Source organism: Manis javanica, chromosome 14 (assembly GCF_040802235.1).
Source record: "Manis javanica isolate MJ-LG chromosome 14, MJ_LKY, whole genome shotgun sequence".
In the NCBI taxonomy this organism is placed as follows: Eukaryota; Metazoa; Chordata; class Mammalia; order Pholidota; family Manidae; genus Manis; species Manis javanica.
The window spans coordinates 31,415,280-31,487,368 of record NC_133169.1 but is presented as its reverse complement, the minus strand read 5'-3'; the positions used below and the strand labels follow the sequence as shown (position 1 = coordinate 31,487,368).

The following is a 72,089-nucleotide window of genomic DNA, read 5'->3' as shown; positions in this document are numbered from 1 at the left end:
TTGTTGGGTGGAGGAAAGCGCCACATATTTGGTGTCAAGAGTGTGAGTAAAAGCAGTTCAGGGGGTGAACTAGAGTGATGTTAGCAAAGTGTTTTGCATAGTCCTGGCACACAGTTTTCCCTGATAATTACCTTAAAAATACTGAGAAAAAGAAATAGAATCCTTTTTACCTAGTATATATAATCCAACAGACATTGTAAATACTATTTGCAAAGCTTGGTGCTGACTCCCCGTAGAGACAGGAGAGGAAGCAGCTGTGTTTCTCCTTGGTTTGTTCCCATGCCTCCTCAGTTCCTCTGGGTTACTCCAGAAGTGGGCATCCAAGGGTCAGCCTACCTGAGTCATACCACCAAGAGTGCATTTGTGATAGAGATGAGCGGTGGAGGGGGTCGAGGGGTTGATTATATGACCACAGCTCTCCCACGGCGCCCTGGAGACCAGCCTGTGCAGGCAGACTTTGTGTCCATGAGCTTGGGTTGCTGTAACAAAGCACAGACTGGGCAGCTTCAACAATGAAAATTATCTCTCGTAACTCTGGAGGCTGCAATCTTGAGATCAGAGACCAGCAAAGTAGGTTTCATCCTGAGGACTGTTCTCCGGATTTGTAGGTGGCCACCATCTTGCACTGTGCTCACATGACCTCTTCTCTGTGCTCTTGGTAGAGAGCGAGATCTCTGTCTCTTTTCCTCTTCTTTGAGGGTACTAATGCCAGATGAGTGTCCCACCCTGATGACCCCATCTTATACTAGTTCTGTGCCCAAAGGCCCTTCCTTCTAACACCATCACACTGAAAGTTGGGCTTCAACATATTAATCTGGGGGGACACAAACATTCAATCTGTATTGTGCTTGAACCACAGAATGCCTTGTGATCCCCCAGAATATGAGAGCACAGGAAGCCTACGAGGGACTTCTATAAGGCCGACTCCCGTGTACCTCCCTGTCTCCCTGGGGATGCCATCACTGGCAGCTTCTCAGGACTGTCTGGCTTCTGATGAGGGTGGGGCTTTCTGCTTTGCCCTGCTCAGAATAGAGCTTCAGAATATAAAACTGCTTAGATGCAGGTTAGGCTGGGCTGCTCTGTTATGGGGCACCACAGACCGTATCCCATTTTGCTTGGCTGTTTTCTCTTCAGTGTGTGGGATGAAGGAATGGGGAAATGGCAGTTTTGGCTCCTCTCCTTTTGCTCTGTAAGCAATCAAATGTCTGAATCTGAAAGTGGGTTCCCTGTATTTTTACTGACTGTATCAGTCAAACCTTACATTGTCTTGTATCGTATCTGCTTCTCACACATCACAATGGGAACCCTTAGAGCATGTTGGGTGGCAGGGTGAGTATTTCCGTTTGTCACAAGGACTGCAAAGCTTGACTAACACTTAGTGGGTGGGGCCGGGTTTTGGCTCAGAGTAGGTCATCGCTTACCATCTATCCTGAGTGTGTTTCACCGGAACTCAATGCCTAAGCGCCCTCTGTTGGGGACTCATGCTGTCAATGAGGCCATTATAAGGCAGTAAGGGAGCTGACAGGGACAGCAACTTCTCGGTAAGACAGTGATTGGAGAACCTCACTGATTACAACTCTGCTTTCAAAGTTTGCAGGGGTAACAGAGATGACCCCGAAACTTTTACAGTAAGGGAGCTCTTCCTGCAAGTGCATGTCAACATCGGATGCTGCCAGCTGGGCCTTGCTGCTCTGCCCAGCCTCCACTGCACATGTGGGCCTGCACAAGGCAGGAGTGTGGGTGGAGGAGTCACTCTTTGGGTAATTCACTTCCTTTGTGGGTCAAGTGCTCCTGGCACTGGCTGTGCAGAGATGTTTAGCCCTGGAACGTGCACATGCAGTTGGAGGACACATAAACAGGTGCAGTGTGACACCCCTCCCAGTGAAAGGGCACAACACACACTGTCTGTGGGTGCGGGACCCCTTCCTGTCTCAGCTAAGAGACAACTCTGGCTTCTAAAATCTTTTGGTATCGGCAGGGGTCAAGCTTCCCTCTTTGTTCTTTCATTTTAGAGCTATCTAGCTCTTCTTATAATTTCCATATTGCTTATTGGGGGAAGAGCAGCAGGTTTATGACACTGAGTCCTGCCAGCCAAGAGTGAGATTCACATGTTCTGTGGTGCTCCTCCATACCACCAAAAATGTCTCTTTACAGAGTTCTTGCAGAGTTATTATTAAATAAAATTTACCTATTTGTTATTTGTTACTTTTGTTTTCTGTTATATTTTCCTTCTTTTTTACATTTACTTTGTTTTTATACATGAAATACATTGATTTCTGTAGTTTGATGTCAGCTGCAATTTTTAATTCTTCTAGACTTTATCTGAATTAATTCTCTGGTGAGGAGATTAGATTTTCTAAGTAAACAGTCACATGATCTGGAAAGAATGACAAAATAACATTTTCAAGAAGGAGTTGATGCCCTGGTTTTCATGTTTATACCTCCTACTCTCTCCCACCTGCTTGGGTGTGGTTAGGTAGCAACCACAGTGGACATGCCCAGCCCTGTCTTTAATCAGGACAGTGCTGGTGTTTTCTCAGTCAGCATGATAGCTTTGGATGCTCTGACAGCTTGCTAAGGTGGCACCAGAAGGTGCCACAAACCAGGTGGCTGAAAAGCAACAGAAACTCATTGTCTCACTGATCCTGGCGTTCTTGTTTACAGAGTCGAAGAATGAACTTAGCAAACAGTCAAGGTAGAAGAACCAGGGAGACTTTTATTGAGAGATACAGTGAAAGGACAGACAGAGCTCCTGGCGTGAGCCAGGAGGGGACAGGAGAGTCCATAGTGGTGCGTTGTCTAGGGGTTTATAGGCAGTTGAGAGACAAAGAGCTAGGGATGTAGATGCACCAAATGGTCTCTAAATGTTTACCTTTGAAGAGACACTAAGTTTCTTATCAGTTTTCTGGACTATTTTTCAGAGTTAACAAAAGAAATTTACTGCTTTGATTCTTTCTCAGAGTAGCAGTTTTGTGGTTTGGGAGCACATCAGTCAAGGCTGCTGCTTGTCTTGCTTTCAAGGTGGGCTGAGTTATTGTCTGTTTGTTAAATAGTAAGTTAAGAATCTTACTTCTTAACTTCTTGGGTGTTAAAATGCAATCTTTTCTTTAAGATGGAATCCTTACTGCCCTTCACTGTGTTGTTTATGGCTGGGCCTGCTTGCTGTATTGATTGCCCAGGTTATATATGACTTGATTAGGGGCTGGAGGAGGAAAAGCAGCATCTGGGTAAAATTAAAGATAAGATGGGCCTCTTGGCAGGCTAAAGTAAATTTTACAATAGCCTCATTTAATTGACACAAACAAGACATGGGCTATGCTGAGGTATTTTCTTATCTGGGAGATGTTCAAACATTCTAGGCTAAGTTACTCCTGGCTTTTTAGTTTCAACTAATCTTCACTGAAGAATGCTTATATTCCTAGTTTGATATTTTACTTTGGAGAATTAGTGTGACTCTGTCTTTGCTTAATTGTTTAATATGGACTTTTGGTAAGGGTCTTTTTCCAGAGGCCCTCACCCTGCTCTGACTACACCCATAGTCTCTGTCTCATCACCATTCTGGAGCCATGCTCTCTGAAACCTGTAAGAGAATGTCCTTTCTTGTCTCTTGTAGATTCTGGAGTTTGCCAGCAATCTGAGTGTTCCCTGGACTAGACCTGCATCAGTCCTGTCTGTGCCTCTGTTGTCACATGGTCTCTGTGGGCATCTGTGTCCTCCCTTTTTATAAGGACACTGGTCATGTTGCATTGAGGGTCCATGAAAGCATGACCTCCTTTCAACGAGTCGCATCTCCATGTGGGTAAAATTGTAATATTTCCAGAATATCTCACCTGGCTTTAATACATCTGCATATTAATAGGTGTTCAGAGGTGGAAAGAAGTATGGCTTTAGCGCATTTGCATCATCCTCCGGGAGTTGAGAGAGGTTCACCTCCATATCAATGGGTAATTACCTGGGCAACGGAGGGGTATCTGTACCCGAGAGGTGAGGAGAGGGCCAGTTTTGCTTTTGCTGGAGCAGGAAAGAGAAAAACCGCCCCAGACTTCAGTTTGTAAGCAATAAACAGATTTTAAACTTCATTTCTCCCTTTGACTGATTTTGGTTTTTAGAGGTGTTTTGCCCCAGGATTTCCTCTCCCCAGACTAACACTCCAGGTGCCATATTTCTGAATCAGGTCACATGCTGGTGTGTGGGAGCTGGACTCCCATCATCCCTTCAGTTCATAACAGGGTGATGATATTTTCATCATCATGCCGCACCAGGGACCATGTGACTGCTATTTTGAAGAGTATTTAAAAAACGGTAATTGACAATGTTTGAAAAATCAATAAGGATGTTGAATTTTATTAATTACATCAATAGCCTTTATGGAGATGAACATGTTATTGTTTTCCCACTCTTTGTCCTGATATAGTGAAGGATGTTTGCCAATTTCTTTCTCTCCAGTGTTATTGACATACAGTAAGGTGTCCAGCGTAATGACTTGACTTAGATATACTGTGAAATGATTGCCACATTAGTGTTAGTTAACATCCATCATCTCAAATAGATACAAAAAAAGAAAAAAAAGTTTTTCTTGTGATGAGAAATTTTAGGATTTACTCTCTTAATAATTTTCAAATACATCACACAGCAGTATTAAACTGTGGTTGCCAGGTTGCACATCACATCCCCAGTACATATTTGTCCTGTCACTGGAAGTGTGTCCCTGTGACCACCCAATTCCCTCATCCACCTCCTGCTTCTGGTAACCACAAATCTCATCTCTTTTTCTGTGAGGTTTTTTAAAAATTCCACATATAAATGAGATCATTCAGTATTCATCTTTCTCTGACTTACTCCATTTAGCATAAGGGCCTCAAGGCCCATCCATACTATTGCAAATGTCAGGATTTCCATTTCTTGGGGTGAATAGTATTCGTGTGCATGTGCATCTTTATTTACTCACCCATGGACGGACACATAGGTGTCTGCATGTCTTGGCTACTGTAAACAATGCTGTAGTGAGCTTAGGGATGGAGATTTCACTTTGACATAGAGATTTCATTTTCTTTGGATATATTCCCAGAAGTGGGAATTGCTGGATCATATGGTGGTTTTTAGTTTTTGAGTACCATCCAGAGTGCTTTCCATAAAGCTGTACCAGTCACATCCCTACCAACAGCGACAGACTTAACTTATCCCTTAATTCTGGAACATGGTCCAGCCCTAGAGTTAGCTGAGCACCTTGGTTTTCAGGGTGCTCCTGTGTCTGGGTGTAAGTGTGTGCTCAGCAGCTTTGCATCTATTTGCAGAGCCTCTGGATTAAACCTGGAGAAAAGGGAAGTTTTTTTGGGCATAGAACAGAGGATGTAGCTGGGGGAACGCGGAGCCATGGCACGCTGGGCAGAGCTGAGAGACAGGGACAGGTGAGGGGGCAGGCAGGCCCCTGGCTGCGCAGAGGCCTCTTCACCTGCAGGGCCCAGGCCTGGGGCTCCGCTGGCCCGGGAACCTCGTCTACCTCCTAGTGATGGGACGAGGTAAGCCCAGCCCCGGCCGTCCCCACACCACCAACTTCCTTGTCGTAAAGGAAGCTGCAGGACAGTTTCCAGGGCAGCGCGACCCGCGGTCGTCCAGAGTTCAGGGCACTGCCAGCCGTGCTCCTCCAAGGGCCAAGCCGCCGCTCTCTCGCTCGCACCACCCGCGGCACCGCCTGTGCTCCCTGCAGGTCCGATCGGCTCTGAGGAGGACAAGCGTCGCCCTTTTCCAAAGTGACCCCTGCAGCTTCACCCTGCAGCCGCGACAGCTGGAGAAGACGGGCGCGGCGCAGTGCCCGCGGTGCCCTGCAGGGGGCGCCCGCTCAGCCGTCCGCGTGCCCGGCGCGGGGAGCGCAGGCGCTTCTTAGCCTGGTGCGGAACCACCTCGGGCCCCTGAGCGAAGGGAGGAAGGGGTCTCCCGCCGGTCACTTCCAGCTGATGAGAAACCCCAGAACCTCAAACTGCTGCTCTTCTCCAGGGAACTTTTGTTCAAAACAACCCTCAATTTCCTCTTAAATCCTAATGAAAGCCGACCTTCCCTTTCTCCCTTCAAACTTGCCTGTGGTTTACCATAGGCGGCTTGTCCAGGATTGCAGTCCCTCTGCTAGACCCAAATAAAACACATTTTGCTAGTAAAACATTTCACTTTTACGGTTAGCAATATTATCCAGATTTTTCTGGAAAGCTCTAGCTGAAACTTTGGTTCTTTTTATGGGTAAGAGATAATATAATGCAGAATAATGCCATAGGTTGTGAGGGCAGCCAGTTGGAGATGCAGGCGGTGTGCACTCTAGCTGAGTACCCACAGCCCTCCAAGCGTGGTCAGGAAGCCCTCGAGAATCCAGCAGGCTTGCAGGGGATCTGCAAGGTCAAAACTTATTTTCCCAATAATACTGAGACATTTTTTTTCACCCTTGCCAGGGTTCAGGGGAATTTTCAACAGACTATGGGCTATTATGATATTGCAAATGACTAAATGCAGAGGCAGATGTAGGAACCCAGCTTTTTTTTCTGCTAAATCAGACATGAATCGATCATGCAAAGTGTGAAACAGAGTTCCTTCTCTCACCAGACATTTGCTTTGGGAAATGACATTTTTATGAAAAAGGGGCTACTTAGGTCCCCATTTTAAAATGGATAAGTAATTATTTGATATTTCTTCCTCAGTTTTAATTTCTGCACAATAAATACTGATAGATAATGGTCCTCACACAAAAGCCTTTGCAGTTCTCATTTCTGAGGGTAAATCTTTGAGAACTGCTGCTCTAGATTTGCGAGTATTTTAAACCCTGAGCAAGTTGACCTTTCTGGGTCACAGTGTATTTATATTGGATTGGGTGATTTTGATATATTGATATATTAGATTGAATGATTTCTGATATCTCCTTATTTTCAGGTACAACTTGTATTACATGGAACTTCTGTGAGAAAGAAGTTATTTGGTTGCAAAGCACTCAATATGCAGTCAAAAGCAGCCAAATAATGGAAGATGGCTTAACTTGGCAGACAGTTTGCAAGAGCCTTTCTTGCAAATGGGTTTTTGACGAGGGGTGAAGAGAAGGGCATTTGGTTACCCTGAGTGAGGGTGGATGTAGGGACAACCCACCAAGGTAAATGCCATGTGGGGCTCCAGGCTTCAAAGAGATGAGAGTCCATCTTCCCCAGTTTGTCCAGGATTTGGCAGCTTTTCTGTTAATGGCCAGGTTATTATTTTTTTATTATTGAGGTTCATATACTAAAATGCACAAATTTTAGTGTACAGCTCAATGAGTTTTGACATGTGTACACACAAATGTTACCATCACCCTGATCAAGATAACAAGCATTCTCATTAATTTCCCCTGCCTTGACCTGTTTTGCCTATTACACCACGGCTTCCCCTGGTAACCATCAGTTTCTTCTCTGTTTATGAGTATATTTCTGTTTTGTTGGTTCCATTGTTTTGTTTTTTTAGATTTATAAGCAAGATCATATGGCATTTGTCTTTCTCTTATTTCAGCACACAGCCAGATCAAAGCATTGCTTGATGCGTAGGCATCTGCTGGGGGTGGGTACTTTATCTGAATGAAGGGTATAGTGTTATAGGGCCCCTGAGCTCAGGGAAAAGAAAAACCCAAGAAAGCATCTGGAGAAGCCACATCCCAGAGCTGAAAGGGGTCTACGGAGCCATCGGCCTGCCCAGAAGAAATGCTAGGAATACTTGCTTCTGAGAAGTGCCTGCTTTAACACTTGGGTTATCTAACACAAACCCAATTTGTGGACTGTGGGACCGACATTGTGCATCTGTTTTACCTCTGAATACTTTCAAAAAATTACCTGTGCTTCAACTATGATCAAGGAAATTCCCTGTAATGCCAGTTTTTGTATGTATTAATCTGTGCCTTAAGAATGTAGCTCCTGACACCATGACTTACATCCTTTGTTAGAAAGCATAATTAACTTTGTAAGAAAGCCCTCCTCTCTGGGCACTCTACTTCTTTGGAAGGACTGTGTTTCCAGGCAGCTATCTTAAACCTGGGCTCAAATAAAACTCTAACAACTCTTCTCTGGAGTTTTACTTTAGGTTTTTCTTTTTGTCAACAGGCCCAACTACCCAATGAAAGAGGGACCGCCCTGGGGCCTCCAGGAGCAAAGTGTCTGGGAGCCTAGGAGTGTGGAGAGGCGCCACATCCCTTCCCCGCACACAGAGCAAAGATCTCCAGGAAAGGGAACTGAGCCTGCAGACTTGTAGGATTCAGATTTCAGGACTGACTGCTTTGCCACCAAATCACTTCTTTCTTGAGAAAGTTCAAAATAATAATTGTATACAAGACTCAGTCCCACCTATGTCCTTGTTCACCCATTTCTCCTCACTGCCTTACAATCAGCCTTATTAATGTTCACCCAGAAAAGCAACATCTGCCCCAGTATCTCGTTCTTTACTCTCTCCCGGCAGTTTCAACACCCCTTACACCCTCCTGCCGGCAACTTTTTCCTTTCCCTGGCCCCACGTTTGTGCTCTTTTCTGGTCCTTGCTCTTTCCCTCTCCATCTGGGGATGAGGGTGGGGGGTTGACAGCCACTAACACCATGACCATCAGGGGGCACAGGAGCAAGGCTGGGCCTCCACCCACGGGTGAGCAACTAGGTCTGTCACAGGGCTGCAGACCTGGAGGCCAGGGGGCCGGGGCTGCTGCGTCCTGGGGGACAGAGCTGAGACACCCCGTCCCATCCCCCCACCCAGACCATGCTGCATCTGGAGCCAGCTTCTGGAAAGGGGAAGTGCCCAGAATGTGGGCAGAAAAAGTATTGTGACAGCATTTCCAGGCCACTTCCATTTTTTTTCTTTCCGTTTATTTTTTTGGTTTAGAATACCAGTGCACTGAGAAAAGGGAAGAAGAAATGACAAAGCAGAGTTATGAAACTGTGGTGTGTTTTAAATGTTTACTTTGAATAAATGTCCATTTACAGAAAACTCAAGGTTTATTTCCATGTGCACAAAAAAAGACAGTGCTGGGAATACCCGAGCTGATGCAAAACTTTGAAGTTTGTTTGTTTGACTGCTTTTCAGCACAGGGATCTCATTCTGGGACTCCAGATAAGCCAGGGTATATGATAGTATTAGGAGTTGAGCAACAGTTGTTAAAGAAAAAATCTGTTGATATTTGTTCACCAGGAAAGGCGACTTTATACAGGACAATTTTAATAGAGGGAGCGCAGTAGGAGAGAGAGATCTGTTCAACCCCAAATACAGTAGGGCGGCCAGCTGGGGATTAACAGCCAGGGAGGAGTGAGGGGTCAGGGCATGGGAAATTCCTAAGAAGAGACATCAAGGGGTGGAAATTCTTGCTAAACTGACCTAACAGGCTTCTGGCCTGCCAAGGGCTTAGACATCAAGGATGGGGTCTGATCAGATATCAAGGGTGGGGGGTGACTTATCAGGATTCTTGTTAAAATTTTGCAAGCTGTAGCATGGGGGCCAAAGTAAAGGGCCAGCAGAGAAGACAGCTCATTGGGGCCTGAGTAAATTTGCATCAAAGATGGTCTTTGTCATGGTTCACCATGACCTAAAGGCTTGATTCTCTTTTTAAACATCCTATCAGCCTTGGAAATATCTTGCAGTAATACTGTACTTCCAACAAAATTGTTATAGAAATATGAAAAATAATATTAGTCGTGCTGCACTGCAGAGTGGCCTGGAAGTGAACCCACACTCAGTGTTTGTGATCAAAGGAAGGAAGTTTTGAGAATGAGAGGGAGCTGGAGACACAAGCTCCCCGTTAGCCCTGTCACAGGGGCCCCCAGGGGGAGTGCTCTGGACAGCAAGCTTTTTGTACATATAAAATGTTATATATAGCACGCTCTATATTTCCACATTGAACATTTAAAATTTTTCTCTATTTTTCCAGGGGGAGTGCTCTGGACAGCGAGCTTTTTGTACATATAAAATGTTATATATAGCACGCTCTATATTTCCACGTTGAACATTTAAAATTTTTCTCTATTTTTCCAGCTTTACTGAGATATAATTGACATAAAACACTGGGTAAGTTTAAGGTGTAGAGCTTGGTGATTTGGTGCATGTATACATTGAAAATGATTAGTGCCACAGCGATCTGTAACAGCTCCACATGACATAATCACCATTTCTATTTTGTGGTGGGAATATGTAAGATCTACTTTCTTAGCAACATTCAAGTGTGTAATACGGTATTGTTAGGTATGATCTCTGTGCGTGGTTACTGGACATGTAAATTGCTTCAGCTACTATGGAAAATCATATGAAGTTTTCTCAAAATATGAGAAACAGAAATACTGTATCATCTAGCTATCTCACTTCTGGGAATATATCCAAAGGAGATGGAAGCAGGAGACGGAAGAGATGTCTGCACCCCCATGCACACTGCCGCGGCATTCACACTAGCCCAGCTGTGGAGAAAACCTAAGTGTCTTCACACAGAGCGAGCGAACTCTGGTCTGGCCGGAGGCTTCCTACCTTCTGCATCGCAGAGGGAAGGTGCTTGCGCTCTACTCTGGGAATACCCAGGCAGCTTCCTTTCCCCTGTCTCTTCGATGATTATTCCCTGTGCATCCTTCGCCAGTCCTGAGACCTCTCTTTACCTCTCTCCAGGGCTGATCCCTGGCAGTGTGATGATGGGGGTCTGGGCGGTGCTCCTCCTGCCACTCCCTCCTTCCTGAGCTACTCTGTCCGTCCACCTGATTTTTCTCCCAAACACAAACTCTGCCCTCTCTTCATGCGATGAGAGGATTTGTCTCCTGGAAGGACAATTCTGGCCATGTGCGAGGAGCTGGGGGAACTGTATGTTAAGGCAGGGGTCCTCCCTAATGCCCTGACTGTGGCTCAGAAGTCAGTTCACCTAACACAGTGTGCCAATGCTCAGTCACATTTGCTCCAAAATTGTACAACTTAGCTAATTTCACATATTTTAGGACAGAATTGCTAAAGGAATCAGTGGGAGGATGGACATTCTGATCAAGAGATGATAGTGGAAGACTTCCTGAAGAGTCAGCAGTCAAGTCAACGTATCACCCAGAGTAGATCAGCCTGTTAAAACGCCCATAGGAAACCTCTCTTCTTTTCAACTCACATAGTTGCCCTTTTCCTAATAAAACCCCTTGCTTCCACCCTACAAGCAGGAACACTGTTTGGATATTTACCTGAATCTGTGCTCCCCAAATTGCAATTTCTTGATCCAAAATAAATGCTTGTTTGCCTCTCATTGTGGCTTTTTGACACTAGTAAGATAAGCACTTTTCACTGCTTAATGCACGAGAACTGCTTATGGGTCAGCATATCTCCCAATCGGCTGTTTAAATGAATATTTGCCAGTATTCCCATTTTGCCTACTCACATGCACCATGTTACTAAAAATTATGCTTTTGTTTGTACACACACATGGTCAAATAATTAAAGTTCTCTAATGACTGTAACTTTCTATGATGTCAGATGGTGACTTGTTTTCACACAAGTTAAAATTCCTAGAAACGTTAATCATACACACATGCTCACAAGTTTTTTTCATAAATGTAAAAGTAACCCAATAATTCTTTCTCATTCTGTTTCAAAACTATTTTTTGTTACCAAAATTGACTTAATATAGGCCCCTAAACCAGTGTGGCTGAAAGTGCCACTCCATGAGATAAAGGGTCTTATCAACATGTAAATCAACATACTACCTTCTTCTTTGAGGCAGTCTTACAATGTACTGAGTTAGGTACTTGGCAGTGATGCTGACACATTTCTTATGTTGTCACAGAGTGAGGACAGAACAGTTCCTGGGCTGACACCTGTGGGAGTACCACCCAGGCATCAGACTGTTCCCAGTCTTGAAATATCGCAAACAATATTTCAACAAATGTCTTTGTATATGTACATATTTTTATGTATATACATCACAAATATATCTGCAGGATAAATTCTTAGAAATGGAAATACTGGTTCCACGGATATGTCCACTAAAAATATTCATGGCTATTGGCTAAATTGTGGAAAATATCACACTACTTTTTGCTCTCAGTGTGTAATGGTGGCTATTTCCCTGTATTCTTGCCAACACTGTGTTTTCCCAAATAATTTAATCTTTATTTTCCTGAAATAGACAAAAGATAACTTCATGTTTTAATTTCTAATTGTTTAATTATCAGTACAATTAAGTATATTTAAAACATTTTATATAAGCCATTTGTATAGTTGTCTAATTTTGTCATTTCTATTGCCATGAAAAAAATGTCTGTTTTTACATGGTTACCAATATAGTGTGGATTTTGGGTTTTGTGCCAGAATTTAAGTGCATTTACCAATCCAAGATCATGGAAATAATCCTCCTTTATTTACTTCCACTATTTGTATATACTTGTATATATACGTAAATCTGCCAGCATCTTACTAAGTACCCAAGGAGGACAAACACCAAGACATAAAATAATTGAAATGACAAAGATCAACTAATGCTATGGGGTAGAAGAAACTACCACCCACAGTGTATGCAGAGGGAGATGGGATTAAGAACACATTAGGACAAAGAGATCAGAAGTAAACCTGCTTTACCTACAGAATATCAGTAGCTAAAGGTCAGCTGATAATGCAGAAAATCAGTGGATTCCTCTGGAGAAATGGTGCATCCAGAGAAAATACCTCCTCATCCTTAAATTTGTAATATCCCTGGTAAAATGGATAGTTCCACACCCAGTGGTGCATCCAGAGAAAATACCTCCTCATCCTTAAATTTGTAATATCCCTGGTAAAATGGATAGTTCCACACCCAGCTGCACAAAGAAACTCCCTGCCCCCAGTTTATAAGCCTTACTCATGCTGATAGACTTAATCTATTATTTTAGTGCCTCACTGTTGAATAGAGCAGACAATGAAGATCTAGAGATAGGGAGGAGATTCTCAAGATGGCGGCATGAGTAGGGTGGTGGAAATCTCTCAAAACCATATATATTTTGAAAATACAGCAAATACAACTATTCCTAAAAGAGTGACTGCAAGATACAGTACATGAGCCAGGCTACATCTGTGAGAGCCTAACATCTCATGGAAAAGGGTAGGATACAAAGCCGTGACCCTGTGGGACCAGAGCAATCCCCCCACCCCAGCTCACATGTGGGAGGAAGGGAATCAGAGTGGGGAGGGGGTGGAAGCTCAGTACTGCTAAATGACCAGCCCTGGTGGTCTGCCCAGGGAGCACAGACACACATTGAATGGTGCACTGGATATTGGAGGAGCAGAAAAGCAAGGTCAGAGATTGAGACTATGAACAGGTTCCCACAGCTGGCTGCCCTGGGACAAAAGAAAAGTGGGTGCTTTAAAAGTCTTAAAGGGACAAAGTTTTAACAGGTGGACAAAATCGTCCTGGCACACTCAGCCCAGCAGGCTGGGAACTTTAAGGAACTTCAGGTGCCCTAACCCCCTGGGTGGCAACACAGCTCCAAAGTCCCTTGGGGCAATAAGCAGCCTACCATTCCTTCCCTCTGCTGGCACTGCAAGCAAATAGGCTGACCCGCCATTGCTGCAGAACAGAAGGGGAGCAGCCCTGCCTACAGCAAACACACAGCTTAACACAGAGTCTTCTCCCTGCATGTGGCTAACTGACCCAGACCTAGAGGCTGCTACCTGCACGCGGTGGACCAGTGCAGACAGTGGAGATGGGTGCAGAGTCCAGAAGGCACAAAGGGGCTCTGTTCTCATAGCAGAACATGCTCTGGTCACCTGCAAGCCCCACCAGTGCCCTAGGAATCCCCGAGGGCTACCCTGCCCATAGCAGCTCAGGGGATTAACCCAGAGGCTGCTCCCTGTGTGCAGTTAACTGGCACAGGTAGAAGAGACAGGCAAGGTGACCAGCAAGCAGGAAGAGACTTTGTTCTCCCAGCTGATGCATGTGTCACTTGCCGGTGACCACCCATAGCCATGAAAAGGCAGAAGAATCTTGTTTAGTCCAAAATCCCTCAAACATCAGAGAAAGGGCTTGGTGAGACTGAAATCACCAATATTCCTTGAAAAGAATTCAAAATAAAGTCATAAGCATGCTGATGGAGCTACAGAAAAATATTCAAGAGCTAAGGGATGAATTCAGTAGGGAGATGACAGAAATGAAACAAACAATAGAAGGATTTAAGAGGAGACTGTCTGAGGTGGAAGAGCCTGTTAATGGAATACAAATCAGAGAACAGGAATACAGAGAAGCTGAGGCAGAGAGAGATAAAGGGATATCTAGGAATGAAAGAATATTAAGAGAACTGTGTGACCAATGGAAATGGAACAATATTCGTATTATAGGGGTACCAGAAGAAGAGAGAGAAAAAGGAATAGAAGGTGTCTTTGAGGAGGTAATTGCTAAAAACATCCCCAATCTGAGGAAGGAAATAGTCTCTCAGACCATGGAAGTCTGGAGATCTCCCAACACAAGGGACCCAAGGAGGACAACACCAAGACACATAATAATTAAAATGGCAAATATCAAGGAAAAGGACAGAGTATTAAAATCAGCCAGACAGAGAAAAAAGATCACCTTCAAAGGAATACACCATGATTTTCTCTTGTCACCAGAGAAAATAAAACTACAGCAAAGAAATTAGAGCAATCAAATACTAACTAAATGCAAAATAAAATCAGCTATCCGCAAAATCAGTCAAGGGAAACACAAAAACTACAGAATAAAACACCTAACATATAAAGAGTGGAGGAGGAAGAAGAAAAAGAAGGGAGAGAAATAAAGAATCAACAGACTGTGTTTATAATAGCATAAAAAGTGAGTTCTTAGATGGTTAGATAGTAAAGAAGCTGCCCTTGAACCTTTGGTAACCATGAATCCAAAACCTGCAATAGCAAATAAGTACAAATATATTGATAATCACCTTAAATGTAAATGGACTGAATGCACCAATCAAAAGACACAGAGTAATAGAATGGATAAAAATGCAAGACCCATCTATATGCTGCTTTCAAGAGACTCATTTCAAACACAAAGACATACACAGACTATAAGTGAAGGGATGGAAAAAGGTATTTCATGCAAACAATAGGGAGAAGAAAGCAGGTGTTGCAGTACTTGTATCAGACAAAATAGACTTCAAAACAAAGAAAGTAAGAAGAGACAAAGAAAGATATTACATAATGATAAGGGGGTCAGTCCAACAAGAGGATATAACCATTATAAATATGTATGCCCCCAACACAGGAGCACCTACATATGTGAAACAAATACTAACACAATTAAAGGGGGAAATAGAATGCAATGCATTCATTTTAGGAGACTTCAACCCTCCACTCATTCCAAAGGATAGATCAATCAGACAGAAAATAAGTAAGGACACAGAGGCACTGAACAACACACTAGAACAGATGGATCTAACTCACATCTTCAGATCTCTACACCCAAAAGTAGAAGGATACACATTCTTGTCAAGTTCACATGAAACATTTTCCAGACTAGACAACATACTAGGCCACAAAAAGAGCCTCAGTAAATTCACAAGCATTGAAATTCTATCAACCAACTTCTCAGACCACAAACGTATAAAACTAGAAATAAATTGTACAAAGAAAACAAAAAGGCTCACAAACACATGGAGGCTTCACAACATGCTCCTAAATAATCAATGGATCAATAACCAAATTAGAACAGAGATAAAACAATATATAGAGACAAATGACAACAACAGCACAATGCCCCAACTTCTGTGGGATGCAGTGAAGGCAGTTCTAAGAGGAAAGTATATAGCAATCCGGGCCTATTTAAAGAAGGAAGAACAATCCCAAATGAATAGTCTAAATTCACAATAATTGAAACTGGAAAAAGAAGAACAAATGAGGTCCAAAGTCAGCAGAAGGAGGGACATAATAAACATCAGAGAGGAAATAAATAAAATTGAGAAGAATAAAACAATAGTACAAATTAATGAAACCAAGAGCTTGTTCTTCAAGAAAATAAACAAAATAGATAGCCAGACTTATTAAGAGAAAAAGAGAATCTACACACATAAACAGAATCAGAAATGAGAAATGAACAATCACGACTGACACTACAGAAATATGAAGAATTATTAGAAAATACTATGAAAATCTGTATGCTGGCAACCTGGAAAACCTAGAAGAAATGGACAAATTTCTAGAACAATAAAACCTTCCAAGACTGACCCAGGAAGAAACAGAAAATCTAAACAAATTACTAGCATTGAAGTTGAATCAGTAATCAAAAACTACCCAAGAAAAAAACCGCTATACCAGATGGATTCACCACTGAATTTTATCAGACGTTTAGAGGTGATATAACACCTATTCCACTTAAAGTTTTCCAAAAAAGAGAAGAGGTGGGAATACTTCCAAACTCATCCTATGATGCCAGAATCACTCTAATACCAAAACCAGGCAAAGACACCACAAAAAAAGAACACTACAGACCAATATTCCCAATGAACATGCATGCAAAAATACTCAACAAAATATTAGCAAACCAAATTCAAAAATACATAAAAAAGATCATACACCATAATCAAGTGGGATTCATCCCAGGGATGCAAGGATGGAACAACATTCGAAAATCCATCAACATCATCCACCACATCAACAAAAAGGAGGACAAAAACCACATGATCATCTCCATAGATGCTGTAAAAGCATTCGACAAAATTCAACACCAATTCATGATAAAAACTCTCAACGAAATGGGTATAGAGGGCAAGTACATCAAAATAATAAAGGCCATATATGACAAGCCCACAGCCAACGTCATACTTAACAGTGAGAAGCTGAAAGTTTCTCCTCTAAGATCGGGAACAAAACAAGGATGCCCACTCTCCCTGCTTTTATTCAGCATAGTACTGGACGTCCTAGCCACAGTAATCAGACAGCACAAAGAAATAAAAGGCATTCAGATTGGTAAAGAAGAAGTCAAACAGTCCCTGTTTACAGATGAAATGATATTATACATAAAAACCCTAAAGAAACCACTCCAAAACTACTAGAACTAATACCTGAATTCAGCAAAGTTGCAGAATACAAAATTAACACACAGAAATCTGTTGCATTCCTATACACTAACAATGAGCTAGCAGAAAGAGAAATCAGGAAAACAATTCCATTCACAATTGCATCAAAAAGAATAAAATACTTAGGAATAAACCTAATCAAGGAAGTGAAAGACCTATACACTGAAAAGTACAAGACACTCTTGAGAGGAACTAAAGAGGACACCAACAAATGGAAACTCATCCCATGCTTTGACTAGGAAGAATTAATATTGTCAAAATGGCCATCCTGCCTAAAGCAATCTAAAGATTCAATGCAATCCCAATCAAAATACCAACAGCCTTCTTCAATGAACTGAAACATATAGTTCTAAAATTTATATGGAACCACAAAAGACACGGAATAGCCAAAGAAATCCTGAGAAGGATGAATAAAGCAATCTTGCTTCCCAACTTCAAGCTCTACTACAAAGCTACTGTAATCAAGACAATTTGGTACTGGCACAAGAACAGACCCACAGACCAGTGGAACAAAAGAGAGTGTCCAGATATTAACCCAAACATATATGGTCAATTAATATATGATAAAGGAGCCATGGATTTACAATGGAGAAATGACAGCCTCTTCAACAGCTGGTGTTGGCAAGACTGGACAGCTGTATGTAAGACAATGAAACTGGATCGTTGTCTAACCTCATACACAAAAGTAAATTCGAAATGGATCAAAGACCTGAATCTAAGTAATGAAACCATAAAACTCTTGGAAAAAAACATAGGCAAAAATCTCTTGGACATAAACATGAGCGACTTCTTCATGAACATATCTCCCCAGGCAAGAGAAACAAAAGCAAAAATGAACAAGTGGGACGAGATCAAAGTAAAAAGCTTCTGTACAGCAAAGGACACCATCAGTAGAACAAAAAGTCATCCTACAGTATGGGAGAATATATTCATAAATGACATCCAATAAGGGGTGGACCTCCAAAATACATAAAGAGCTCATGCACCTCAACAAACAAAAAGCAAATAATTCAATTAAAAAATGGGCAGAGGATCTGAACAGACAGTTCTCCAAAGAAGAAATTCAGATGGCAAACAGGCACATGAAAAAATGCTCCACTTCGCTAATCATCAGAGAAATGGAAATTAAAACCACAATGAGATATCACCTCACACCAGTAAGGATGGCCACCATCCAAAAGACAAACAACAACAAATGTTAGCGAGGATGTGGAGAAAGGGAAACCTTCCTACACCGCTGGTGGAAATGTAAATTATTTTAACCATTGTGGAAAGCAGTATGGATGCTCCTCAAAAAACTAAAAATAGAAATACCATTTTCCACTCCTAGGAATTCACCCTAAGAATGCAGAAGACCAGTTTCAATAAGACATATGCACCCCTATGTTTATCCCAGCACTATTTACAATAGCCAAGAAATGGGAGCAACCTAAGTGTTCATCAGTTGGTGAATGGATAAAGAAGTTGTGGTGCATATACACAATGGAGTACTATTCAGCCATAAGAAGAAAGCAAATCCTACCATTTGCAACAACATGGATGGAGCTAGAGGGTATTATGCTCAGTGAAATAAGCCTTGCAGAGAAAGACAAGTGCCAAATGATTTCACTTACCTGTGGAGTATAAGAACAAAGCAAAAACTGAAGGAACAAAACAGCAGCAGACTCACAGAACCCAAGAATGTACTAACAGTTACCAAAGGGAAAGGAACTCGGAAGAATGGGTGGGAAAGGAGGGGTAAGGGAAGTAAGATGCATTACGATTAGCCCACATAATGTGTGGGGGGACACAGGGAAGACAGTACAACACAGAGAAGTAGTAATTCTATAGCATCTTACCACGCTGATGGACAGTGACTGTAATGGGGTATGTGGTGGGACTTGGCAATGGGGGGAGTCTAGTAACTGCAATGTTGCTCATATAAGTGTATATTAATGATACCAAAAAAATATCTAGAGACAGTTATGAAAACCTGCAAGGTGAAATATAAAAAAATATAAGGAAACAATGAAGAGGAAAAATTAAAGTAAAAGTAAAAAGAACAATATGCTTATAGAGCTGGATAACAAGGACAGGATATCACAAAGTAAGAATATGTATCTAGAACTGTTGGAAGTTAAAAATTTAAGAGTCAAAGTTTATAAGAAGATAGCATGGCTGGAAGTTATAAAATGCATAGAATTTGTTAGATTCAGATAATGAAGAGATAAAGAGCTTAGTTAGATCAACCCATAAAGATTTAAAAAGTCAGTTATTAGAATTTATAAAAAAGAAAGTAGAGAAGTCAGAGAGGGAACAAAGAAGCTGTACAAGATGTTTCCCCAGAACCGACTGACATTCATTTTCAAATTGAAATGGCTCCGTGAGATCAATGCATAAAATACTCACATTGCTTTAAAATTTTAGAACCAGGGAAGAAATGATCTTATAAGCATTCAGAGAAAAGATTAAAATGAACAAAAAGAAATAAATTGCATATAAAGTCATTTGATGTGAGAAGCATTATCAACCTGAATTTTTCAACCCAGATAATCTATTAATGAAATGTGAGGACAAAGCATGAACCCTATCCATCATGAGGGGCTCAGATATCTATCTAATGATTCCTTTCTGAGAGAGCTACTGGAGAATGTGCTTCTGCCAGTCAAGGTATCAAATCAAGAAGAAGAGATATGGGATCCTAGAAATATTGGAACCAACTCAGGTGATTGGTAAGGAAAAGTTCTAGATAGATGACCTGGTAGACCAATAGAGAAACCGATTCAGGCTGTGTCAGGAGGATTGGGATCTGGAGAATTGTCTTTATGAAAAAAAAGAGACTCATTGAATTGATGATTTGATAGATGATGAATGAAGTATTCAGATATACAAAAAAAACTTAGGAAAAAATAAAGGCAACTATTAACTCATGAAAACATAAAAATGCAAGAAGATAATCTTGGTTCAGTCCTTGGGTTTGCAATAAGGAAACTGCAAAGCCGTAAATGTGAATATTGGGAGAATGGATGGAGGGGAAGTGGAGTAGGTATCAAAGAACTAAATCTGTAACAGTCATAAGAGAAAGGGGATGACACCGGAAACTAAAAAATGAAGAAATAGCAGTGTAAGCACATTTAAAAGTAAAGAGACAAATAGTATCAGAGAGCTGAAAATGTTAAAAGCAGGTGCTTCTGAGAGTAGGGGTGGGCTGGGGAGGGTAGTTGTTTATCTAGAATTTTTACTAGTTGCACATGACAAAGAGCCCAAATCACAGCGACTTAAACAAGACTTCGCTGCACTTGTTTGCTCTCTATGCAGAGGAGGGGACCAAGTGGTGAAGGCAGTCAAGTCCCAGTTCTTTCGCTCTTTCTGGGCAGTCTTCCTCAGCATGTGGCTTTGGTTCTTAAGACTCTAGGTGACTTCTGCGCCCTCAGTTTCTACCACTGCCTTCCGGGTAGGTGGAAGAGGAAAGATAAACTTTAAAAGGTGCATTCCAACTGTCTTCCTTTCTAAAGATAAGATCTTAAAAAAACTAATAATCTTATTGGTATATGTTATTCACATACTATACAATTTGTCCATTACAAGTATAGAAGTCAAAGGTTTTTCGTTTATTCAGAGTTGTGCAAAAATTCCCACAATTGTTTTTATAATAATTTCATCACCACAAAAGTAACCCTTGTCCCCATTAGAAGTCACTCTTCATTTCCTCCCAAATCCCCTGCCCTAGGCAACCACGAACATACTTTCTGTCTCTATAGGTTGTCCTGTTACAGACATACAGTAAAAATGGAATCATGTAATATGTGGTCTTTTTTGTATAGCTTCTTTCACTTAATATGTATTTAAGGTTCATCCATATAATTGCACGTATCAGTGACTGGTTACTTTTTAAAAAAATTTTATTAAGTTATGATGGATATACACTCTTATGAAGGTTTCACATGAAAAAACAATGTGGTAACTACATTTACCCACATTATCAAGTCCCCACCCATACCCCAATGCAGTCACTGTCCATCAGTGCAGAAAGATGCCAGAGATCCACTATGTGCCTTCTCTGTGCTACACTGTTCTCCCCGTGATCCCCCACACCATGTGTACCAAACTTAATACCCCTCAATCCCATTCTCCCTCCCTCCCCACCCACTCTCCCACACCCCTCCCCTTTGGTAACCACTAGTTCGTTCTTGGAGTCTGTGAGTCTGCTGCCATTTTGTTCCTTCAGTTTTGCTTCATTGTTTTACTCCACAAATGAGAGAAATCATTTGACATTTGTCTTTCTCCATCTGGCTTATTCACTGAGCATAATGTCCTTCAGCTCCATCCATGTTGTTGCAAATGGTAGGATTTGTTTCTTTCTTATGGCTGAATAGTATTCCATTGTGTATATGTACCACATCTTCTTTATCTATTCATTTACTGATGGACACTTAGTTTGCTTCCATACCTTGGCTATTGTAAAAAGTGCTGCAATAAACATAGGGGTGCATATGCCTTTTTGAATCTGAGAACTTGCATTCTTTGGGTAAATTCCAAGGAGTGGGATTCTGGGGTCAAATGGTATTTCTATTCTGAGTTTTTTGAGGAACCTCCATATTGCTTTCTGCAATGGTTGAACTAGCTTACATTCCCACCAGCAATGTAGAAGGGTTCCCCTTTCTCTGCATCCTTGCCAGCATTTGTTCTTCTAGTCTTTTTGATGCTGGCTATCCTTACTGGTGTGAGGTGATATCTCACTGTGGTTTTAATTCACATTTCCCTCATGTTAGTGGTGTGGAGCATCTTTTCATGTGTCTGTTGGCCATCTGAATTTCTTCTTTGGAGAACTGTCTCTTCATATCCTCTGCCCATTTGTTAATTGGGTTATTTGCTTTTTGGGTGTTGAGGCATGTAAGTTCTTTATATATTTTGGTTGTTAACCCCTTGTTAGATATGTCATTTACACATATATTCGCCCATACTGTAGGATGCCTTTTTGTTCTGTTGATGGTGTCCTTTGCTGTACAGAAACTTTTTAGTTTGATCTAGTCCCATGAGTTCATTTTTGCTTTTGTTTCCCTTGCCTGGGGAGATATGCTCATGAAGAAGTTGCTCATGCTTATATTCAGAAGATGTTTGCCTATGTTGTCTTCTACGAGTTTTATGGACTTACATTCAAGACTTTAATCAATTTTGAGTTTACTTTTGTGTATGGGGTTAAACAATAATCCAGTTTCATTCTCTTGCATGTATATGTCCAGTTTTGCAAACACCCGCTGTTGAGTAACTGGATACTTTTTATTGCAGAATATTTCTTTGGAGGGCCATACCACATTTTGTTTATCCATTCATCAGTTGATGAACATTTGGGTTTTCCCACATTTGACTGTTATTTTATGAATAGAACTGCTATGAACATCCATGTAAAAGTTGCTGGTGTGGAAGTTCTACTCTAAGTGTAACCTGGGGCAGAAGTGTATGGAGTTCCAGCGTACCACACCACAGGTAGGGCCAGGAATTCACCCTCTGCCACTTGGAGATGAGAAATATTGGAGGCTTCTTGTCCTTTCCGGTGAGATAATACATCTCTTGATTGAGAGGAGAGGAGAGGGGACCCTGTTTCTTTGGCCTAACTCACCCAGACTGGTACTTTCCTTCTGCTGAGTGGGCCAGAGCTGGGGAGGCAGAGGGGGACAGGAGGGAAGGAAGGACCTGGCTGTGGCTAAAGGGCTGTGACTGTCACTGCTCCTGTGGAGAACTAGTAGATTTTCTTGAGTACATGCTTCTTCATTTGTGCGCTCTCTTTAGGACAATTTCCAGAAACTTTAAACGGTTGTCATTTTTACAATGCTCACCAGTTGTAGTTTTGACTGGGAATGGGTCCACGGGGCTCCTCACACCACCGCTCTGGAAGCGGAGCTCCTATATGATAGCCTTCTAGAAACAGCAGCCCAGTGACCTCTGCAGGTGTCCGGCAGGTGGGACTGTGGCAGGCGGCCATTCTCACCTGTGAGGAAGCTGGGCAGGGCCGCTCAGCCAGACCCAGGAGCACCATGTGGGGGTGGAGGAAAATGAGGTTTAGCTATCTCTGTGGCCACAGAAGCATTGGACTATGTGGTTTTTGAAATCATGTGCATGCATTATTTTGAGAAAAGTTAATTTTTTAAATATGAAAACAATTCCAGTGCCCACCAGCATCAATTTACAATATCTTCTCTTCCCGTTATGTGATGACCCAAGTTTGTACTTTCCTTTTCCTAAAAGCAGACACAGGAATGATATTTTGAAGGTCCGTATCTGTTTAAAAATGTTTCTCTGGACTATTTACTTAAGTGAATGTTGACTCCATAAACAATTCTTAAACCAAATTTTGTTTTAAGATTTTGGTTAAATGATGGTGGAATTTCAGTCAAACATCTGTGGACAGCTTATATGTGGAGTCCAAAAAATAAACAAACAAACTGAAAAGCAGAAATAGACTATGAATACCAAAAACCAACCAGTAGTGGCCATAGTGAACTGGGTGGGAAGATGGGTGAAACAGTGAAGGGGATAAAGAGGTTTTTAGATAAACTTCCAATTATAAAATATATAAGTCATGGAAATGAAAAGGACAGCATCGGGAATATTGTCAATAATATTTTAATAACCTTGTATGGTGACAGATGTTAACTATGCTTATGGGGGTAAGTACTTCATAATCTAATTGTTGAATGACTATGCTGTGCACCTGAAAGTAATATAATATTGTTTGTCAACTACACTTCAATAAAAAAAGAGTGAAAAAGATCTTCGTAGGCAACATGATGGTTAATCATTATAGAATACCTTTATCTGTTCACTTTCCCCTTGGGACTTTTTCTCAGTCTTTGAAAGGTATACCCAAAGATTGTTCATCCTGAATCAGCTTTCCCTGAGACACATTTTCAGTTGATAGATTCAAGATTTCCTTTATTTTAGAACGTTTTTGATTTTTGATTTTTATTTTTTTGTCATTCTATTGCATTTGCTCTTGTCTTCACGGAGAAAATGTGTATGTCGGGTCTTCCTTGTTTTACACATCCTCCCTTGGGCTTTAGGAGTCTCTGAAGAATTTTGCCCTTTCCTCTTCCCTTTGCTCAGCATCCCAAGCATGTTCTGTACCACACTAAACGACTGAGCATAACCTATTTCTCTTTTCGCTGCTATGTGGTGATCTTATTCCTCCACGTTGTCAGCCCGTTGTTCCATCTCTTCTGCTTCATGACATCCTTATTGCCTGACTCCTTCTGTCTCTTCTTCAGACTCTATTTTTGTGATAGATACTATTTTGGTAAATTATTTGATTTCGTGGAGAACTAAGGGCTTTTACTTACTTGTATTAATTCTCTGTGGCTTCCATAACAAATGGTCACAAATTTATTGGTTTAAAACAACAGAAAATGATTATCATAGAGTTCTTTAGGTCTGAAGTCAAATACAGTTGCCATGCCGCTGGGTTAAAATCATGGTGCCGGCCGGGCTGAGCTCCGCTCTGGAGGCTCTTGGAGGCAGAGTCTGTTCCCTGCCCTTTTCAGCTTCTGCTGGTCTCTTCTGTGAGTCCTCACATGGCATCGCTCTGAACTTTTACCTCCCCATCCATTCATACGGATCTTATAATTATATTAGGACCACCGGGACCCAGGCTAATCTCCCTAAGGCCCACTGGTTAGCAAACGTAACTCCATGTGCTGCCTGAATTCCCCTTTGTCCCAGAATGGGGTGTATTTGTGGTCTATAGGGATTTGCACACAGACGCCGGTGGGGGGCGTTACAGTGCCTTCCACACGGGTTTCCACCCGTTTCTGTGGCATGCTGGATTTAAGTGCTCTTCATTATCTTTCACTGGCCAGATGCCTTTTCTCCTTTGCTTATCCCTCTAAATTATATTTATGTAGTTTCCATGATCGTTCCTTTAGAACAGTCACCACTTTCCTTTGAGGTAACATTCCTCCTGCAGCAGCTCTTCTAGCACCTACCCCCAAGGATCCTGCCGACATAGCTCAGGAGGTCTGTGGCCTTGGGTGGGGAAAAAATTGTTCTTGATTTTCTGTGTGAATTCAGACTGCACAGCCCAGAAGTATCTGTAGAACCTTGACATCTGTGCCCAGTAGGAACAGTGCCTCCTCTCTGCTGGGTGTGGCCCCTTCCCAAACAGCGGGAAGTGTCCTTGATTCACGTCAAAGTCTGCATGTCACAGAATCTGGGTGAGCAGCTTGGACGTCTCAGCTGTCCAGCGTCTGCATGGGTCATGTTCCGATCAACTCACTTTCTCCACACACTGGAAACAGAGCCACCCACTCTCGAAAGTGCACGTTCCTGTTCTGTCTCAACATCCTGCGGCTGCCGTGGTCCACGGGGTCCAAAGGTGCCCGGGGTTCCGCCCAGACCTTGCACTTCGCGGAGGTGGGGCTGGGGCGTGTCCCACTGGTATGTGCTCCTACTCCGGAAAGCCCTGGATTCTCTTTATTTCCCCGGGAGGCTCTCCCTGGTGGTGCCCCTCCTCACCCCAGACCCAGGCTCCTGGCGCCTGGGGACCTTGTCGCGACTGGTGACTTCACAGAAAGTGCAACTTCTTTCTCTGTTTCTCTTTCGTGTTCTGGGTTGATTTCAGAAATGACACAAGGATTAGAGGTTTCCCTTCTGCCCTCTTTAATGGAATGTCTGTTTAGCTTTTCTCATAGTTTTTAAAAAGTCGCCTAAGTTCTTTATCACAAAGAGACAATACAGAATAGCATGAGGCAGAAATACCTTCTTCTGCCTGATGGAACCTATTTTAGGGTGCACCTAAGAGGTAAAAATGAAGAGTGGGTTTATTTTCCAGCCTTTTCTCTCTGCTTAGGTTAATGATTTCAGTACATGTGCAGCTTGCATAGGTCTGTCTGGTAAAGTGAAGTGTAACTCACTTTCTCAAAGAGTCTAACTCTCCAACTCAAAGAGTGTGAGCAGTAGCACTTATATCACGGCTCTTCTTACTCTCTCCCAGGTTAAAGGAAAGAGAGAAAACCAGGGGTGGACATGTATAAAATAACTGTTTTTATTTTATTTTAATTGTAGAGAACATATATCACAGAAGTGTACCATTTTCACCATTTTTAGGGTGTAGTTCAGCACCGATACCAACACTCGCACTGTCAGCCATCTCCACCACCCATCCCCAGTGCATGTCATTTTTTACAAGCAAAACTCTGTCCTCATTTAACAGCCCCCATCTCCCCCTTCCCTTGGGGCCTTGTCACTGACTGTTCTACTTTCTGTGAATCTGATCACCACAGGGACCTTTTAGAGATGGAATGACGTGATATTTGTCTTTTTGTGACTGGCTTATTTCACTCAGCATGATGTCCTCATGGTTCACCTTGCAGCCAGTGTTAGAACTTCCCCCTTTTCAGGGCTGGATAATATTCCTTGGTATGCATATTACATATTTTGTCCATTCATTGGTCAGTGACTCTTGGGTGGCTTCCACATTTTGGTTACTATGAATAGCACTGCCAGAGTGTATTAAAATACCTTTTTTCTGCATATAACTGAACTTAATCACATACCTTCTTTGTGATGAGAAACTTGAAAAGTTTATTTCTTTGTTTAAAGATAAGGCTTCCTGTTATAAGGTAAGTTCTGAGGATCTAGTAGTTAAAAACAATGTGTTGTATACTTGAAATTGTTCAAAAATAATGTTAAATGTTCTCACCCCCCACACACACAGATGAGTATGTTAAGTAATGTATGTGTTAACTAATCTTAATTATACAATATATACATCTATGAAATTACCATGCTGTACACCGTAAACCTATATGTTGTAGCTCAATAAATTAAAAAGAAAGATGTGGCTTACAATCAGGAGTTGGGAATTCAAATTCTTACAGGTCTGGCTGCAATATAAATGCGAGGTGTAGACTGATTCTCAGACATGTCAGGCAGTGTGGCAGCCATGGAAAAGCCAAGGGCTCATGCTCCTGCCCAGCGGGCCTGCCTGTCCTAGCTCCCATTCCATGCTTGCTGAAGGAACAATGATGGGAATGGTTCTAGAATTCTAATTTTTGGACAGGTAACTGAAGTTGATTTTATGGAAAACCTCTGATTTTATATGTTGACAACTAATTTTAAAATATAGGTATATTCTGAGGCCAAGATTTTGCCTCTAACCCTCACAGCTAAGAATTAGCTTTCACCTCCTAAGGAAGAAGTAACTAAAAATTTATTTCTTTTTCTTTTTTTTAATTGTTGTAGTTTTCTATTAGTTTCAGGTATACAACACAGTGGTTCAACAGTTTACCCTCATTATTATATAGGAGGCAACAGAAAAAAGCACCCACAATATGCAAGAAAAAACATTCTAGGAGGGATTGAATTTACCCTATTATGTGAGGATGTGTAAGTTCATTAATAAAATAAAATACAAATGACTTGGTCACTGGCTTTTAGCCAACTGATGTAAGGCTCACAAAATCATCTGTTTTTCCCTTAGAATGTTTTGTTTTCCTTTTGGCTTCCAGTTTGCATTAAAAGCTCCTAGATTTGTTTTAACTTGGAACATGTCCTCCAGAAATGTTGGGGAGCCTGGAGGAGACTATTCCTTAAAGGGAGTGAGGCACCCGGACACGGGTCTCTGACCTAATGCTCTTTGCAGAGTGGAATTCTAGAGACAAGCTTATGAATGCAGGAAAGGGAAAAAGCTAAACGGGATCAAGGGCTCTGACTCCACACACAGTGCCCAGGATGTGTGTACGGGGGCTTGCCTCTACAAAGCAGGACTGACAAGGGTTTCCACAGTCACTTTCAACCCGTGTCTCAGAGGGTGCCGACCTGACTCAGCTGGGGCTGTGGCGGGCAGGCACAGGGAGGGGCAGCCCCAGCAGTGCAGCCGCAGGGAAACATCCCCCACCTAGAAGAGGGAGCAGACATACCAGGTGAATAATGCCAGGCTTCTCCCAACGAGGACTCACAAAGCCTCAGTCATGCAAAATTGTGACTTGTTTTTCCAAAACTGGTTTGTCTTTGTACACTACTGCCTTCCCACTGTCTCATTTGTGCCATGTGAACTGTCTCCTTCCCACTATGTCACATCTGTGGATGTGATCTGTCCCCTTCCCTGGGAAAATTGTGAAGGATGGTATTGGCTAAGAGCAGGACCTCTAGCAAGCCTCAGGGCACAGATGCACACTTGCTAGCTAGCTGCCCCTGGACTAGTGAGCGCTTGCTCAGAGGACCCCAGGAAGTGGGAACATACAGGGAACAGTCTGCCACCTAAACAATGGTGTCTGCTTTGTGAGCTGCCTTTGGAGCTAAGAACAGAAAAGCTTATTAAGTTGGTTTAAACAGCCTTAGCACATGTGCTCCTTCCATCCCGGCTCTGTCACCCTCAGAGCGCTTCATGCTCCCTGACAGTCACCAAAAGGCCACGGCAGTTTTAGGCATCATGACCTGAAGTGATCACTGTTATTGGCAAATGAGGGCCGGACGGGAGGGAACCCTCAGGGGCACAGACTTCTCCTATTTGAAGCTCTGGTCTTGAACCAGACCTTTCTCATCGGCCCACTCTTTAAACGGTCATTATTAGGAGAGCCGGGTCCAAGGATCAGCTTGTATAAACTTGAATGTCACCCTGGAGTTGGAGAAAAGATTTAACTCTTCCCCAGTCCTAAGGGGAAGGGGTGGACACGTGCAAAACTGGGGTCCTTACAGCGAGGACGAAGGCAGCAGATAGAAGCTGTTCTGATTACCTCTGGATCTGTGCCACTTCTGTGAATTCTATGCCGACCCTTGACGATCACGGGTTGGAACTGCACAGGCCCACTTACACATTTTTTTCAGTAAACATATAGGAAAATTGGAGATCCATGACAGTTTGAAAAAATATTTTCTCTAGCTTACTTTACTGTAACAATACAGAATATAATACATGAACAGAACATGTGTTAATCGACTGTTTATGTTATTAGTAAGGCTCTGGTCAACAGTAAGCTATTAGTAGTTAAGTTTTTGGGGAGTCAGAAGCTGTAATCAGATTTTTGACTGCGTGGGGGTGGGGGCAGCAGCCCAGCCCCCGAATCGTTCAGGACCAGCCATACATGCTTGGAGGTTTGCAGTTGGTGCCGTGACATGGATTAGAAGGCGCGGGAGAACGGAACAACGCTTGCCCGGGGAGGAGGAGGAAAGGGAGCTTGTCTTGGGGGAGGACTGGTGTAAGACGGAGGCTGCAGAGGCGGGGAAGCCCAGCTCTCAGAATCATCCTATTTCAAGGCCACCCAAACCCTCCCAACTGGATAACTGTGCTAGGCAGCAATCCCTCTTGTTTTCTTTTTTGATTACAAAGTTATATATGCTTGTTGGAAAGAAGCCAATTAATACAGATATGTATAAAGTACAATATAAAAGTCCTCCATAATAATGTAGGAAATAGAAATCCTCTGTACATTCCCACTTTGAATTTGCAGTTTCACACAGAATCCTCCAGATTTGTCTGCACGTGAACTGAGAGCACATATATTTAAAAAAAATGTGTAATAGTGTATATACCTTCAAAAACCCATCTAATGTCTTGCAGAATAATTTTTTTGCCAGACAGGAAATCTTAGCATTTCTATGCATGAGGACTAATGCTCTGGAGGGCCCTTCTAGGTGACCACGGGGCTAGACCTGGGCTGGCCAATGAAAGTCTGCAGGGATGTATGCAACCTGCTTTGTGCTGTCCTCACATGTGGCTGTTGAGCCCTTAAAATGCCACTAGTGCAGCTAGAACTGAGTTGTTAATGTTACTGAGTTTAAATTTTAATTTTAGTAGCCACATGAGGCTGGTGGCTGCTGTATTGATGAATGCAGGGCTGACAAATGGAAAGTGGCAGCAATCCTTGGAGCTAGAGAATCCCTGCCAAGAAGGCATTGTGCCTTCTCAGTGCACATGTAGAAGTGAAACCGCCATTTCTGCAAGCCCAGAGGGGCTCTGAGCGTAGCATGTTCCCTGCACGTTGGCCCAGGGAAGGGGGTGCTGGAGGAGGTTTCAGAGGCATTTGCACCCAGGGATACTTTGGGCTTTCCAGTAGAATCCTGACTTTAAGTGCTTTGGGTCTTTGGCCCATGCCCACATGTCTTGTCTTGTGTCTGGGTTTTTGGGTTTAGAAATCCCCAGTGGCATTTCCTTGCTCTGCTCCCATCTGTAGGGCCAGGGCTTGTCCGGGTCGCATGTAGGTGGGGGATGCGCGTCTGCCCAGCGCTGTCCTTCCCCTCACCCTTGGCAGGCGGTTGTCTGTGGAGCTTACACCAGTCATTGTGAACTGACTTTTGTAATGGTTTCCTGAAGTTTATCCAATTAGAAAGAACTTGTGGCAAATCTGGGTTTGAAGCCCAGTACCCTGGGTTTGGAGCTCGAGTCTGCCCTGCTTTACAGAAGTGAGCTTCAGGTACTTTAAGGGTAAGTTAGGTGGAAAGAAAGGCATGAGCAGCTGGCAGAGGGGAGCATGAAGCTCCAGGGAAAAGAACACCCCACTGAGGACAGCAAGGCTTTGCAAGGAGAGCCTTTGGGGCCGCCCCGTTCCATCCAGGTCCTCCCTAGGCTCAGCATCTGAAGCCCTCGCTGCGCCTGATTGCACCCTGCCCCCTAACCACATGCAGAGCCTGAGATGTGCACTGGCTTCATGGGGGCAGAGCTTCTCATCTCAGGGCATTCTGCACATAAGCAATGGTGCTGATGGGAGCCAACCACTGGTAACAGACTTTCTGGAACAGAGTATCTGACAGACCTCAAATATACCCATTTGCTCAATGCTTAGCCAACTCTCTGTGGCTGGTGCCATGTGGTTCCCATTCCAAAGGTAGGAGAATGCCCCTCTGCTGGCCGTGGGCCTGGTCCTCAGGCTTCCCGCACTGGCCCAGGGAGCTGAATGCCTCTCACCCACCAACCTCTGTTGAGCTCATGTTACTCTCAGACTGTATCCTGCAGCCACTGCACAAGCCATGAAAGCAGGTGGGGTGTTTCTGTCTCCCTTGGTGCTATTGGGTAAAGCCAGGTGCTTTTCCACTTTGTGCGCATGCCTGCTGCATGCTCAGTGCCCCACCAGTGTCAGTCTACCAGCCAAGTCACTGAGTCAGGGGGCAGAGCTGGTGCCTACCCAGAGGGACTGAAATCAGGATCTCAAAGGGGTATCTGCACCCCCTCCCCCAATGCTCACTTCAGCTTTATTCACAATAGCGAGACAAGGAGACAGCCTAAGTGTCCATAAATGGAGGAATGGGTGAATCAATGTGGTGCATATACACAGTGGAATATTGCACAGCTAGGAGAAGAGGGCAATCCTGTCATTTGTAACACCACGGATGGACCTTGAGGGCATTATTCAAACTGAAATAAGCCAGACAGAGAAAGACAAATACTGTATGATCTCACTTGTATGTAGAATGTAAAACAATCACCTCACAGAAACAGAGAGTGGAACGGCAGATGCCAGGGGCTGGTGAAAGGGAGAGAGAGAAGGTAGTCATGGCACAAAATTTCTACTGTGCAAAATGACTGAGGCCCCCAGATGTGCTCTATGGCACGTGCTTATAGTTAACGACACTACTGTGTGCTTAATATCTGCTAAAAGGGTCGCTGTTATATTAAATATTCTCAACACACACACAAATAATAACAATAATAATATAAAGGGTAAGAGGAAACTTTGGGAAGTGATCAATGTGTGTATGGCCTTGTTGGTGGTGACAGATGCACAGATATTTACTTATCTCAATAAAGTGGCTTAAAAAATCACCACATGCCACAAGCCTGTCACAGCCTGCTGACCACCTCCCTGTGATGGCTGATGGAGTGTGCCGTCTGCGGCTTGGTGCTGATGCACACTCCTGATTCTGCACTTGCAGCCCCTCAGTGCCCTCTGTCCTGTCCTCTCTGCATCATGACACCAACACAGCTGCCGGGATCGTCGAGGGAACATCCACTGAGCATGAACTGAATTCCCCGACTTCCCCCCTCCATGGCCCCTGAGGACAGGCCAGACATCTCTGGCTGCAACCAGCCTCAGCATTGAGAACCCTATTCCTCGGGTTTGGAAAATCCAGTTATGTGAGTAACTGTTCGTCTCTGCCTTCGCTGGTGATGCAAGCGTGCTCATTCCACACAGACACCACATCCTTCCTGCCCCTGCTGAGCTGTGACCACTATATATTCTTCAAGTTTCCCTGCTGGCTGCTCCTGAGGCCGGAGTCCGGGTGAGTCCAACTCTGCAGAGCAGGGCAGCAGAAGGGCCCAGGGAGGGCCAGGGAGGAGTGCAGAGGGCCAGGCTTGTCTTGGTTATGGAGCAGGGATTTCTTCTGCCAGCCTCCAAGTCTGTTGTAACAGTTCTGCAATGTTCTGGACAATAAACAGATGGCTCAAAGGCAATGCCACTTTCCCAGCCTTTCACTGCAGTGCTCACCGATGCTGTTCTCCTAAAGAAACTCTGAGTTCTGTAATGTTCTTTCATGTATATCGTTGGATTCTGTGGGTGCACTTACATGTGTGTCAGGGATGGGGCTGAGGACGGGGCAGTGGCCACAGCTTACACCCATCACCCAGGGGCTCTTTCAGCCACCTCCCTGTGGAGGAAATGAGAATTCACAGAAGCCAGGGGACAGCAGGGATGTGGGGAGAGGTCAAGGTGGAGTGCACCAGGGTCAGGGACAGGGGGCACAGAACCGAAGTGGAGTCCCAGTGTGGATGGAGAGAATGATGGAGAGGGCAGACCTGGGAGGGTCTGCAAGGTTGTCTCTGTCTGGAGAGGCTCCCCATTCCTTGTCAAATGCATAAGGGGATGAACTGTGGGCACACGGAGCCCAGAGCAGAGAGGCAGGGATGGAGATGGAAGAAGGACAGCACGTGGGAGGTGCCTTGAACATGGAACTGTGGTCATTATGGAGTGCAGTCTGGAGAGTTCTGCAGCCCCACAGGCCTGCGCCCTCCCACCAGCATCATTTATGACTTTCGGCTGATGTGTGCTTTTTGCAATTCAGCAATAGGAAGGGATCCAGTGCGCCCATTCATCCAGTCTAGATGTGAGCAGCCAGTGTCTAGTCCTTGTGGAACTCAATCTAGTTAGGAAAACCATGTGCTAATGAAAGGCTGTGTGGGGTAATGCTGGGAAAGCGTCCTGCCTTTCAGCCGTCTGTCTTAACACCTTTGGTCATTTTGTTGGTTTGACCGAGATACTTGGTTAGGCGGTGGAGGAATGGAGTGGAATGGTCTCATACATTTCAGGCTACGAAAAGTGCTGTGTTGTGGGGGCATAAGCTCAGAAATCTGTGACCTTCGTCTAAATCCTGACTTTGAATCTTGCTGGCATGAAGACATGAGCACATCACCGAACCCCTGGAAGACCCAGTGTCAACCCCCACAAACCGGGTGGGACATGTAGTCCGTTTGGGTTTTGTGCAGGCTGGGTGGGAAAGAGCACTGGTCTAGCGCCAAGCACTTGAGAAGCTCTTGGTAAACGTGGATTCTAAAAGTGATTATGGTAACTTCAGATTTTGCAAGGAGACACTAAGGGATGGGTGTTTATTGTTCCCCCCGATGCACACCAATATCCATCTCGTTTGTGCATGTCCATCAGCAGTTGAGCAGAAAGGCTGTGGAAGACCATCCCCTCTCCCCTCTCCCCCGCCACGAGCCGCTCAGCGATTACCAAGGCTTTCTAGGTTTCTGGCCTCCTGTGGCTCTCCAGCCATCTTACCCCGGGTCAAACAGAAACAAGGAACTGATCTCTGCCGTTGGAAGGAACTTAAAAATCATCTGTTCCACTCTGTCATGTTACAGATGAGGAAACTGAAGTTGAGACAGAGTCAACAGTTTGTCCAAAGTCACCAGGGGGACCAGAGTCCTCCGGGTGATACGTCCCAGCACCCTCGCTCGGGCGGTTGGGGAGGATAGGGCATCGTTATGCTGTTAATGCGTCGTGTTTATGGGGTTCATTGTTGTTTCTCTGCACAGGGACACCCTTCTTCCATGGCTCAGGATACACTCCTGGGTCGAGCCAATAGGAAAACTTGGTAAGTATTTCACTCACTTTCCCAAACTAAAGATGGCAGCTTGTTACTGTCTGGTTATATTTATTTCTGCTCTGTCTCCTGGGTTTCTGACCCCTGGGCTTTCTCTGAGGGCAGACTTTAAAGACTCTCCTTACCCACAGGCTGTTTCTGCCGCCTGACCTCCCAGTGTGGACCTATGCCCAGGAGCCCTGAGCAGAGCTTCTCAGGAGCATGGAAAGTGTCCGCTGCAAGCTGGCTCGCTACCTGGAGGACCTGGAGGATATCGACCTGAAGAAGTTCAAGATGCACTTGGAAGACTACCCTCGCCAGAAGGGCTGCACCTCAGTCCCTCGGGGCCAGACCGAGAAAGCAGACCACGTGGACCTAGCCACTCTGATGATTGACTTCAACGGGGAGGAGCAGGCGTGGGCCATGGCAGTGTGGATATTTGCTGCGATCAACAGGAGAGACCTTTATGAAAAAGCTAAGCAGGAGGAGCCAGAGTGGGGTGCGTATTTTTTTTTAAGTTTCGATGAAATACACATACTAATTGTAAGACTGCAGTTCAGTAGTGTTAAGAACATTCATGTTATTGGGCAATCAACTCCAGAACTCTTTTTTAGCTTGAAAAACTCTATACCCATTACACAACTTCCCATTCTCCCTCCCCTCAGCCCCTGGCAACCAGCACTTTGTGTCTCTGTGAATTTGACTATTTTAGGCATCTCTTGTGCATAAGGTATTTGTCTTTTTGTGCCTGGCTCATTTCTGTTAGTATACATCCTCAAGTTTCATCCATGTTGTCACATATGAGAGGACTTCATTCCTTTCTAAGGTGGGATAATTTACCATGGGATGCATATACCACATTTTGTTTATCCATTCATCCATCAGTGGACATTCAGATTGCTCCTAAATTTGGTTATTGTGAATAATGGGTGTACAAATTTCCTTGAGAACCTACTTTGGATTCTTTTGGGTATATGCCCAAAAGTGGAATTACATGGTAATTCTAAGTTTAACTTTTTGAGGGAGTGCCATAATGTTTTCCATAGCACCTGCACCATTTTACATTCCTGTCAAGAGTGTGCAACGGTCTTAATTTCTCCACATCCTTGCCAACACTTACTTTATTATTATTATTATTTTAATAGTAGCAATCCTAATGGGTATGAGATGGTATCCCGTTGTGGCTTTGATTTGCATTTCTCTATTGACTAGTGGTATTGAGCATCTTTTCACGTGCTTTTTGATCATTTGCTTATATTGGTAGAAATGTCTCTTCAAGTCCTTTTCCCATGTTTTAATTGAGAATTTGTGTGTTTGTTGTTGACTTGTGGGATTTCTTGACATATCCTGAGCATTAGCCCCTCATCAGATGTAAAGATGTGCAAATATTTCCTCCCATTCCTTGGGTTGCCTTTTCAGTCTGTCGATGGTGCCCGTGATGCGTCACAGTGAGGATGCTTGTGTTCTCATTAGTTGTTTTATTATCTCGGCTTCATGTTCTTTCTTCCTTTCAAGATAGCTCTGTAGGAATTTGGGAGAAAACCCTTTGTTCTTTCTTACCTTCCTTAAACACCCAAGTCAGGGCTCAGCTTCCCCTAGGGACTCCCTGACGAGTGCCACTTTTCCCTGTCACTCTGTGGCCGGAACTTCTCCAGGACGCCATCCAGTGGGAGCCCGTCATGTCTGCCTGCCTGGCAACAGCCTGGATCTCTGTTCACCACGACTCAGGGGCAATCCCTCACCTTTCACAGCTTTAATTTGTGGGAGAGCCTTTCCTGTGGCCATCACATTGGACATTGGAATAGTAAAAGGAATTATCTCCATCCCTGTGAGAAAATTGGGGGTGAGGTCCTTCCTTGTGTCTTGGTCTTCTGACTAAGGGAAGAGCACACAGAAGGGCTCAGAGGAATCTGGGAAATCATGGTACAGTGATGTTGAGCCAGTGGAAAGGAGGAATAAGAATGAGTCACAAGTAAATTGGTGCAGCCACTGTAGAAAGCAGTATGGAAGCTGCTCAGAAAACTAAAAAGAGAAATACCATACAACCCAGTAACTCTTTTCCTAGGAATTGACCTGAAGAAAACAAAATCCCTGATTAGAAAAGCTATATTCACCCCTATGTTTACTGACACATTATTTACAATAGCCAAGATAAGGAAACAACCAATGTGTCCATCAATAGATGAATGGATAAAGAAGATATGGTATATATACACATAGAGTATTATCCAGCCTATAAAAGAAAGTGATCCCACCATTTGCAACAACATGGATGGACCTAGAGGGTATTATGCTCAGTGAAATGAGCCAGGTAGAGAAAGACAAATACCATTTGATTTCACTTATTCGTGGATTCTAAAAACAAAATAAAACAAAATGAACAAAACAGCAGTAGACTCATAGACCCTGAGAAGTGACTAGTGGTGACTGTGGGGGTTGAGCTGGGTGGGGAGATAAAGTGGCACAAAACCTCAGTCATAATATAAGTTGGTCACAGGGATGGAAGTGCAGCATGGAGAACATAGCCAATGCTTCTGCAACATCTTTCTATGTTGACATTAACTGCAGTAGTTGGGATAAGGATTTAAGAATGTGGTTACTGTTGAATCACTATGTTGTATACGTGAAGCCAATATAATACTGTGTATTAACTATACTTCAATAAAAATATGAGTCAGCACATCAGGAGAAGCATGGTGAGGGAAAGAAAAATGATGTGGGATCATGAGGCAGAGGTGAACAGCAGCAGGGTGTTATAAACAAATCACATATAACAATTATAATTGTGCTAGTACTTACATACTTGTTAACCAAATTAAAGTACAGTGATCACAGTTGGGGAGTGGCCCACTGAGCAGTTTTTGTGGGTTTTGCTCCTTCCTCACCAGAACACCACGAGGTCCAGGGAACTTTCAATTTCATGATACTAAGTGAAAAAAGTCAGTCACAGAAAGACAAATGTAGTGTGACTGCATTTGTAAGAGGTGCCCAGAGTGGTCCAAACCAGCCCCTCAGTGGCTTCCAGGGGCTGCAGGGTAGGGGAGTAGGGAGTTGTTTCATGGGTGTAGTGTTTCATTTTTGCAAGATGGCAAACAATTCTGTCTGCCCAGAAGTGTCAAGTGGGCCGGGAAGGGTGCTCTCTGGTTGGGGCCCTGCTCTGGTCAGAGCCAAGGCCAGTACTCAGTGCCAGGTGTGTCTTTGGCTAGAGCCTGGCCCTTCACCACTGTGTTGCCTTGGCATATGCAACTGTAATGAGGGCAGGAGTTTCCTTGGAGGGATGCTGGGCTTAGGCTCTTGGTAGGAGTTGTGGCTTTGGTTTGAGTTAATATTTGGGTCTTGCTTTCTGATCAGGTCACCAATAGCACTTGCATTCTGAACAAGCAGGTGTCCGCCAGAAATACTCATATAGCTCCTGGGCACCTGCCCACCTGAAGTTATGCCTGCCGTGCTTCTCCTGGTGCTTCGTTCTTGCTCTAATGCGCCTAAATTTCCCCCATGAAATGCCTCTTGGGGATGTGTTATTTACTAACTGTTCTTATCTGTGATTCTCAACTGTAGATCCATGTTGGAATTTTTAAAATATAGTGGTGCCTGGATTCCACCTCACATACATCGGTGAATAACTGCTGGGTGGAGTCCTGGAGGCACTCCTCTGAGAGCTTCCTGGGTGAATTGCTGGCCACTCAGCATTCTGAACCACCGAGTCAGACATAAACCAGATTGGTGATTCTCACTCTGAAGAATCAGAATGGGGGTGAGGCAGACCCCAGGCAGTAGGGTCAGGAAAGGATGGTCCCACTGATCTGCGGCCATCTCTGAGATTTTGGAGAGAGTAGGGACGACCTCAGAACCAGAGCTCCAGGTAGCGTGGCAAGTCTGCCCAGAACAAGTGAGGACAAGGGAAGCCTGCCAGCCTCACATGTTTGCTGGCTGATTTTAAGACTGGGTACTTGGGGAGACAGTGCTAGGTGGGTGGGTGGCATCCCTCACTTTGGGATGCTCAGGAATGCCTGCAGCTGGATGCTTGACTGTATGCCTGCCGCACAGCCCTGAGATGTGCTTCTGTTGGAGACGTCCGGGCAGGTGCTGCTGAGCAGGCCAGGTGTTGTCTGTTGGCCCTCAAAGACATCATGTCAGTCAGGAGTCCTGGTTTTTAATACCTTGTATTTCTTTCCCTTTTATTTTCAGATAATCAGCCAGTCATATGTCAGGAAGAAAGCCTTGAAGAGGAAGGGATGGGTTTGTTGGGGTATCTTTCCAGAATCCCTGGTTGTAAGAAAAAGAAAGGTAAGCAGTGGGGGTGGTTGCCTCCCACTGGGTTTGAAGACCCAGTTTGGGAGTCGCTGAGAAGCTAGGGCACATGGTCACCCTACCTGCTCCTGCCCCTTGAGGCACCAGAGCTGAAGAAACAGGCCCGTGTTCACACGCTTCTGGCAGTCCCAGAAGTCAGGGAGGTGACCGCTTCTGGTTTTGAGGGCATGGGCTGTAGACTGCCCTAAGGAGTAAGACCGCATAAAGGGCTTTCCATCCGGAGGCAGCCAAAACATGGCACTTGTTCTTCTCGGCTGTATGTGGGTAGATATTGACATCTAGATTTTCTGAGAAATTGCACCTCTGTTTCTTAGTTCCAGTGGACCACAGGCCCCTGGTGATAGCTCCTCCATGCTCGGGCTTCCCCCGTAGCCTAACTCTCTGTGTTTGCCACAGATTATTGTAAGAAGTACAGAAAATATGTGCGGAGCCGATTCCAGAGTGTGAAAGACAGGAACGCCCGTCTGGGTGAGAGTGTGAACCTCAACAAACGCTACACAAGGTTGCGCCTGGTCAAGGAGCACCGGAGCCAGAAGGAGAGAGAACACGAGCTCCTGGCCATCGGCAGGACCTCGGCCAAGACGTGGGACTGCCCCATGAGCTCCCTGAGCATGGAGCTCCTGTTCGAGCCCACTGACGAGCACGCCGAGCCTGTGCACACGGTAGTATTCCAGGGAGCGGCGGGCATCGGGAAGACAATGCTGGCCAGGAAGATCATGTTGGACTGGGCGTCAGAGAAACTTTACCAGGACAAGTTTGACTATTTGTTCTACATCCACTGCCGCGAGGTGAGCCTGGGGACACGGAGGAGCCTGGGGGACCTGATTGTCAGCTGCTGCCCGGGCCCAAACCCACCCATAGCCAAGATAGTGAGCAAGCCTAACAGGATCCTCTTTCTCATGGATGGCTTCGATGAGCTGCAAGGAGCCTTCGATGAGCACACAGAGATGCTCTGCACCAACTGGCAGAAGGTGGAGAGGGGAGACATTCTCCTTAGCAGCCTCATCCGGAAGAGGCTGCTTCCCGAGGCCTCCCTGCTCATCACCACAAGACCCGTGGCCCTGGAGAAGCTGCAGCACTTACTGGAGCATCCCCGCCATGTGGAGATTCTGGGTTTCTCAGAGGCCAAGAGGAGGGAGTACTTCTTTAAGTATTTTTCTGATGAGCAGCAGGCCAGGGAAGCCTTCAGGCTGATTCAGGAGAATGAGGTCCTCTTCACCATGTGCTTTATTCCCCTGGTCTGCTGGATCGTGTGCACTGGGCTCAAGCAGCAGATGGACAGTGGTAAGAGTCTCGCACAGACGTCCAAGACCACCACCGCGGTGTATGTCTTCTTCCTCTATAGTTTGCTGCACTCCCAGAGTGGGGCACAGAAGGGCCAAGTCTCTGCCAATTTGAGGGGTCTCTGCTCGCTGGCTGCAGATGGCATCTGGAACCAGAAAATCCTGTTTGATGAGTGTGACCTCAGGAATCACGGCCTGCAGAAGGCAGATGTGTCCGCTTTCCTGAGGATGAACCTCTTCCAAAAGGAAGTGGACTGTGAGAAATTCTACAGCTTCATCCACATGACCTTCCAGGAGTTCTTTGCTGCCATGTACTACCTGCTGGAAGAGGAGGAACAGGTGGGCACAAGGAACACACCACAGACTTGTCTAAAGCTTCCCAACCGAGACGTGACGGTCCTTCTTGAGAACTATGGAAAATTTGAAACGGGCTACCTGATTTTTGTTGTGCGTTTCCTCTTTGGCCTTGTAAACCAGGAGAGAACCTCCTACTTGGAGAAAAAATTGAGTTGCAAGATCTCTCAGCAGATTCGGCTGGAGCTGCTGAAGTGGATCCAGGTGAAAGCGAAGGCGCAGAGGCTGCAGACGGAGCCCAGCCAGCTGGAACTGTTCTACTGCTTGTACGAGATGCAGGAGGAGGACTTTGTGCAGACAGCAATGAGCCATTTCCCTAAAATCGAGATCAACCTGTCCACCAGAATGGACCGTGTGGTTTCTTCCTTCTGCATCGAGAACTGCCACAGCATGGCATCCCTGTCCCTCAGGTTGCTCCATAATGCGCCCAAGGAGGAGGAGGAAGACGAGGAGGTTCAGGGCTCTGACGTGGACCACTGTGTCCTTCCAGACCCTCATGCTGCCTATTCCTACCGGTAAGGAAGCTCGGCTTCAGGCAGCAGGTGCCCACTGCCTGCCAGCCAGCCAGCTTTCTCTTGGCACTTGCTGTGTCTCCCTTCTTCTTGGCTGTCCTCCAAATGCAGTTCCCACAACTACATGGTGGAGCTGCACCCACTTCTGCTGGACCCCTTCACTGGCAGGGATTGGCTAGTGCAGGAAGGGTAGGTGGACATGTGGGGTGAGGAAAAGCCAGTGAGAACAGCAAGCCCATGTCAGGTGAATGTTCATTCAGCCCAAGATATTACAGGGTGGAGAATCGAATGGAGAATGCTGTGAACTCAGATTGCTTGTAATTTCCTTGGGGCTCTGTGCACAAGGCAGTAAATACCAGTGGGCAAAACAGCCCCAGTGACTGTCCAGGAATGCAGAGGGAAGCCGGGTGGGGGAGGACAGCGCTGTCCCGGCCCCACACCACACCCAGGCCATCACCAACAGCACCTTTGGCAGGTGTTCACCGATGGGCTAGGTGCTTGAGAGCCACCTGCCCATCTGTACAGCTGAGTGGCAGTTACCATGACTTTAGAAGTCCCTGTGCAGCAGGACCTGCCGCAGCTATAGTAGTCGTGGAAGGGGACTCTCTGTGACTGCTGGGATTTAACCTCCAGAGGAGACACTTGGCCTGGGACAGGACTCAGGGGGGAGGGCTGGCCTTCTCCTAGCAGCAGGAGTTTCAGTTTCCTTTCTCCGCCTCAGCTTCATTGCCAGGCCCACTTTGCCCTTCATGGCGCCCTCGTTGGGAACCACCTGCTGGGGCTTCAGTGGTGGCTGAGACCTGGTCCTGCTCACAGCGGCTCACGATCTGGCTGTGGGGACAGTCAGGGAGCAAGGGTGGACAGCTGAGGGAGGGCTGTGGCAGGAGCCCCTGCAGAGCACACCTGAGACACAGGGCAGCCCCCGACCTTGAAGGACCGGCATGAGGGAGCCCTTTGGGGGACAGTGGGACCAGGTAGCAGGTGTGTTTAGACAATGGCAACTAGGTCCAAATGGTAAAGAAGCCAGGAGAGAGGACAAGAAAGAGGGAGAGGTGGAGGCTGGCAGACTTTCTCGTTAGGGCCCCGAGAGCTAAACTGAGCAGATGAGAGACCCTGCCTTGATTACATGGCTGCTGGGAGGCCGCCAGAGACTCTGAAGGCAGCTCCTCTGAGAAGCCCGATGCTGTCTAGCCCACACCATCCTCTGAGCAGGAAGCTGGCAGCATGTGTCAGACAAGCTGAGCCCCAGCTGTCGGCCGAGTCCAGCCCATCCTTGACCCATAGAGTCAGATGTGCACCTTAGCGGGAGCTGCACACTGGGCCACCTGAAGTCTTAGAAATGCTGACTAGCCTGGGCCTCAGAGATCCCGACCTCACCCCTAGGGTGTGGCCTGGCCTCGGGGTTGTCAAGAGAGCATGATGTTATTGTGGGGCCTCTGGCAGCGAGAAGTGGCCTCTGGGTCACTCAGCAGAGGGTCCAGGCCCGTGGGCAGGCTGGCTGACCAAGGTGGGGGATGAGGGCACATGTGGCACCACAGCCATGGGCTCACATCTCCCCATGTAAGGTGTGCAGAACCCTCTTACCGAGCCTCCCTACCTTTTTCATTTCACGCCTGACAGTCTAGTTCTGGGAGTCGCTCCATAATCTCTGGGTGGCCTCTGAGCTGGTGGCCCTAGCTTGGGTTTGTCACTCTTAGGGACTGATTTGCGCCTCTCCGCTCCCTCCCTCCACCTTCTAGAATGGCAAACTGCTATCTCACGTCCAGCTTTTGCCGGCGCCTCTTCTCGGTCCTGAGCACTAACTGGAAGCTCACGGAGCTGAACCTCAGTGGCAATACTGTGGGGGACCCAGGGATGAAGGTGCTGTGTGAGACACTCCGGCAGCCTAGCTGCAACATTCAGAGGCTGTGGTAAGAGTCTGCTTGCATGTGTGCGACGGAGAGACATCTTGGGGTCCCTTCAGTGGGTTGTTAGTTGGCTAGGGCTGCTATAACAAAATACTTGTTAAAATGCAGACTGAGAAGCCTGAAGGACTGAAGTCCATTTTCTCCCAGGCCTGGAGGCTGGGCGTCTGAGACCAAGGTATGGGCAGGGCTGGCTTCTCCCAAGCTTCTCCCCGTGGCTTGTAGATGCCGTCTTGTCCCTGTATCTTCACACTGTCTTCCTGTGTGTGTCTCATCTCCACTTCTCACAAGGACACCAGGATCCAGGATTAGGGCTTGCCTCAGTGACCTAATTTTAACTTAATTACCTTGGGAAAGGCCCCATCTCCAAATGTAGTCTCACTTTTAGGTCTTGGGGGTTAAGACCTCAACCTGTGAATTTTGGGTCAGCAGGTATGATTCAGCCCAAAGTGAGAAGGCAGAATGGATTGGAGGCCAGTTGTTTGGCAAGTTTCATAGAGGGAAGAATGAAGGGGAACTGAAAATGAATCATTTGTTGGGACAGGACACAAGGGCATGGCCTTCCTCACCCCCCACATCCTCGTTGGCCTGGCTCAAAGATGGGAACAGAGAGTTTCACTGTGTGCAGTGACCGCCTGGGCCAGACCCATCAGGGTGTGTGGTGCAGGCCGACCTGCCCCAGGGGCCCTCCTGTAGCTTCATGACAGGGGGCTTGTTCTGAGCCCACACTGTGAGTCAGATTCACGTGTCTGGGTGGGGCACACGGTGGTCAGGGCGGCCCCTCCAGCCCTCTGCTGGCACACATCTGCAGTTTTGAGGAGCTGCACAGAGAGCCCTGAAGCCAAGCACTCCGGGATGCTTTTGTGCCCCCTCTTGCTCATCGCCCTGCCCCCACACCAATCTTATCAACTTTACTTCCTATTCAAGCCATTGTCTGCTTTTCCTCATCCTCTTTCCACCAGCCCAGGTCCAGCCCTAGGATCACAAGCCTGGGCACAAGATTCTCACTGGTCTTGCCATCGTGGCCACCACAGGTAGACATGTGTCTCAGCACATATTAGTGGTCAAATATACCTGTGAGACCAGTGTTGGCTGTTTGGTCTCCTTGAATCCACCTTTGCCACCTCCCAACCCACCCTCCATTCAGAAGCCAGAGGGTTATTTAGAAAATTTTGCTTCGACCATGCCATTCCCCTGCTCAAACGCTTTCTCTCTGCCCTCTTGATAAATGACAAATCCTCTCCTTGCCCTCAGGGCTGTGGCTGACTTTGGCAGTTAATCTCCCTCTCTACCTTCATCCCCCACACTCTGTCTGGCACACCTGTGGGTGCCCCTGGTTGATTCCAGAGGGTGGGACACAGACAGGGAGGGTGTCAGGGAGATGCTTTGCAGATAAGTAGAGATTTGGTTTTCCACTAGCTTATAGTTGGTGTGAAGATGGGGCAGAAAGGAAAGCAGCCCAACATGCTGTACGGCACAGGACCAGCCAACCTGAAAGGGGATGTGGTGTTGTTCTTGCTCCCATGACAGGGACAGATTACAGTTGCTGACAGTGGTGGTGGTAGTAACAGTGTGTGTGTGTGTGTGTGTGTGTGTGTGTGTGTGTGTGTGTGTGTGTGGTGGTAAAGCAAATCAGAAATCGTGAAGGGCTGAGATTAAGTCATAAAACTGAGCAGCAGAGACAAGTTTGGCAATGAGAAGTAGTCGGGTGTGATCCTAGAGCCACGACATGTGGTGAGCAGATTAAGCAGGTGGAACCCACTAGTTCACCACCCTTGATCCTTGTCATCTATGACACAGGCCACATCACTTATGCTTGGAGAACTGACTGCCCTTCCCAGGAGGGGCTCCCTGACAAGTGCTAGCAGGCTCAGCTAGTAAGCCCTCAACCTAGCTTCCCAACATGTCTTGGGCTGTGTTCAGGAGTTCTGATAAGGAGACAGTCTACAGGAACTTTGTGATTGTCACGTGAGCACCACGCAGCGTGGTACCCATGTGAGCGCACACGGGAGGGCGGCACCAGAGGAGTGGCCCGCATTCTGACGCTTCCCTCTCCTCGCTTGGTGTGAAGGCTGGGACGCTGTTGTCTCTCTCACCATTGCTGCTCCAGCATCTCCTCGGTCCTCAGCAGCAACCAGAAGCTGGTGGAGCTGGACCTGAACCACAATGCCCTGGGAGACGTCGGAGTCAAGCAGCTGTGTGTGGGGCTGAGGCATCTGCTCTGCAGGCTGGAGAGGCTCTGGTGAGTGGGAGCTGTTTGCCTCACAAAGCCCGAGCGGTGGCCTTGGGGAACCACGATGGGCTGGTGTTGCGAGAACAGCCCTGGCTGCTCGGCGGATTCCATGTTTGTCCCGGGGTGACCGTAAAAAGCTCAGTTAGTGCACAGTCTTCCAGGATTGTGCACAGTAACAGAAACCTGCATCCTCACTGAGGTAGGATTAATAGACATAAGTGATTCAGAAAAAAACATTTATTTCTGTCTTATGATGTCTGTCCATGGCTGGAATCTCTGTTCACTTGGGAACCCAGTCCAAGGCATTGGCAGAATGAGAGTCCTGCAGACTCTTTTCTTAAAAATTGAAGTATTGTTGGTATACAATATTGTATTGTATCAGATGTACAACACTTGACTCAACAATTACATACATCACAAAACGCTCACCATGATAAGTGTGGGTACCAACTGTCACCTTCAAAGTTGTTACAATATTATCTACTATATTCCCTATGCTGCACTATTCATCCCTGTAACTTACTTATTTTATAATTCTTTTTCCCCTTCACCTGAGCCATTTGGCTCCCGACCACTACCAGTTCATTCTCTGTGAGTTTGTTTCGTGTGTTTGGTTTTTGTTTTAGATTCCACATGTAAGCGAAATCATACAGCATTTGCCCTTCACTGCCTGACTTATTTCATTTAGCATCACAACCTCTATGTCCATCCATGTTGTTGCAAATAGCAAGATTTTATTCTTTTGCATGGTTGAGTAATATTCTGTTGTGTGTGTGTGCCCCTTGGAAGGGCCTTGCATCTGCAGCAAGGTGTTCTGTTCTGGAATTGATGCATGTGCCTTCTGTAAAAGAAAAACAATCCAGTCAGGCAGTGTTTGCTGGGTAAGCTCCGGAGGGAAAGTTAAACAATCAGAAAAAATCATGCACACTTTAAGATATTTGCAGTCTAGCTGAGAAAATAAACCTCATGTAATGCACTGCTCTCAAAGAGTTGGGCCTTCATGACAAGCCCTTGGCTGCCACACTGAACAGAAAAACTAGTGCTCAAGCGATGCAGATTCTTCGAGTGCTTCAGGGAGATGTGAGTCTTCAAGAAAAGATGGCACTTGAAAATGGAGGGGTGGATTCATACCCACCGGGATGGCTATTACAAAAACAAAACAAAACAGAAAATCACAAGTGTTGATGAGGATGCTGAGAAATTGGAACCATCAAGTATTCCTTGTGGAAATATAAAATGCTGCATCTGGTGTGGAATATAGTAGGATTGTTCCTTAAAAAAATGAACATATGATCCAGCAAGCCTGCTTTGGGATGTTTATCTAAAGGCATTGGAATCAGGCACTCAAACATGTCTTTATACACCCACGTCCATGGCAGCAGTACTCTCAACAGCCAAAAGGTGGAAACAATGTAAATGTCCATTGATGGATGAATGGATTTTAAAAATGAGGTCTAAACAAGAAATAACAAGTGTTGCCAAAGATGTGGAGGAAAAGGAGCTCTCCTACATTGTTAGTGGGACTGCAAATTGGTGCAACCACTGTGGAAAGCAGTGTGGAGGCTGCTCAAAAACTGAAAAGAGAAATACCATATGATCCAGCAATTCAACTTATGGAAATTTATCCAAAGAAAACAAGATCAGTAATTTGAAAAGATATATGTACCCCCATGTTTATCACTGCATTATTTACAATAGCCAAGATATGAAAGCAACCTAAGTGTCCATCAATAGATGAATGGGTAAAGAAGCAGTGATACATATACACAGTGAAATATTATTCAGCCACAAAAAGAAGGAAATCCTGCCTTTTGTGACAACATGGATGAACTGAGAGGGTATTATGCTAAGTGAAATAAACCATAGAAAAACAAACACCATATGATTTCAATTATGTGGAATCTAATAACAAAATGAACAAAACAGCAGTAGACTCAGGGATACTGTGAAGTGACGTGATTACCGTGGGGGAGGGGTTGCAGTGGATGACTGGGGTGGATGAGGGGGATAAAGGGGCACAAAAATCTCAATCATAATAGAAGTTGGTCATGGGGATGGTAGTACAGCATGAAGAATATAGTCAATGATTCTGTAACATCTTTCTGTGTTGACAAATGGTAACAACACTTACTGGGGTGAGCATTTAATAATGTATATAACTGTCAAATCAGTATGTTTTACACTTGAAACCAATATAAAATTGTATATCAACTGTATTTCAATAAAAAATAATACAAAAATGAGGTTCATGAACCCATTACAGCCTTAAAAGAAATTCTGGTACATGCTGTAATGTGGATGAATCTTGAAGACACTGTACTAAGTAAAATAAGCCAGATGAATGATTTCACTGATGTGAAGTGCTTAGAATAGTCAAATGCACAGAGACAGGAAGTAGAATGGTGTGTGCCATGGGCTGGGCAGGGGTCGTGGGTCACTGCTTCGTGGCATGGAGTTCCCACCCATGGAGATGGGTGGTGGCCGTGGTCACAAAGGAAGGTCAATGTACTTAAACGCTGCTGACATGTACAGTCAAAAATTATTATGATGGTAAACTTGTGTTGCATGTATCTTACCACAGTAAAAATAAGTGAGGGAGATGAAAAGATCTCGCATTGGCACAGGCTTGGAAGGTGTTGCCTTGCTATTATACCAGATAGAAAAGGGAATGTGTGGACTGGATGGGTGGAAGCCCCAGATCAAGTGCTTCCTTGATTGATGTCACTGTGTGGTGGGATCGTTGCTGTGACACCTCCCGTCTCTGTGTAAGGTTGGTCAGCTGCTGTCTCACATCGGAGTGCTGTGAGGATCTTGCATCTGTCCTGAGCACCAACAAGTCCCTGACCAGACTCTACTTGGGGGAAAACGCCCTGGGAGACTCAGGAGTTGGAATTCTATGTGAAAAAGTAAAGCAGCCACAATGTAAGCTGCAGAAACTGGGGTAAGTCTTCATGGGTGTCTCGCAGGGAAGCAACTTCTCTTGAAGGATGCAGCGTTTGGAAAATGTGGATGTGGATTGCTCTAAAAAAGGTTCATCAGGCGGAGTTGAGGGTGGCAAAGGAAGAAGACAACATCTGAAGTGGTTGGAAGCAGCAGATACCACTGCTTGCCAGTTATTTATGGTATAGAGCTGGAGATTCTTAGAGTTGAAAGAAAGCTGGGGTTGTGCTTCTCCGAGTGCTTCTCCACTGAGTGAAACACTCTATCCTGCTGTTCATGTGGAGAGTCACCCATCCATGTGGGCACTTCCGTGCACACTGGGCGTCACTGTGCCATTTGGCTGCTGCGGTGGGAGACAATTCTTATTCTCAGTGGCATTTTCCTTGGTCTCTGGGCATTGGTCCCTGTTCTGCTCCCTAGAGCTCTGCTCGGAGATGCTGATCTCAATTCCTGAGACAACACTCACACTCTGGATCTTCTCATCTCTTGCCTGAACATCTCTAAGGCCTCCGCTAGGATGTGGCTTAGTACCACCACCTAGTCAGTCACGCTGTCCTAGGGAGGGCAGGTCTGAATGTCCCTGTTTGGAGTGCAGTGCCCAGGCCTGAACCTGATACTCCTAAAGAAGTTTGGTGGAATTTTCACCTCCTGCAGGAGGCACTCTACTGTCAGTGGTGGAGTCTGTGACTTCCAGATGTTTTTGGTGGTCACATCAGATCATGAGTTTGTTTTGGAATTCTTCAGAAAACAATAATATAAAATTCTAGTGTGTGTTCTAACATCAACAACCAATTCTCTCCAGACACCAACTGGGTGTCTTACAAGTAAATTCAGTTTTGACACCAACTACCCAAAGTTAGAGCAGACCTCACAGTTTAAGGGCTCTGTCCTATAAGACTGCCACTTGCTCCCCCAGAGTCAGGTGACTCACATTTCTAACTTGGCTATGAGCTGGGGGTTCTCAGGTTTGGAAATTTGCTAGGATGGCTCATAGAAACCAGGGAACCACTTTATTTATATTTATATTTATTATGAAGGATACTAATGAACAGCCAGATGAACAGATGCACAAGATGAGGTGCAGAAGGGTCCAGAGGGCAATAGCGTCTCCGTCCATGCAGTTGGGGTGCTCCACCCTCCCAGCATGCAGATGCATTTACCAATCCAGAAGGTCTCCAAATCTCAGTGTCCAAGAGATTTTATAAAGCTTAATCTCCAGCCTTCTTCTCCTCTCCTTCCCTGAGACGGGTGTAGGACTGAACGGTCCAGTCCTCTTATCAGCTGGCTGGTCTGGTGACCAGCCCCATCCTGAGGCAATCTAGGGGCCCCACCATAAGTCACCACCATAGCATGAACTCAGATGAGATCCAAAGGGGCTCCTTACAGTAACAAACTCCTATCACTTAGGAAATTCCAAGGCTTTTAGGAGTCCGGTGCCAGGAACTTTAAAAAGGAGAAAGTATGGCCCAGGGACACCCAGATAGAAGGCAGTGGAAGTCAGTGCAGACATGACCCACTGCCTGTCACTAAACTCCAGGGCAATGCTGCCTCTTGATTTGTTCTTCGTATATCCCACACTCTCCAAGCTGTGGGGGTCTCACATTTAGCTCTGCTAAATTTCATGTTATCTTTCTTTTGATCTATTGTCCATGAATTTTTGAATTGTGTTTCTGTCAATATTACACATACACACAACAAGCAAACTATAAATGTTCTTCATTCATGTTACTGATAGAAATACCAACCCAGATCAGCACCAAGACAAAATAAGAGCAGGAAGGGTCTTCACTGAGGATAACCTGTTCATTCATAATGGAAACCCATCTGTGTTCACAAATCTCTGATTCCTTCCTTGATCTGTCCCATTGGCCCAGCCTCAGACACCATCTTCTCTCTTTCCTTGATGAAGTCTAAATTAAATTCAATGCCTCCACTTCTTCCTCTTGCAATTTGCTACTCTTAGTTTGTTCAACAGACATGATCTGGCCCTTTATTTTCCAGACACTATTGGGGCTCAGTTGTGGGTGCTCACACAAGCAGGGAGTAAAACAGACCAAGACCCTGTTTTCATAAGCACTCTTGTAAGGGGCAATGGACACTAGACATCAGGCAAACAAAGTAATAACAGTATTTGTAACTGGTCTAATAAAATGGCAGTGGCCGCAAGGGCTGCTTCTTGCCCACTGTTCAGTGAAAGCCTCTTGAGCAGGTGATGTGGGATCAGGTACTAAAACAATATCTCTCAACTGCTGATCTTACTGTCTCCATAGTTTTACTTCACACAGAATGTCACATTTTGGAATCATACAAAATGTCGCCTTTTCAGATTAGCTTCTTTTGCTTAGTAATATCTACCTACGTTTTCTTTTCTGTGTCTTTTCTCGACTTGATAGCTCATTTCAGATCAATGTATCATTGTCTGGATGTACCCATTCAGCTATGAAGGACATCTTGGTTGCTTCCAGTTCTGACAATTATGAATAAAGCTGCCATAAACAAGCATATGCAGGTTTTTATGCAGACATAAATTTTCAGGTCCTTTGTGTAATACCAAGGAGTGATACAGTGGGATCATATGGTAAGAAGATGTTACGTTTTGTTAAGAAACCACAAAACTGTCTTCCAAAGCAGCTGTACCATTTCTGCATTCCCACCATCAATGAATGAGAGTTCCTTTTGCTCCATTTCCTTGCTAGAATTTAGTGTTTTCAAGTGTTCCATATTTTTGGCCATGGAGGTGCACCTATCTCCCAACACAAGCAACCCAAGGAGGACAACACCGAGACATATAATGATTAAAATGGCAAAGATCTAGGATAAAGACAGAGAATTGTTTATAAGATTCCTCTATTATTGTCCTTTTAATTTTCTCGGGGTCTGCAGAGATTTCCTGCTTTTCACTTCTGATAACAGTACTTTGTGTCCTCTCTCCTTTCTCTTCATTAGCCTGGCTAGAGGTTTTTCAATATTATTGATTTTTTAGTAAACTGGCTTTTGGATTCATTGCTTTTTCTGTTAATTTCCTGTTTACAGTTTCATTGATTTCTGCTCTAATTTGTATTATTTATTTTCTTCAGTTTACTTCACATTTAACTTGTTCCTCTTTTTCTAGTTTCTTAAGGTGGATGACTGATTTTAGATCTTTATTCTTTTCTCATCTATGCATTCTATGCTATGAAGATCCATCAAAGCACTGTTTTTTCTACATCCCACAAATTTTGATAAGCTGTTTTAATTTTCGTTTAGTTCAAAATATTCTGAAATTTCTTTTGAGATTTCTCCTTTGACTCATGTTTTATTTAAAAGTATGCTGTTTAGTGTCCAAAAAATATTTTGGAATTTTCCAGCTATCTCTCTGTTATCTATTTCCAGTTTCATTTCATTCTGGTCTGATTTCAATCATATAAACTTACTAGGTCACGTTTTATAACGCGGAATGTGGCCTACCTCGGTACAGGTTACACGGGAGCTTGAGGGGAGTGTGCCCCCCAGTGCTGCTGGATGAGGTGGTCCATGGCTGTCAATCATATCCAGTCGGTTTATGGTACTGTTGGGTTCAACCATGTCCTTCCTGATTGTTTGCCTGCTGGATCTTCCATTTCTGATAGAAGGGTGTTGAAGTCTCCAATTAGAGTAGATTCATCTATTTCACCTCACAATTTTATGATTTTGCCTCACATATTTCGGCTCTGTTTTTGAAACACATTAAGGATTGTTGTCTTCTTGGAGAATTGACTCCTTTATCATTATAAAATGTCCCTATTTATTCCTGATAACTTTTGTTTCTCTAAAGGCTGCTCCATCTGAGATTAATATAGTTATTCCTGCTTTATTTTTTATTTTTAAATAAAAAATTATAGCTTTATTGAGGTGTGACTAACCAATAAAAATTGTACATATTTAAAGTGTACATGTTTTGCTATATGTATACATTGTGAATTAATATCCACAAATAAGCTAATTAACTCATTAATCACCTCACATCATTACTTTTGTGGTGAGAACACTTGAGATCTCCTCTCTTAGAAAATATCCAATACCCAATATATTATTAATAATAATCACCATGCTGTACATTAGATCTCCAGAACTTACTCACTTTATAACTGAAATTTTGTGCCCTTTGATCAGTATTTCCCCCTTCTCCCCACCCCTCCAGCCTCTGTTAACTACCATTCTACTGTTACTATGAGTGCCTTTTGTTTTTTTTTAGATTCTACATGTAAATAAGATCATGCAATATTCGTCTTTGGTTCATCTCAGCGTAATGTCCCCTAGGTTCATCCATGCTGCCACAAACAATAGGATTTTCTTCTGTTTTGAGGTTGAAGAATGTCCCATTGTACTACATATTCTCTGCTTTATTTTGATTAGTGTGAGCATGTTACAGCTAACTTTTACTTTTATTATTTCTCCCATCCCCTTACTTTTAACCTGTTTGTATCTTTATATTTAAAGTGTTTTGTTTTATAGACAATATATAGTTGGGTCTTGCTTTTTTGTCCACTCTACAGTAACTATCTTTTAATTGGTTTATTTAGACCATTCATGTTCAAAGTAATAATTGATATACTTGGAGTAATATCCGTCATATCTGTTCCAGCTTTCTAGTTATCACTCTTGTTCTTTGATCCTCTTTTTGTCTTTCACTCTTTTTCTTTTATGATTTTATTTGGTCTTTTATATCATTCCATTTTTTCTCTTTTCTTAGCACATCCATTTATAATAAAAAAAATTTTTCTGCGTGGTTACTCTGAAATACACATTTTACTGCTCCACAGGAAGTGTGAGCATCCTATAATAACAAAATAATGCTAATTCTTCCCTCCTGTCCCTTGTATTATTGCTGTCTTTCATTTCACTTTCTATAAGTATATATATGCACATAAATATAAATAATTGAATACATTGTTTCTCTTATCATTTTGAAGATGTTATTTGCTCCATTTAGAATATAAAAGTGAAAGTTGTTATTTCACTTTCACTGACCCTTCCTTTCTTCATGCACAGCTGACCTGTAGTATTTTCATCTTTCTAAAGAAATTTTTTTAGCATTTCTTGGAAGACAGGTCTATTGGCAACAAATTCCCTCAATTTTTGTTTGAGAAAGTCTATTTCTCTTTCATTTTTGATGGATAATTTTACAGGGTAAGAATTCTAGGGGTTTATTTTCCTGTTAACACTAGGTATTGTGCAGTTTCTGAGAAGTCAGACATAATTCTTATATTTGCTCTTTAATTGATGAGGTAATTTTTTCCCTTTGGCTTCTTTCAGGATTTTCCCTTTATCTTTGATTTTCTGTATTTTGAAAGTCATAAAGCTAAATGTAAGATTTGTTTGTTTTTGTGCTTGTGTTTTTTATCCCAAACATTTATCCTGCTTGGCGTTCTCTGAGCTTCCTGGATTGGTGGTTTGGTGTGTGACACTAATTTGGGGGAAATTCTTGTTCATTATTGTTTCACATGTTTCTTATACTCATACAACAACTTTAACATTTGTTCCACAATTCTTGGAGATTCTGTTCTTTTTTCTCAGCCTTTTTTGTCTGCTTACTTTTTGGTTTTGGAGGTTTCTTTTGAGACACTCTGAGGCCTGGAGAGTCTTCCTCAGCCCCATCCAGTCTAATGGTAACCTGGCCACAGGCTGCTCTTCTGCTACAGTATCTAAAAAAATCCCTGCTCTTCCTTTGGTCATTCTTATGATTTCTGTCTCTTTGCTTACATTGCCCATCTGTTCTTGTACACTGTCTACTTTATCCTCTAGACTCCATGGTTTTAAATTCCTGATATGATACTTTCAGCAGCATTACTGCTGTACCTGAGGCTAGTTCTGATCTTTTCTCTGTATCTTTTTCTTTGTCTTAAATTACCTTGCAATTTTTTCTTGATAGCTGAACATGATGTTCTGGATGAAGGGAACTGCTTTAAGTAGGCCTTTAGTGCTGTGATGGACGGGGAGGCGAAATGTTCTAGAAAGGTCTAATTAGGTTTCAGTTTTTCAGTGAGCCTGTGGCTCTGAGCTGTGAGTTCTCAGGGTTTTCCAAGTGCTTCTGAGTGTAATCCTCCCACTCTTTGTGGGACAGGGTGGCTAAGGGGCCTGGCATTAAGTTCGTCTCTTAGGGTCAGATAGGCTCTATGATGTCCCTGCAGGGCAGGCTTTTGTTGACTAGTTTTTCCAGGGTGCAAGGCTTGCTAAGAAGATTTGTTCTGATATTTATTATGAGACCCTAGTTGAACACCTGGAGGCAAACTCACAAAAGTATGGAAACTCCACATCCTTGCCAACATTTGTCTTAACTTTTCAATTTTAGTCATTTTAACAGGTGTGAAGGGATAATTTCATGGTTTTGATTTGCATTTCACTAATGATTACTGATGTTGAGCACCTCTTCACATACCTGTTGGTAATTTGAGTATCTCTTTTGTAAAAATGTCCTTTGCCTATTTTAAAAATTATATGTATTTTTGGTTATTGAGTTGAATAAGTTCTTTAGTTATTTTGGATATTAACCCCTTATGAGATACATGATTTGCAAATATTTTTTCCCATTCTGTAGGTTGTCTCTTCATTGTATTGATTATTACTCTTGCTGTCAAGAAGACTTTTAGTTTGATGTCATCCCACTTGTTTTTTTATTTTGTTGCTTGTGATTTAGGTGTCATATTAAAAACAATCATTGCTAAGACTCATGTCAAGGAGCTTTTTTCCTATATTTTCTTCTAAGAGTTTTATGGTTTCAGGTCTGACATTTAAATCTTTAATTTATTTCAAGTTTATTCATGTGTAAGATAGGGGTCTAGTTTCTTTTGCACATGAATATTTAATTATTTCAGCCCCACTTATTGAAGAGATGGTCTTTTCTCCACTGAGTAGACATGGTTCCCTCATAAAGTATTCGTTGACTGTATACAATGGGTTTATTTTTGGGCTCTCAATTCTGTTCTGTTAGTTTATGTGTCTGTTTTCAGGCTAGTACCACATTGTTTTAATTAATATAGTTTTATAATATAGTTTAAAATCAGGAAGTATGATGATTCTAGCCTTGGTCTTTCTCAAGATTGCTTTGGGTGTTTGGAGTACCTTGTGTTTCCATAAGAAATTTAGGATTTTTTGGACTTCTGTTAAAAGGTCACTGGAGTCTTGATAGAGATTGCATTGAATCTATAGATGGTATCAAGTAGTATGGACATTTTAGCAACATTCTTCCAATACATGAACAAGGGATATTTTCTCATTTATTTCTTTCCTCTTTAATTTTTTTCACCAATGTCTTGTAGTTTTCAGTGTACAGATGTTTTCCTTCCTTGGTTAAATTTATTCCTAAGTATTTTATTAATATTTGATCCTACTAGAAATAGGATAGTTTTATTTATTTCATTTTCAGATATTTCATTATTTGTTTATAGAAATGCTACTGATTTTTGTATATTCATCTTTTATCCTGTAACTTTACTGAACTTGTGAATTAGGTCTAACAGTTTTTTATTGTCTTTAGGATTTTCCATATAGAAAATCATGTCATCTGTAAATAGAGACAATTTTACTTCTTCCTTCCAATTCTGATGCCTTTTATTTATTTTTCTTGCCTAATTGCCATGGCTAGGATTCTCAATACTATTTTGCATAAGAGTGATGGGAGTAGGCACTCTTGCTTTGTTCATGATTACAGAAGAAATGCAACCTTTTACCATTGAATATGATATTAATAGAGGGCTTAACATATATAGCCTTTATTATATTGAGGTAGTTCCTCTGTATCTAACTTGTTAAGCATTTTTATCATGAATGGTTGTTGAGCTTTGTCAGTTGTTTTTCTGCTTCTGTTGGGATGATAATATGATTTTTATCTATCATTACACTAATGTGATTTGTTATATTTACTGATTTGCATGTTGAACCATCCTTACATCTCAGGGATAAATCTTACTTGATCATGGTGAAGATCCTTTAAGTATGCTGTCAAATTTGGTATACTAGCTTTTTTTTTTTCTTTTTTTTTTTTTGAGAGGGCATCTTTCATATTTATCGATCAAATGGTTGTTAACAACAATAAAATTCAGTATAGGGGGGTCAATGCTCAATGTACAATCATTAATCTATCTCAAGCTTAATTCTCGTCAGTCTCCAATTTTCTGAAGCATAACGAACAAGTTCCTACATGGTGAACGAATTCTTACATAGTGAATAAATTCTTACATGGTGAACAGTACAAGGGCATTCATCACAGAAACTTTCAGTTTTGATCACGCATTATGAACTATAAACAATCAGGTCAAATATGAATATTCGTTTGATTTTTATACTTGATTTATATGTTGATCCCACATTTCTCCCTCTATAATTATTATTATTTTTATTTTTAATAAAATGCTGAAGTGGTAGGTAGATGCAAGATAAAGGTAGAAAACATAGTTTAGTGCTGTAAGAGGGCAAATGTAGATGATCAGGTGTGTGCCTATGGACTAAGTATTAATCCAAGCTAGACAAGGGCAGCAAAACATCCACGGATGCAGAAGATTTCTCTCAAAGCAGGGGGGATGAGGTTCTGAGCCTCACCTCTGTTGATCCCCAATTTCTCACCTGATGGGCCCCCTGCGATGGTGCCTGTCTTAGGTTGTTCCTCCCTTGAGGAATCTTACCCATCTCTGGCTAACCAGTCATCTTCCAGGGTCATACAGGGAAATGTAAAGTTGGTAAGTGAGAGAGAAGTCATATTGTTTGAAAAGGTTAGCTTTGTAGTTCTTTGCAGATTTATGCCCTGTGGCTTCTATGCTCAGCACTTGTCTCGAGGTATCTTTACCACCTGGAGGAATTATGATACTCGGTAAATTCAATATGAGGCACGAATTCTATTTAAGGGTTGTAATTAGGAAGGAAGAAGAAAAGCTATAGAGGTAGCATATGGAAGAAAACATGGGAGGATTGATTATTTCTTTGACATATCTTCTTGTAGAGTACCTTAAGCATGTATAGGTTTTAAACTACTAACTAATTTGCACACACATATTAACATAATAGGAATACGGTGACATAAACAAAGCAAATCTATAATTACCATCCATCTCCAGTGAAGCCAAGAAAACCATTTAGGCACCCTAGGCATTTGTGAAAATTTGTCTATGATATGATGGATATTGTCCTACTGTACTTGAACAGTCTGAGAAAAATCAGACAAATTAAAGCAGCCCATTTCTGGGATCTGTTCACATCCCATATGTTCTTTTAACCGTAGATAGTCTATAGTCATAAGATTTTGGAGCGCTACAACTTGCACCCCTCCCAACTCCTGGTTGAGTTCCAACAGTACAGATCCGGTCAAATTCGTTGTATCACTGTATGCACATGCCAGCCTAGACATCTCCCTTCTCATTCCAATGGCAAGTCCAGGAAATGGTGGGGTGGACGCAGCCACAACCGCAGCATCGCCCAGATCCCTGTGAAGGATTTTTGATGATCATCCCCCGGCACGAGTCCTCCACAGAGTGCTGATGCCGGAAGCTCCTCCTCATATCGTATCTTAGTTCATTTTCTGGGTATCCAAGCTAGGCCTTGATCTTCTGTTAGTCCATTTTTGGGTTCTGTAATTCCACTGCTGTTTTGTTCCTTCAGTTTTTCCTTTGTTCTTATACTCCTCAGATGAGTGAAATCATTTGGTATTTCTCTTTCTCCGCTTGCCTTATTTCACTGAGCATAATACTCTCCAGCTCCATCCATGTTGCTGCAAATGGTTGGATTTTTCCACTTCTTATGGCTGAGTAGTATTCCATTGTGTATATGTACCACATCTTCTTTATCCATTCATCTACCGATGGACATTTAGGTTGCTTCCAATTCTTGGCTATTGTAAATAGTGCTGCGATAAACATAGGGGTGCATCTGTCTTTCTCAAACTTGATTGCTGCGTTCTTAGGGTAAATTCCTAGGAGTGGAATTCCTGGGTCAAATGGTAGGTCTGTTTTGAGCATTTTGATGAACCTCCAAACTGCTTTCCACAATGGTTGAACTAGCTTACATTCCCACCAGCAGTGTAGGAGGGTTCCCCTTTCTCCATAGCCTCGCCAATATTTGTTGTTGTTTGCCTTTTGGATGGCAGCTATCCTTTCTGGTGTGAGGTGATACCTCATTGTAGTTTTAATTTGCATTTCTCTGATAATTAGCGATGTGGAGCATCTTTTCATGTGTCTCTTGGCCATCTGTATTTCTTTTTTGGAGAACTGTCTGTTCAGTTCCTCTGCCCATTTTTTACTTGGGTTATTTGTTTTTTGTTTGTTGAGGCGTGTGAGCTCTTTATATATTCTGGACGTCAAGCCTTTATCGGATCTGTCATTTTCAAATATATTCTCCCATACTGTAGGGTTCCTTTTTGTTCTATTGATGGTGTCTTTCGCTGTACAGAAGCGTTTCAGCTTAATGTAGTCCCACTTGCTCATTTTTGCTGTTGTTTTCCTTGCCTGAGGAGATATGTTCAAGAAGAGGTCACTCATGTTTATGTCTAAGAGGTTTTTGCCTATGTTTTTTTCCAAGAGTTTAATGGTTTCATGTCTTACATTCAGGTCTTTGATCCATTTTGAGTCTACCTTTGTATATGGGGTTAGACAATGGTCCAGTTTCATTCTCCTACATGTAGCTGTCCAGTTTTGCCAACACCATCTGTTGAAGAGACTGTCATTTCCCCATTGTATGTCCATGGCTCCTTTATCAAATATTAATTGACCATATTTGTTTGGGTTAATTTCTGGAGTCTCTAATCTGTTCCACTGGTCTGTGGCTCTGTTCTTGTGCCAGTACCAAATTGTCTTGATTACTATGGCTTTGTAGTAGAGCTTGAAGTTGGGGAGTGAGATCCCCCCTACTTTATTCTTCTTTTTCAGGATTACTTTGGCTATTTGGGGTCTTTGGTGTTTCATATGAATTTTTGAATTATTTGTTCCAATTCATTGAAGAATGTTGCTGGTAATTTGATAGGGATTACATCAAATCTGTATATTGCTTTGGGCAGGATGGCCATTTTGACGATATTAATTCTTCCTAGCCATGAGCATGGGATGAGTTTCCACTTATTATTGTCCCTTTTAATTTCTCTTAAGAGTGACTTGTAGTTTTCAGAGTATAAGTCTTTCACTTCTTTGGTTAGGTTTATTCCTAGGTATTTTATTCTTTTTGATGCAGTGGTGAATGGAATTGTTTTCCTGATTTCTCTTTCTATTGATTCATTGTTAGTAAATAGGAAAGCTACATATTTGTGTGTGTTAGTTTTGTATCCTGCAACTTTGCTGTATTCCGATATCAGTTCTAGTAGTTTTGGAGTGGAGTCTTTAGGGTTTTTTATGTACAGTATCATATCATCTGCAAATAGTGACACTTTAACTTCTTTACCAATCTGGATTCCTTGTATTTCTTTGTTTTGTCTGATTGCCATGGCTAGGACCTCCAGTACTATGTTAAATAACAGTGGGGAGAGTGGGCATGCCTGTCTTGTTCCCAATCTTAGAGGAAATGCTTTCAGCTTCTCGCTGTTCAGTATAATGCTGCCTGTGGGTTTATCATATATGGCCTTTATTACGTTGAGGTACTTGCCCTCTATTCCCATTTTGCTGAGAGTTTTTATCATGAATGGATGTTTAATTTTGTCAAATGCTTTTTCAGCATCTATGGAGATGATCATGTGGTTTTTGTCTTTCTTTTTGTTGATGTGGTGGATGATGTTGATGGATTTTCGAATGTTGTACCATCCTTGCATCCCTCGGATGAACCCCACTTGGTCATGGTGTATGATCCTTTTGATATACTGTTGAATTCTGTTTGCTAATATTTTATTGAGTATTTTTGCATCTACATTCATCGGGGATATTGGTCTGTAATTTTCTTTTTTGGTGGGGTCTTTGCCTGGTTTTGGTATTAGGGTGATGTTGGCTTCATAGAATGAGTTTGGGAGTATTCCCTCCTCTTCTATTTTTTGGAACACTTTAAGGAGAATGGGTATTATGTCTTCTCTGTGTGTCTGATAAAATTCCGAGGTAAATCCGTCCGGCCCCAGGGTTTTGTTCTTGGGTAGTTTTTTGATTACCGTTTCAATTTCTTTGCTTGTAATTGGTTTGTTTAACTTTTGTGTTTTTTCCTTAGTCAGTCTTGGGAGGTTGTATTTTTCTAGGAAGTTGTCCATTTCTTGTAGGTTTTCCAGCTTGTTGGCATATAGGTTCTCATAGTAGTCTTTAATAATTCTTTGTATTTCTGTGGAGTCTGTCATGATTTTTCCATTCTCATTTCTGATTATGTTGATTTGTGTTGATTCTCTTTTTCTCTTAATAAGTTTGGCTAGAGGCTTATCTATTTTGTTTATTTTCTCAAAGAACCAGCTCTTGGTTTCGTTGATTTTTGCTATTGTTTTATTCTTCTCAATTTCGTTTATATCTTCTCTGATCTTTATTATGTCCCTCCTTCTGCTGACTTTAGGCCTCATTTGTTCTTCTTTTTCCAGTTTCGATAATTGTGATGTTAGACTATTCATTTGGGATTGTTCTTCCTTCTTCAAGTGTGCCTGAATTGCTATATACTTTCCTCTTAAGACTGCTTTCACTGCGTCCCACAAAAGTTGGGGCTTAGTGTTGTTGTTGTCATTTGTTTCTATATATTCCTTGATCTCTATTTTGATTTGTTCATTGATCCATTAATTATTTAGTAGCATGTTGTTAAGCCTCCATGTGTTTGTGAGCCTTTTTGTTTTCTTTGTAGAATTTATTTCAATTTTTATACCTTTGTGGTCTGAAAAATTGGTTGGTAGTATTTCAATATTTTGAAATTTACTGAGGCTCTTTTTGTGACCTAGTATGTGGTCTATTCTGGAGAATGTTCCATGTGCACTTGAGAAGAATGTATATCCTGTTGCTTTTGAATGTAGAGTTCTATAGATGTCTATTAGGTCCATCTGTTCTAGTGTGTTGTTCAGTGCCTGTGTGTCCTTACTTATTTTCTGCCCGGTGGATCTATCCTTTGGGGTGAGTGGTGTGTTGAAGTCTCCTACAATGAATGCATTGCAGTCTATTTCCCTCTTTAGTTCTGTTAGTATTTGTTTCAGATATGCTGGTGCTCCTGTATTGGGTGAATATATATTTAGAATGGTTATATCCTCTTGTTGGACTGAGCCCTTTTTCATTATGTAGTATCCTTCTTTATCTGTTGTTACTTTCTTTGTTTTGAAGTCTAGGTATACTAGCTTTTTGAGAAATTTTGCATCTACATTCATCAGAAATACTGGCCTGTAGCTATCTTTCCTTTGTGCTATCCTATCTGGTTCTGTATCAGGGTAATGTATCACTTATAAAGTGAGTTTTAGTGTTCCCTCTTTGATTTTTTTGGAAGAATTTTAGAAGGATTGGTGTTAATTCTTCAGATGTTTGATGAAATTAATCAGTGAAGACATCTGATCCTGGGCCTTTCTTCATTGGGAGTTTGTAATTACTGATTCAATCTTCTTATGAGATTGTCTGTTCAGATTATCTATATCTTTTTGATTCAGTCTTGGTATGTTGTATGTTTCCAAGATTTTTTAAATTTCTTCTAGGTTGTACAGTTTGTTGGTTAGATTTTCAGAGTAGCCTCTTATCATCCTTTGTATTTCTGTGGTATCAGTTGTAATGTCTCCTCTTTCATTTAAAATTTTGTTGACTTGGATCATCTCTCTTTTTTTCTTGGTTTATCTAGCTAAAAGTTTGTCAATATTGTTTATATTTCTAAGAATTAATCTTCAGTTTTGTTGGCCTTTTCCATTATTTTCCTATTCTCCATTTTATTTATTTCTCCTCTAATCTTTCTATCTTCTTTGAGGTAACTGTAAACTTAGTGTGCTCTTCTTCTAGCTTATTGAGGTATAAAGTTAGACTATTTATTTAAGATCTCTTAATTTTCTTGATGTATGCATTTATAGATAGAAACTTTCCCTGTAGAACTGATTTTACTGCATCCCATAAGTTTTGGTATGTTGTGTTTCCATTTTTGCTTGTCTCAAGATACTTTTTAATTTTCCCTATAATTTCTTCTTTGACCCATTGGTTGTTGTTTAATTTTCATGTGCTCTTGAGTCCTAGTTGCATACTGTGTAGTTAAAGAATGTCCTTGGTATGATTTCAGTCTTTCTAAATTTGCTGAGACTTCTTTGGTGGCCTATGATTTCTCCCAGAAATTTTCAATGTGTGCTTGAGAAAAATATGTGCTTGGATAGAATGTTCCAATTGAAATTTATTGTCTCTCAGTAGTGGAAGCTAAAATTCCAAGATAAGGTGTTGACAGGATTGGGTCTTTATGAGGGCTATGGGAAGAAATCTGTTCCACACTTCTGTTCCTGTTTCTGGTGGTTTGCTAGCAATATTTGACATTCTTTGGCTTTTAGATGCATCACCTCTATCTCAGCCTTCATGTCTACATGGTGTTTTTCCTCTGTTGTTGTGTATCTGTCTTTGTGTCCAAATTTCTTCTTTTTATAAGGACACCAGTCATATTGGTTTAGGGCTCACCTGAATAACTTCACCTTAACTAATGACATCTTTAATGACTCTATTTCTAAATAAGGCTGTATTCTGAACTACTAGGGGCTAGGATTTCAACATAGAAAGTTTTGGGGGATAAAATTCAACCTATAAGTATCTATCTGTCAAAACTGGAATCATAAGTGAATACTTTCCTATAATTTGCTTTTTTATTTATCATGGATATATTGTACAGACCTATAGAATTGGACTTAATAGTTCAACACTAATGTATTTAGCTACCCATTGAATGATGAACCATTGGGTGAGTTTCTACTTTTTCAGTATTACAAAATCTGAAAAAATATTTGTATGTACTACTTTATGTACATGTGAATATTTCTTTTGATGTGGATATCAATAAGTGGAATAAAAGAGACAAAAATTTTAGGCATTTTATATTGTTAGGTACAGCCAAATTTTCTTTTCCTGAACTTTAGGCCTTTATCTCTGGAGTAATAATGCAATCCTCCCAATATTATATAAGTGCCATACAGTGACCATTTTAAAAATTATTTAGTACTTTTTTTTCTCTTCTTTTTTAATTCCTATTACTTACTCCACCCCCATCTTTTGTCTTGTTCTTGCCCTCTCCTAAATTCCTTGTTGAATAGTGGGACTTTCCAAGAGGCTGACCAGCCAGCAACAGAGGACAATCTTAAGTTTCTTTACTTTCAGTTCCTGTTACATCTCCTCTTTCTTTTACGTAACACCAGAAGAAGTGTTCTAAGATGCAAATTTGATAATACTGAGCCTTTGCTCAAAAAACCTTCAAACATTCTTTGATGTCAGAATGACGTAGGTGTATGTTAGCTTAGCACATGAAGCTACCCTTGAACAGTCCCAGATCACTGCTCCTGCCCTCTCTACCACAGCCTTTACTCCACATTGAGTCATATTGAATTAGTTTTTAGTTCTAAGAACCTGACCCACTCTTTTCACCTCCCCTTATGCTTGCATACTACTTTTCTTTTTCCTGGACATTTACCCTTACTCTCCCACCCCTCCTCTCCATCTGGGAAGCTCCTTCTTACTCTTCAAGTAATTTCTCTGATCCCTACTTTTTATATATAAAAATAAAGATAAAAACAATGCTTTCATCTTGGTTGTGTAATAATTCAGTGAGATAATCCTATTTAAAGTCATCATCACACTGCCAAGTACACAATAAATATTCAATGAATGTTAAATCTTCCTCAATTTTCTTTGTGAGACAATTTTGTGACATAAGACATATCATTGGTAAACTTTTTAAGACCCAATAATTTAACTTAATGTAGCTCATGGTAAGATATCTATGCTCAGTATAGATTGGTCAACATTAAGATATGATGTTGGTTACATTTCTCTAATCCAGTGGATTGGAAGGTAAGACTTGGCTTTTTGATTTTCTGAACATCTCATTATATACTCTATATACCCATCACTCAGTCTCAATGGTTACCAATATTTTGATAATTTGGATGTGACTTTTTCTTGACAAAACCACCCTGCCTGCTGGTAACTACTGCCATTTCATTGTGCACTGCTCCTCAAACATGTTTCATAATCCCTTCTTTTCCTTTTCTGGAAATAGTAGTAAAGTTTGCCATTATATATCTTTCAAGATACTCTTTCCTTTTTGATGACCGCCTTCATTCTTCTAGAATGTTCTTCATCTTTACCAATGTAAGTCTGCTTATGCTGCTATAACAAAAATGCCATGGACTGGGTGGCTCAAACAACAAAAATTTATTTCTCACAGTTATGGAGACTGGGAGTCTAAGATCAAGATACCATGTATCATCTAGTTCCCGGTTAGGACTTTTCCTGGCTTGTGAATAGCCACCTTCTATCTGTGTCCTTATGTGGAAGTAGGGGAGAGGAAGCTCTCTGGGGTCTCTTTTATAAGGGCACTAATCCCATATTGAGGATTCTACCCTTAAGACCTAATCACCTCCTAAAGACTCCATCTCCAATACCATCACACTGTGGGTTAAGATTTCAGCATATTAACTTGCCGTGAAGGATACAAACATCCTGTCCATTACAGCTAGTAATCTTGTAACTCCCTTCTGTATGTTTACCATCTGGCAAAATGAGTTGGAGACCAGAACTTAATGGAAGCCACTCAAAACTTGTTGTTTTGGCTCATTTCTTCTGAGCTCCATGTCCCTTCCTTTTCATCATAATCCATCTCTGACGGTGAGTGGGTAAGCACCTCTGCTTTTCTTTGGTCATCTGTTCATACCACACTGAGTAACTTCTGTGTTTCTATTTTTCTTGACTCAAAGATACCATAGAGCTTAAAAAATTGTCATTGTTAAGGACTCTGGAAGGAAGGGATGTGATCACACAAGAAGTTCTTGTCCAGGTTTTGCTGTAGGCCTCACATATGTGGCTTTCTATATACTATATGACAACTTTCAGCCTCTGTATGGGAGTGACAAAGCTATCTCAGAGCCTCATGCCCTCAGGTGATAGAATATGCTCACCTTGACCCAAGAGTATTACATCAAAAATCTTAATGCCACTGAGTATGATGTGAACCTAGGGTTTTAATGCTCTGAGAAGCCCTTTACAGTACAAAAGAGCGAAATAAGCAGGGGCAGAAGAGGGAGAATTACACTGGAAGGCTGCAGTGCTAGTACCCTCTCCAACTGGACCTTAAGAGAAAGACATGATTTGATGAACCTCAGATTTGTGATCTGTAGGTGAGATGTAATTGTTCCAGCTGCACTGCCACCTTGCTTGGTTGAGGTAAGAATCAACCAAGGTAGGTCTCTGCAGTGTTGTGAAAATTATTGTCAGGGACAACCCAAGTGTCTTTCTGGAAGAAGTGGCAGTGAGGAGCATGCATTGTCAGAGGAAAAACCTGCAAGGAGAAGGAACGTGGGGGAACCAGGATCACTTTGCTTATGCTCTGCATGTTCTACTGACCCCAGCAGAGCACATGCTGAGACCATCATTTGTCTCTCTCATGGAGCCAGAGACAGGAGGTTATGCTGTCCTCGATGATATCCAAGATACTGGCTCCTGACCATTAAGTTGAAGATGCTGCTTTTCAGATAAAATGAGGTTTCTCCTGTGAGACAGCTGCACACTGCCCAGAGAAGGTTGGGCATTGAAGGTGTCTTTTCCTGTTCCTTCTGCAGGTTGGTGAATTCTGGCCTTACGTCAGGTTGCTGTCCAGCTCTGTCCTCCGTGCTCAGCACTAACCAGAATCTCACGCACCTCTACCTGCGGGACAATGCTCTTGGAGACTCAGGAGTCAAGCTTCTCTGTGAGGGTCTTCTGCACCCCAGCTGCAAGCTTCAGGTGCTCGAGTAAGTCTGTTAGCTTGTTACAGGGATGGGAATATGTGGTGGCTAAGCAGGAGAGGAGTGGTTTGGGGGTGTGAGGATGGGACAATCTGTATCTGAGAAGTGATGGTGTCTCCCTAGGGTGTGACTCATTACTGGGATCATGTGACTGGGAGGAGCCCTCCTTCCAGATGGTATAAAGGTAACTACTGGAGGTCCTTTCACCACAAACCCACACAAGGGGTAGCACGGTACTTGTGTTCGAGGGAAATTTGAGGGGAGACAGAGAACTTTAGAAAGTTTATTAGTTTGATCCATATAAGTAGCCAAGATAAAATACTCTCATGGGAAATGGAGAAGAGAATAACCATGGGTACATAAGGTTGCTCCAAACTTAGTAATGTTGTGCTTTTTCTGCATTTGAAACATATGATCTAGGAGGCCTGGGGGTATGGCTAGGAAATGTTTCCTTTAAATCACCCTTTTTCTTGCAGATTAGACAACTGCAGCCTGACCTCACACTGCTGCTGGAATCTTTCCACACTTCTGACCACCAACCAGAGCCTGCGAGAACTGAGCCTGAGCAGCAATGACCTGGGTGACCTGGGGGTCATCCTGCTCTGCGAAGTGCTGAAGCAGCGGAGCAGCCTTCTAAAAAGCCTAACGTAAGTCTGCTTTGCAGAGATTTCTGTGGCAGAGCTCTGAGCACTGTGGAAAAGTTGACCAGTTGTGATTTCATTTGCTCTTGGACTGAGGTTGGGCCTGGGCCAGTTTTGCAGATTTTTAAAATCAGGGTGTATGAAACATAAACATAATCAACTTCAATCAGACATTTCAAATTACCAAGCTTTAGGTGAGTTTGAAAAGACTTTCCATCCATATTTCTGAAAGAACCACAAGTTCCAGTGAAAGTGGCCAGGTAGAATTTTCTCTCTTTGCAAAAGGACTGCACTTTGCACAACTAGGCTGGTCTGTGGTTCGTTCTCAGTGCAAAGGTCTCTACTTAGTGGAAGTGTTGTTGATTTTGTTTCTAAATGGAAAGTGAGTGCACCAGAAACATCAAGATTGGAAATTACATAAAATTCAGCCTACCACTGGCCCCTTTCCATCAGGAGTGACGTTGCCGAGGTGCTCAGTATCTTTCTAATAAGAGCTTTCTGGTTTCACAGCTTCCATCGGCCCTGACAGTCACAGACTCCCCTGAAGTTGTTTCCTTCACTTGACTTGAGGGCCAGCATGCTCTCTTTTGGATTCTCCAAAAATTGCCTCATTGGCTGTGATTTCTGCTCAGTCTCCTCTTTTGTTTCTCTGCATCATTACCAACTTTATGTGCTGAGTCACCCTCTTTCTTGAGGATTCAAGCATCAGGATAATTTTTCTTCTCTACACATTCTCCGGCATTTATATTATCTAGTCTTTGGGCTTTCTATATATACGTGTCATGTCTCCCCACATCCCAATTTATATCTCCATGAATTCCTTGCCCAAATGACTATATGATCTTTCCCACTTGAAAGTCTAATAATCTTTCCAAACATCACATGTCCAAATCCACACCTATGCTATTTCCCCTCCCAAACCCCTCTGTCTTCTTCCTCATCTCAGACAATGTAACTAGTCTGAATTTCTCAGGCCTGAAACAATCCAGGCATCACCTTCGATGCATTTTTTCTGATCCATTGGTAGGTCCTGTTAGCTCTGCTTTCACAGCATCACCACTTTTTGACCACCTCATGCTGACTTCATGGCTTCTACCCTGGTTCAAGCCACTGCCACCTCTTCTCTGAGTTGTTCTGGTGGCATTCTGCCAGGCTTCCCCCATCTGTTTTCCTTACCATAGCAGACGGAAAGTACAGCTTAAACATGAGTCAGCTCATATCACTCTGACCAATGTGCTCCAGTGACTTCCTGTTACCTTCAAAGTACAAGCCACAAACTCATGGCAGTGTCCATGGCCCCACATGACCCGCCCCTGTCGTTTCTACTGACTCACCCTCCCCTAGCCTTTGTTCCTTCTGCTCTGCCCACACTGCTGTCCTTGTGGCCACATCTGGGGCTCTGTGCTTGCTCTTTCTTCTGCCTTGAACTCTCTCCTCACTGGGATCCACATGCCATGCTCCTTAATCCTTAAATCCTCTGCTTAAAGGGCATCTCTGTGAGTCTCTCTCTGACTGCCCTACTGAAAAGAGCAGGTCAGCATGCGCTTTACTTTTCTCTGCTTATTTTCTCCTTAGTGTTGACTACCATCAAACATGCTATGCATTTTCTTGTTTATTTATTATCCATATAATATTCCAAGAATATAAATTCCTTTAACTGAAGGACTTCTGTCCTTCATGATCTTGATGCTGAGAACCAAACAGGATGCAGGTTTGAATAAACAGAAATTCAGTCAGCACTGCATCCTTGTGAGGACACAATGGAATGTGTTTGCTATAGGAAAAGCCAACATTCCTAGAGCTTAGAGAAACAGAGGAACAAAGAGAGGGATTGGTGAAGATGAATCTGGAACATTGCTATATGTGGGGGCACAGACTTGACCCTGGTGGACACTGTGGAGAAGAGAGACAGGTTCAAAATAGACTGAGGTATCCACTGATGCAATCAAACCGTCTTATCAGCTTGGGATGACGTAAGGAAAGAGCAGAGCCAGGGGGCCTTAAACAGACACTTATTTCTCACAGTTCTGAGGAGAGAAAATCCAAGATCATGTTACCAACTGATTCAGTTTCTGGTGAGAGCTCTTTTCCAGGCTTATGGATAGACACCTTCTTGCTGTTTCCCCACATGGCAAAGAGGGGGGGGGGGCAGGCATACAGAGTGTGCGTTCTGGTTTAAGGGCACTGATCCCATAGTGAGGACCACCCCATGACCTCATCTAATCCTAGTTACATCTCCAAAGCCCCATTTCCAAATACCAGCCCACTGAGTATTAGGGCTTCAACATATGAACTTGGGCAGAGCACATTCATTCCATAACACAGCCAAATCAAGATTGTTAGAAATGTAGGACAAATGGTATGACTTCTTAGTTAAGTTGCAAGGGAAATTTTTAAAAAAGAGAAAGAGGAAGGACTTATATTAAAGAAGTCTTGAGAGGCATACCAAGCAATTGCAGTGGGTGGACTTTATTTGGCTTCTGATTAAATGGACATAATATTAAAAAGTTATCAGACAGTTGAAATTTAAATAATGATTGGACATATACTGATTTTAAGGAATTATTTTAGCTGTTTGAAGTGTGATAATTGAGTCTTGGTCATGTTTTAGAAAGCCTTCTTCATCTAGTGTTATACAACAATGTATTTATAGATGCACGAAATGCTGTTTAATATAATTCATTGATGTAAGTACTGGGTGGGTGATAGATGAAATAAGATTGGCTCAGAGCTAATTTCAATCCTGTGTAATGGGTATATGGAGATTCATTATATTATTCTCTATACATTTATGTTTAAACATTTCCAAACTAGAAGGTTAAAAATGTCACAGAAAACACATTAAGCATAAAGTGCGGCATTGGAGAGCTTTTGCGTGTGTGAGGTTAAGGGAAGCAAGGAGATGAATGTTTTAAGGTCAAAAGCTCTGAGAGAGCTCATTTGAAGAGTATAACCCATGACTCTTTACTTGATTTTACAGGTTGTATGAAATGTATTTCAATTATGACACAAAACATGCATTAGAAACACTTCAAGAAGAGAAGCCTGAGTTGACCGTCATCTATGAACCCCCCCGGTAGTGCTGGACACAGGGCCGCCAGACACCCTATTCTTTGCCTGTGCCCCAACCAGGAGCAGACAAATGGTGTGAGCCCTCCTCCACCCAGGTTAAGGCTGCTGCTCCGCGATTCTTCTGGTCCAGCAGGAGGATGGATCTAGCTGATGATGCACAGAGACCGTGAGCATCCTCCCAACCTCTGGGCTGAAGACATCAGGGAAATGCAATCACCCAACTGATACACGGTTCTCGTCACAGAGACTAGGAGGGTGTGTTTCTCTTGGGAACCTCATAGAACTTATTCAATAAAGCACTTTTTCTGTCTTCCTTTTCTCTTTTTACTTTCCAAATCTCTTTTCCTTACATGTTTTTCCCCTTCTTTGTTCTGTTTACTTTTGCCCATGACTCCTGCCATCTTTACCATAACTGACCATGACAGAACAAGTTATCTATATATTATGTTGCAATTTTGTGGCAGCAACTTATTTATTTTTAATTTTTGTAATAGTTATTTTTTTTAATAAAAGAATTAAAGTTTATTGCATCTGTTTGAAAATTCAAAATATAGAAAACTTTCTTATATTTATTGAGTTAAATAGTCTCCTTTAATTTTAAAAAAGGAAGCCTAAAAATGTTTTTACTCATTTTTCTAGAGTTTTATTTATTCTAAAACTCTCTGCTAAATGACTCCATTTTAATGGCTTGGGAGAAAATTGCCTCATCCTATCTAATGGCTCAGTTTTCAGCTCTAGAGGACAGAAAGTTGAAAATCATGAAAAGGAAGGCTTTAGGCTGGAAAGGGAAGGTTTCTGTGTAATTAAATAGAATTATGTGGAAAATGCATTTTGCCTTTAGCTATTATAACTTATCTTGTATTTATCTCATCCTAGGAGCAGTTCATCTATCATACTTCACATAGCATACAATGATTAATAGATATAATTAGTTGCTTCTCTCCACATGAGGCAACCACATGGAATTGTTCAGGATGGGAATACTACTTCTGTCAAATGAGCCCCTGCTACTCAAAGTGTGGCCAAAGGGCTGTGCATATAAGGAGCTCGTGCAAAAATGTAAATCAATTATGTTCCCAAGTACGCTTTTGAGATAAGTTGACTTCGTTTCATGATAAGACTTTCCCAATAAAGGACATGGTATGTGATTTCTATTCTGAAGAAACTTTTTGTTTTGTTTAAGACCAGCATTTCTGAGCAACTGATCTAGATATTTGTTTTTTGCATCTTGATAAAGGGAGCTATTGCTGACTGTGTCCCTGCCTCAGACACCTTCACATATAGGATAAAATGTAATCAAAAGCTTAGTTAAGCTGGAAAGGGAGAAAGATAAGTTTCTGGACACTAGAAGCTAACAACTGTATTGAGTTTACCTCTCAGAGACACAGAGGAATATCTGAAGAGATAAAGACCCCATAGTATAACTACAAATTTAGAAACGCCCATGAGGTTTTCCACACTAGTAGAACTAAAAACTAAAATTGCTGGGTAGAAAATCAATATATAAATATCAGTGACATGCAGATGGAAAAGAATAACTGTTTTCAACTGTCATAGAGAAGATGAGGTCAGGCAGGAAGTGGTAGTTGCTGCTAAGACCTAAAGGGAAATTTAAGTGAAGAGCAGGACACTTGTGTAGTCTGAAAGTACCTCGCCACAGGTTGCCAATGAGTTGCAAAAGGGAAATATAGCAACTATATGAAAAACAGAAATTAAATGGCACACTTATCATTTAATAAAAGAAATCAGTGACGGCAGATGGATGTCCACATTCTACTCCAGCCATTGTGCTCACCAGTTGCATGCTGATGGAACAGGACAGCACGTCACATCGGCAGCACCGCCCTGCAGCTGTGGAGTTTTGTGACATTGCATGGGGCACTTGCGGACCACCCCTTGCTGTCCAACCTGACAGTACAGCAAAACGGATCCCTTATGCAGCTGCTTGTTACCCGCAGGAGGACGATGAAGGCTCCCTCTTCCTCTGTGAGATACACTCTACATGCCTTTCAGGAGGCCCGCTGGCACTGACCCCTGTGATTCACTGTAGGGGCCAGTTTATTACATCTCCTTTGAATCCACTTTCCTTCTGTTGTGGGTTGCATTGTGTCCCCTCCCAGCTACCCACCCCATTTCATATGTTGAAATCCTAGCCTGCATTACCTCAGAATGTGACTTTATTTGGAAATAGGGATGTTGCGGGCATGATCAGTTAAGACGGGAGCATACTGGAGCAGGAAGGGCCCTGGTTCAGTGTGACCGGGGTCCCTATAAAAGGACAAGATTTGGACACAGACGTGCACACAGGGAGAATGCCATGTAAATATGAAGACAGAGATCTGCAAGCCAAAGAATGCCAACAATTTCCAGAAAACCAACAAAAACTAGGAGAAGGGCATGGAACAGATTCTTCCTCTTTGCCCTCAGAAGAAAGCAACAATGCTGACATCCTGGGTCAGAAACCCAGCCTCCAGAACTGTGAGGTGGTATGTTTTTGTTGTTTACACCATGCAGCTTGCAGCTTGTGGCATTTCTTGTGACAGTCTTAGCAAACTAATATAATCGTAACAGCAAAATGTGTATTCAGGCTAAAACGATACCTCTCACTCCTGGAATTGATGCTATCACTAGCAGCCAGGGGAAGCTCTCCCAGTGACCAAACTTTGTAGGAGTGGAGATTCAACCTATTCCAGTTTGTCTTCATATTAACTAATTATAGCTGTAATGATATCTTTCCAAATTAGGTCGCATTCTGAGTTAGTGGGGCCAGGACTTTAATGCATGAATTTGGGGGGACACAATTTAACTCACAAGAGTGCTGTGTCTGACTCCTCAAACCCTTATTTTTCTCACATGCAAATACATCCACTGTATCCCAACATCCCCCAGTCTTAACCCATTCCAGGTTCCAATCACACTTAAATATCATGTCTCAGGTATGGGTGGGACTTGAGGGATCATTTGTTCTGAGACAAAATTCCATTCCAGCTGTGAACCTGTGAAACCAGACGTCACGGGATGTAT

At 42.9% G+C, this 72,089-nt stretch overlaps 1 protein-coding gene across 5 annotated transcripts; it reads left to right on the top strand.

The window, feature by feature from the left end:
• Positions 1-32,125: 32,125 nt before the first annotated feature.
• On the top strand, positions 32,126-70,249 carry NLRP3 (NLR family pyrin domain containing 3). 5 transcript variants are annotated; one of them, XM_037008814.2, is made up of 11 exons: positions 32,126-32,194; positions 33,948-34,006; positions 34,147-34,493; positions 38,183-38,281; positions 38,702-40,457; positions 42,194-42,364; positions 44,430-44,600; positions 47,362-47,532; positions 65,188-65,358; positions 65,829-65,999; positions 68,974-70,237. In XM_037008814.2, exons 3-11 carry the CDS (start codon positions 34,217-34,219, stop codon positions 69,071-69,073), a joined length of 3,087 nt encoding a protein of 1,028 aa, XP_036864709.1. In that variant the 5' UTR covers positions 32,126-32,194; positions 33,948-34,006; positions 34,147-34,216; the 3' UTR covers positions 69,074-70,237. The 5 variants fall into 5 exon arrangements, with proteins under 5 accessions (XP_036864709.1, XP_036864712.1, XP_036864711.1 ...); XM_073221301.1 differs by lacking the exon at positions 32,126-32,194 and having other exon boundaries at positions 33,766-34,006; XM_037008816.2 differs by lacking the exons at positions 32,126-32,194; positions 47,362-47,532 and having other exon boundaries at positions 33,764-34,006; positions 68,974-70,244.
• Positions 70,250-72,089: the final 1,840 nt, after the last annotated feature.

What these genes read in the sequence shown, in the direction of transcription:
- NLRP3 (XM_037008814.2), top strand. Translation starts at nt 34,217, where the DNA reads ATGGAAAGTGTCCGCTGCAAGCTGGCTCGCTACCTGGAGGACCTGGAG. An exon ending in TGTAAGCTGCAGAAACTGGG is followed by an intron (nt 47,533 to 65,187) that starts GTAAGTCTTCAT and finishes TTCCTTCTGCAG; the next exon opens with GTTGGTGAATTCTGGCCTTA. An exon ending in TGCAAGCTTCAGGTGCTCGA is followed by an intron (nt 65,359 to 65,828) that starts GTAAGTCTGTTA and finishes TTTTTCTTGCAG; the next exon opens with ATTAGACAACTGCAGCCTGA.